Below are 72,089 nucleotides of genomic sequence, written 5' to 3' on the forward strand. Positions count from 1 at the left end.
TCTCTAAAGCCGCTATATTATATATGATAGTTTAGAGAGGTGGTAGAAATACTAAACACCACTGGCCTTTCAGCACTCCACAATACTAAGTAGTGGATATTTGGGACACTGGAGTGAGAGTGAAAAGACAGTGATAATCCTAGAGTGATAAGGGGAGCCCATTATTAACAGGGGAGATATGATAGAGGTCTATAAAATAATGAGTGGAGTTGAACGGGTAGATGTGAAGCGTCTGTTTACGCTTTCCAAAAATACTAGGGGGCATGTGATGAAGCTACAATGTAGTAAATTTAAACCAAATCGGAGAAAATTTTCTTCACTCAACATGTAATTAAACTCTGGAATTTGTTGCCAGAAAATGTGGTAAAGGTGGTTAGCTTAGCGGAGTTTTAAAAATATTTGGATGGCTTCCTAAAGGAAAAGTCCATAGACCGTTATTAAATGGACTTGGGGAAAATCCACTATTTCTGGGATAAGCAGCATAGAATGTTTTGTACTTTTATGGGATGCTTGCCAGGTATTTGTGACCTGGATTGGCCACTGTTGGAACAGGATGCTGGGCTTGATGGACCTTGGTCTTTCCCAGTATTGCAATACTTAGTACTTATGCAAGCAAGCCTCGACCTTGTACCTGGAGTGGACTAAACCCCATAGACAGTCCACCCAGCTTTTTGTTTCTTTTGACCCTACCAGTCATCTGTAAACACACTTTAGCCATTCAGCTAACAGACTGCATCTCCTTCACTTATGCCCAGGTTGTGCTGACTCTTGAGGACCATGTAATGCCTCCCAATGTCAGAGCCATCGCTGCGTCAGTAGCCTACTTAAAGTCAGCCTCCAAAGAGGAGATTTACAAAGCCGCAACGTGGTCTGCAGTCCATACATTCATCTTACTACTGCCTTCAGCAGGATTTGTGACATGACAACTGGTTTGGTCAGAAGTTCTACAGAATTTGTTTGGGGTCTAGAATCCAACTCCAGCCTCCTAGACCCATTTTCTTCTGTTCCAGGTTGCACCTCCCCTGTTTGGTTAATTGGTTGCTGGTTGGCCTTGCCTGTTGCAAGTCCCTATTGACTGATGTTTGTTGTTTTCAATGAATCCGGTAGCTAAGGAATCCTATATGTAGAAAAATACTAGACCTGCTTGTCCTCGGAGAAAGCAAAGTTACTAACCTGTAGCAGGTGTTCTCTGAGTCCCTCCCCCCTCCCCAGGAGTTATATTCTCTAAGCTTTTTAAACTGAACTGCTCAGGGCCGGCCCAACCTGGTAAGTGGGGTAAGCACCGCAGGGGGGCGCCTGCCTTCAAGGGCGCCGAATACGCTGCTGCCTGCCCAGTGGATCTTTGCTCAAAAAAGGCTCCTAAAAGTATCAAAAAGCTACAATTTAAAGGGAGAACTACGGTGGAAAGAAGAAGTTTATGTTGTTTAATGTGCATATATTTAGTTTCAAGAAACAAACAAACAAAAATAAAAGACTACCCACTTTACTTAAGGGACTCTTGGCTAACAGGAAAGGCGGGAAAGGAAGCCTGTAGAACGGTAAAGGGCCGCCGCGGCATCAAACTCTTCGCAGTTTTACGTCACACGTGCTTCAAGATTCTGTTTCTTACCTTTATTCCCACCCCACACGCGACGCGTTAAAAAAAACGGTAAAGTGCCTCAGCCTCTCCAAAGCGAGACTGTACTTCAAGTCGCGCTACATTAAGTGGTTTGCCAATTGATTAATTTCTCCTTGGCAAGTTGGCAGGAATATGGCTGAAGGTGAGACTGCTGTTTGGACTCAGGGAGAACGTCATTGGCTTTATTTGTTTGGAGCAAGAGTGTACATCGAGATGAGAACAGTGGCTTCGGCACTTCTCTTAGGCGTGCAAGCTTCGAATGGTCTCTGAAACGATATGGTCGCTTTATTATACCTAAAGGTGCCACGCGCTTGGGCTCCGAGGGGGATGATCCCGCGTCCTCTTAGAAGGTTAGAATCAAGGCACGGTTACCCCTTAGTGATATTTAGTACAACAACATGTACTAGCACTGAGAGTTTTAGCAAATAAGCGAGATGTTGAATGCAAGTTTAATGATAGAAGCTGTGGTTCTTAGTGGGGTTGAAAAACATGAAATAAACGTGTGGATTTCTGTTTGATTTTTCAGTTTGGTCTCGTTTTAAAAACAAGAATAAATAACCATCTGTCTCTGTAGCTAAATGAACAAGATATATTAGGACAGTCACAAATCATCTTCAAGATCAGCTTTCTGACCAGTGTTATGGAAGCGTTCATTGTACTTTCTCAACTTTTTTTTGGAATATTGTTCACAAAGATAGTTGAACAGAGGCTATAGGTGTAACCGGAAGTAAATCAGGAGACTAAGACGCTGACTTCCAAAGCAAGGCAACTTTTATTAGCTAGCTGACACAGTTCTAAGTTCAGACTCAGGATACTGCGCGCCGAGCATCACCTGACACTCATTCTTATACATTATTAGTGATCATGCGCAGAACACATACCATATATCACACAAGCACATGCGCAGTACAAACACATGCGCAGTACAGTTTAGTAGTTCTGTAGTTCTCACAGAGAAAGGATACGTCAGTTTCACAGAAAATGTTACTTTGCAAGAAAATGTAACTTATTATATTGTTTCAGCACATCCACATAATACAGCCTCTGTGTATTGATCACGAGACTGCGCTGACAGAGCCAGCTGTCTCCCTAACAAGCCCTAATTGCTGACTACTACAAATTGTTATCTAGCTGCTGGTTAACAAATAGGTTTTACTATTAACAAGTTCAAGCTGTAAGGTTTTTAGTTTAGGCTCATTAGAGGAACTCTGATTCTTTGGTTAAAACACAAAAGTATATTCAAAGTCCAAGTATAAAAGGTACGTCAGTTCAAGTAGTTCAACCTCACCCCCTACATAGGGACAGGTGCTGGTTTCATTAAATATCTTTGCGATAGAGGTTTGTTTGTAAAGGGCTCTAACATCCACAAGAATAGAGGTGGTAGAAGGGGTAGATGGTGTGTACATAATAGAAGAGAGACTTACGTGTGGTTATAGTCAAAGATTTCAGTGTAGTGATGTGAAACAGTGTGACAAGGCCCTGTATAAGTTGTAGGTGAGCAAGTGAAGCCTCGTATAAAAGAGGAGGGATAACTGTATAGAAGTGATAAGTAGTAGTAGTAGGTCATGAAGCTGGAAAAGTGTACACTTCTTATCATCCCTGACAGTAGAAGGAGCTCAAGAAGAACAGCTCAGTTGACTTCAATAGAGAGCTTACACCTTTTCAGCCACTTGTTTCCAGTATGCTGGGGGAGGGGAAGGGAAGTGACATGCTGCAGGTAAGCTATGGCAGTTCATTGTGTTGGCTGATTCATTTGGCCTGTCTTGGATCAGGTAGGTATCAGATGGGCAGGTGTGATCTGTGGAAGTTTAGTACCAAGCCAAAAATGAAGCTGGAGAGTACTGAGCCATGGCCTATAGTGTATGTGTGGAAAAAGACCTGGTCAGCAGCCCTGTATTGGGATCAGAAACCTTTTTGTTGCTACTTTGCACCATAAATATATATGTAAAACATGATTGGCTTTTTATCTCAGATAGAGAAATGGGGGATTTGTATGACAGCTACATGGCGGAGCCTGCACAGCTCCAGTTTTCTATGGAGTTAATATTTCAGCAGGCAACTTCAAATGCCTGTCAGAAGTCCTTTCTCTTCCTCCTCCCAGTTAGGGGAGCAGTGGTGGGAACAACCAGAGTGCGTTTAAGCTGGGTGGGTATGGATGGCTGGAGGAGGGGCAGGGCAGCGAGGAGAATTGGGTGGGTATGGATGGCTGGAGGGGGGGCAGGGGAGTGAGGAGAATCGCTGGGTGGGTATGGATGGCTGGAGGAGGGGCAGGCGAGCGGAGAAAATCGCTGGGTGGGTATGGATGGCTGCAGGAGGGGCAGGGCAGCGGAGAGAATCGCTGGCTATAGCCGGGAAGAGAGCCTTGGGGGGGAGGCAATGCATTACTCTCTCAAGAAAAAAAAATTAAATGCTCCCAGGTTCCAATCTAATTCATGTTTAATGTGGGATAAAATGCCATAAATAAGGGATGAGAGGGGAGGCCAATGAACACACATGAATACAGGATTCTCTTACAGATTACTTTCTCTCATGGACCATCTGAAAGCTACCCTGAAAAGCCTTCGAAAATAATGGTCAACAGCAAGTTTACATGCGTCACAAGTCTAAACTGGGCTTAAAAGCACTCTGGAAGCTTCACGGGTAGAGGCAGAAAGCCAGTTCTGCTGGTTGTTCCCACCACTGCTCCCCTAACTGGGAGGAGGAAGAGAAAGGACTTCTGACAGGCATTTGAAGTTGCCTGCTGAAATATTAACTCCATAGAAAACTGGAGCTGTGCAGGCTCCGCCATGTAGCTTTCAAAAAAATCCCCCATTTCTCTATCAGAGATAAAGAGCCAATCATGTTTTACATATATATTTATGGTGCAAAGTAGCAACAAAAAGGTTTCTGATCCCAATACAGGGCTGCTGACCAGGTCTTTTTCCACACATACACTATAGGCCATGGCTCAGTACTCTCCAGCTTCATTTTTGGCTTGGTACTGAACTTCCACAGATCACACCTGCCCATCTGATACCTACCTGCTCCAAGACAGGCCAAATGAATCAGCCAACACAATGAACTGCCATAGCTTACCTGCAGCATGTCACTTTCCCTTCCCCTCCCCCAGCATACTGGAAACAAGTGGCTGAAAAGGTGTAAGCTCTCTATTGAAGTCAACTGAGCTGTTCTTCTTGAGCTCCTTCTACTGTCAGGGATGATAAGAAGTGTACACTTTTCAGCTTCATGACCTACTACTACTACTTATCACTTCTATACAGTTATCCCTCCTCTTTATACGAGGCTTCACTTGCTCACCTACAACGTATACAGGGCCTTGTCACACTGTTTCACATCACTACACTGAAATCTTTGACTATAACCACACGTAAGTCTCTCTTCTATTATGTACACACCACCTACCCCTTCTACCACCTCTATTCTTGTGGATGTTAGAGCCCTTTACAAACAAACCTCTATCGCAAAGATATTTAATGAAACCAGCACCTGTCCCTATGTAGGGGGTGAGGTTGAACTACTTGAACTGACGTACCTTTTATACTTGGACTTTGAATATACTTTTGTGTTTTAACCAAAGAATCAGAGTTCCTCTAATGAGCCTAAACTAAAAACCTTACAGCTTGAACTTGTTAATAGTAAAACCTATTTGTTAACCAGCAGCTAGATAACAATTTGTAGTAGTCAGCAATTAGGGCTTGTTAGGGAGACAGCTGGCTCTGTCAGCGCAGTCTCGTGATCAATACACAGAGGCTGTATTATGTGGATGTGCTGAAACAATATAATAAGTTACATTTTCTTGCAAAGTAACATTTTCTGTGAAACTGACGTATCCTTTCTCTGTGAGAACTACAGAACTACTAAACTGTACTGCGCATGTGTTTGTACTGCGCATGTGCTTGTGTGATATATGGTATGTGTTCTGCGCATGATCACTAATAATGTATAAGAATGAGTGTCAGGTGATGCTCGGCGCGCAGTATCCTGAGTCTGAACTTAGTACTGTGTCAGCTAGCTAATAAAAGTTGCCTTGCTTTGGAAGTCAGCGTCTCAGTCTCCTGATTTACTTCCGGTTACACCTATAGCCTCTGTTCAACTAACTATCTTTGTGAACAATATTCCAAAAAAAAGTTGAGAAAGTACAATGAACGCTTCCATAACACTGGTCAGAAAGCTGATCTTGAAGATGATTTGTGACTGTCCTAATATATCTTGTTCATTTAGCTGCAGAGACAGATGGTTATTTATTCTTGTTTTTAAAACGAGACCAAACTGAAAAATCAAACAGAAATCCACACGTTTATTTCATATTTTTCAACCCCACTAAGAACCACAGCTTCTATCATTAAACTTGCATTCAACATCTCGCTTATTTGCTAAAACTCTCAGTGCTAGTACATGTTGTTGCACTAAATATCACTAAGGGGTAACCGTGCCTTTGATTCTCACCTTCTAAGAGGACGCGGGATCATCCCCCTCGGAGCCCAAGCGCGTGGCACCTTTAGGTATAATAAAGCGACCATATCGTTTCAGAGACCATTCGAAGCTCGCACGCCTAAGAGAAGTGCCGAAGCCACTGTTCTCATCTCGATGTACACTCTTGCTCCAAACAAATAAAGCCAATGACGTTCTCCCTGAGTCCAAACAGCAGTCTTCACCTTCAGCCATATTCCTGCCAACTTGCCAAGGAGAAATTAATCAATTGGCAAACCACTTAATGTAGCGCGACTTGAAGTACAAGTCTCGCTTTGGAGAGGCTGAGGCACTTTACCGTTTTTTTAACGCGTCGCGTGTGGGGTGGGGAATAAAGGTAAAGAAACAGAATATTGAAGCACGTGTGACGTAAAACTGCGAAGAGTTTGATGCCGCGGCGGCCCTTTACCGTTCTACAGGCTTCCTTTCCCGCCTTTCCTGTTAGCCAAGAGTCCCTTAAGTAAAGTGGGTAGTCTTTTTTTTTTGTTTGTTTGTTTCTTGAAACTAAATATATGCACATTAAACAACATAAAGGTCTTCTTTCCACCGTAGTTCTCCCTTTAAATTGTAGCTTTTTGATACTTTTAGGAGCCTTTTTTGAGCAAAGATCCACTGGGCAGGCAGCAGCGCATTCGGCGCCCTTGAAGGCAGGCGCCCCCTGCGGTTCTTACCCCGCTTACCGGGTTGGGCCGGCCCTGGTGGAGTATGACCACTCCACCGTCAGTTGCAGCACCCTGTTGAGAACAAGGAAAGCCCTGTTCCCTAGGGTCGTTTTTGGGCATTCTAAAAAGTGCCAAGCCCTATCTGACATTTATGACACAAGTCTGAGTCCTACATCTTCATTTTTTTCCCTTTCTCAAGGGTAATATAAGCTCTATGTAGCAGTTTATATTGGGTTTCTTGCAGTTCTGCAGACTTAACCATTTCATATAGAGTAGAACTAGGGGCGGGCATAATGTGTTCCCAGCTCTTCATTCCACCGGAGAACGCCCTCTATCCCTCCCTCTAGAATGGTCATTTTTACCACCTTATACCAAGTGGACAGTCTATTCCCAGAGAGTGGCAACCGCCCAGTCCAAGCTACCGTATGTCCAAGTCTCCCCGTGTTTCGCCCTCATCTGCTGCCAATAGTGTCGGGCCTGCAGGTAGTGTAGCATGTGATTATTGGGGATCTGCCAATGCTCTTTTGCTTGGGAGAAAGACATGAAGTTATCCTCACCTGGGAGGAGCATGTGTCCTATTGTACTTCAACCTTTCCCTGCCCACTGCTGAAAGACCGAGGGACCCATACCTGTTGGAAAATCCACATGTCCCACAAAACGCATAAAAGGAGATACATAGGGGCTGTGTGCCTGTCGACTCCGCCACCAATTCCAGGCAGCAGGCAGTGGCCTAAGATAGCTAAACTGCAAGTTAAACTTTGTGCCTAAACCAGGTGGGGTATGTAATAAGTTTATAAAAGTATAAGGTGAACACCCTCTCTCTCACCATTTTGCCGGGGCAAACTTCGACTGGCCTATAACCCCTTCATGAGATCTTAAATGGCCACACATGCAAGCAACCCATGTCAAAGGGCACACACTCGACTTCATCTCACACAATCTGTCCACAGACCAGAACCTAATAATAACAGAAATTAAATGGACAGAAACACCATGGGCCGACCACTACAAACTAAACCTATCCCTAAAATGGTGGAAAAAGAGTTCACACCATATACAAGAACACAAAACCTACAGCACAAGAGGCCAAATAGACTCGGAAACATTCTGGCAACAGATATACAAAAACGAATGGACAGCACAAAAGGACTCCATATACTACCTGTCAGAATGGGATAAAAGATGCAGAAGCATACTGGATGAAATAGCATCCTTACGAACTAGAACCTCACGTAGGCATAACTCAATACTGTGGTTCAACGAAGAACTGAAAAAAATAAAAACACAATCCAGGAAACTCGAACGAGCTTGGAAAAAAATAAAAGACAAACACACACTCAACACATGGAAACAAATACAAATACGCAATAAGACAGACCAAACGGTCATACTATAAAACTAAAATAGGGCCATATTACAAAGACACAAAGAAATTATACCAATTCGTGAACAAACTACTAGACATCACCTTAGTCACCACAACCAATACAGACATCCCATCTGCAGACAACCTTGCTAAATACGTCAATGAAAAAATTGCAAACCTACGTAACATGCTACCTCAGGACAACACTGATATCAAAAATTTCATCACTGGCTTGGATCCAACCCCTGGTGAATACCCAGCTGACCGAACCTTGTCAAACTTTGCTCTCCTCACCATGGAAACAGTCATCCAGGCAATTAATAGGTTTTCCAACTCTCACTGTAAATTGGATACCTGCCCCAGCTACCTAATAAAATCCGCCCCCCACCGCTTCATAGCAGACCTTACATCCCACTTAAACTACATGCTTCAACAAGGTCTCTTCCCTAAGGAAAATGGCAACATCCTACTCACCCCAAAACCAAAAGATCCCAAGAAAAAATCAAACGAAATCACTAACTACCGCCCAGTAGTATCAATCCCCCTGGTGGTCAAACTGATGGAAAGCATGGTAACCAAACAACTCACTGATTATATAAACAAATTCACAATATTACATGAATCACAATCAGGATTTTGCTCCCTCCATAGCCCTGAAACAGTACTGATTACCATCCTAGCCAAATTCAAGCAGGAAATAGCAACAGGCTCTTCTCTCTCCTTCTCTGCTCATATCCAGCAGACCGCCAAGACCTGTCGTTTCTTTCTTTACAACATCCGTAAAATCCGCCCCTTTCTTTCCGAGCACTCTACCAAAACCCTCATCCACACCCTTGTCACCTCTCGTTTAGACTACTGCAATCTGCTTCTTGCTGGCCTCCCACTTAGTCACCTCTCCCCTCTCCAGTCAGTTCAAAACTCTGCTGCCCGTCTCATCTTCCGCCAGGGTCGCTTTACTCATACTACCCCTCTCCTCAAGACCCTTCACTGGCTCCCTATCCGTTTTCGCATCCTGTTCAAACTTCTTCTACTAACCTATAAATGTACTCACTCTGCTGCTCCCCAGTATCTCTCCACACTCGTCCTTCCCTACACCCCTTCCCGTGCACTCCGCTCCATGGATAAATCCTTCTTATCTGTTCCCTTCTCCACTACTGCCAACTCCAGACTTCGCGCCTTCTGTCTCGCTGCAACCCTACGCCTGGAATAAACTTCCTGAGCCCCTACGTCTTGCCCCATCCTTGGCCACCTTTAAATCTAGACTGAAAACCCACCTCTTTGACATTGCTTTTGACTCGTAACCACTTGTAACCACTCGCCTCCACCTACCCCCTCCTCTCTTCCTTCCCGTTCACATTAATTGATTTGATTTGCTTACTTTATTTATTTTTTGTCTATTAGATTGTAAGCTCTTTGAGCAGGGACTGTCTTTCTTCTATGTTTGTACAGCGCTGCGTATGCCTTGTAGCGCTATAGAAATGCTAAATAGTAGTAGTAGTAGTAGTAGTCCTCCAATTCGACATGTCCAGTGCGTTCGACATGGTAAACCATAAAATACTACTAAGACTCCTAGATTACTTTGGGATTGGCAGACACATATTTAGTTGTATCAAGGGTTTCCTAACCACTAGAACGTATCAAGTGAAATCAAGCTCAAACATATCACCACCGTGGAAAGCAGAATGCGGAGTACCGCAAGGATCACCACTATCACCGATCCTTTTCAACCTAATGATGACCCCACTAGCCAAACCCTTATCCAACCAAGGCCTTAAACCTTTCATCTATGCAGACGATATCACAATATACATTCCTTACAAATGTGATCTGACAGAAATCACCAACGAAATCAAGCTCAGCTTGAATATCATGGACTCATGGGCAAACGCATTTCAACTAAAACTTAACACAGAAAAAAAAACACACTGTCTCATCCTCTCATCCCAATACAATATGAACAAACCCACAAACATAAACACCCCAGATTATACCCTCCCTATCTCAGACAGCCTGAAAATTCTCGGTGTTACAATCGACCGTAACCTCACACTAAAGAACCAAGTGAAATCTACAACAAAGAAAATGTTCCACTCAATGTGGAAACTCAAACACGTGAAACCATTCTTCCCGAGGGAAATATTTCGCAATTTGATACAATCAATGGTACTAAGCTGTAGGCAATATAAATAAGTCTTATAGGAAAATGACTCCCAACAGAATTATTTATGCCAAGGTCCAAGATTACAGAACTCTGCCTAAGCAAATATTCTGGGCTCGTGCTAGGGGGAAACAGGACCTTACTTTGGCACCTAACCAATTAGCTGAGCTAGAGAGAACGCAACCAAAGCCACAGATAGTATATATTAGTTTTATTTATAGATAAGGAAAATATACAAATATAGAATAGCTCTGCAGCAAGGCTTAGCAAAGTACAAATCTATAACTTGCTGATAATAATAAAAACAAATAGACTACTACCAAAATAAAGACTATGCAACTGATCCTTACTGGAATACTAAGTAATTACCCAATCCTGATTTGTTTGTTATCATGAAAACTTATCCTACACCTCTTTTGCAAAATACCAGGTTAGCAGCGTATTCTCTGACCACGAGCTATGACCTAACCAGTCTTTATCTCAGATAAACACCAATCACTAATTCCAGACATCTATAGAAGTAAATCCTGTTATCTCATCATGCTGTCTGTTAGGCAATCTCTTGATGAGGTAGATGCTGATTTATTCTTAGACTCTAGCTACAGTGGTGGAAATAAGTATTTGATCCCTTGCTGATTTTGTAAGTTTGCCCACTGACAAAGACATGAGCAGCCCATAATTGAAGGGTAGGTTATTGGTAACAGTGAGAGATAGCACATCACAAATTAAATCCGGAAAATCACATTGTGGAAAGTATATGAATTTATTTGCATTCTGCAGAGGGAAATAAGTATTTAATCCCTCTGGCAAACAAGACCTAATACTTGGTGGCAAAACCCTTGTTGGCAAGCACAGCGGTCAGACGTCTTCTGTAGTTGATGATGAGGTTTGCACACATGTCAGGAGGAATTTTGGTCCACTCCTCTTTGCAGATCATCTCTAAATCATTAAGAGTTCTGGGCTGTCGCTTGGCAACTCGCAGCTTCAGCTCCCTCCATAAGTTTTCAATGGGATTAAGGTCTGGTGACTGGCTAGGCCACTCCATGACCCTAATGTGCTTCTTCCTGAGCCACTCCTTTGTTGCCTTGGCTGTATGTTTTGGGTCATTGTCGTGCTGGAAGACCCAGCCACGACCCATTTTTAAGGCCCTGGCGGAGGGAAGGAGGTTGTCACTCAGAATTGTACGGTACATGGCCCCATCCATTCTCCCATTGATGCGGTGAAGTAGTCCTGTGCCCTTAGCAGAGAAACACCCCCAAAACATAACATTTCCACCTCCATGCTTGACAGTGGGGACGGTGTTCTTTGGGTCATAGGCAGCATTTCTCTTCCTCCAAACACGGCGAGTTGAGTTCATGCCAAAGAGCTCAATTTTTGTCTCATCTGACCACAGCACCTTCTCCCAATCACTCTCGGCATCATCCAGGTGTTCACTGGCAAACTTCAGACGGGCCGTCACATGTGCCTTCCGGAGCAGGGGGACCTTGCGGGCACTGCAGGATTGCAATCCGTTATGTCGTAATGTGTTACCAATGGTTTTCGTGGTGACAGTGGTCCCAGCTGCCTTGAGATCATTGACAAGTTCCCCCCTTGTAGTTGTAGGCTGATTTCTAACCTTCCTCATGATCAAGGATACCCCACGAGGTGAGATTTTGCGTGGAGCCCCAGATCTTTGTCGATTGACAGTCATTTTGTACTTCTTCCATTTTCTTACTATGGCACCAACAGTTGTCTCCTTCTCGCCCAGCGTCTTACTGATGGTTTTGTAGCCCATTCCAGCCTTGTGCAGGTGTATGATCTTGTCCCTGACATCCTTAGACAGCTCCTTGCTCTTGGCCATTTTGTAGAGGTTAGAGTCTGACTGATTCACTGAGTCTGTGGACAGGTGTCTTTCATGCAGGTGACCATTGCCGACAGCTGTCTGTCATGCAGGTAACGAGTTGATTTGGAGCATCTACCTGGTCTGTAGGGGCCAGATCTCTTACTGGTTGGTGGGGGATCAAATACTTATTTCCCTCTGCAGAATGCAAATAAATTCATATACTTTCCACAATGTGATTTTCCGGATTTAATTTGTGATGTGCTATCTCTCACTGTTACCAATAACCTACCCTTCAATTATGGGCTGCTCATGTCTTTGTCAGTGGGCAAACTTACAAAATCAGCAAGGGATCAAATACTTATTTCCACCACTGTATATCCACAGCGAGTCTGTCTCGGATTTAGTGCAAGGTCTCCCTCTGCAGAAAGCAGGTGTCTGTCACTCAGTGCCATATTTCAGAGCTGATGTAGCTGAGCCAATCTGTAATTTCACCAGATATGTAGTTCACAAGGTTAGAACAACATAGTCTCTTGCTCCCTCCGAGCCTTCTAACCTTGCTTGTCTTCTTAGGTCGTTCTTGTCAGTCCCCACTGTCTGACGGTCTCTGAACAACTCCCTTTTCTTTAGTTCCCCTCCATCAGATGATCCTCCGGGACCAATCATAATCCTGTCCAGCTAACTCCATGAGCATGAAGAGTTCTTTGTTCGTGACCCTGAAGTGGATACTTTCGGGTCTGCATATCTGTCTCCAACCAGGCTTACTGGAGCCATGGGTCTCACTCCTCTTTCAGCTTCTTAGGGTGATAACAGGGTGGTTGTAACAGTCCTTGACTGTGGCATGCCTGCCAGTGATTTTCCAGAAGCTGAAAAGCTGGATCTTGCTGACACAGATGTATTCAGGTCAGAGGTTGTAGAATCCATCTTGTAACAGGATGTCAGGCTTGTATGAACCAAGACCAGCTCAGGTGAGATCTCAGATAAATACTCCTACAAAGCCATGTAGACTACTGCAACGGAATTTGTGTGGGATGTAAAGAAGAAATTATAAACTTCAGACAGCTCAAAACACGGCAGCCAGGCTTATATCTGGAAAAACGCAATTTGAAAGCGCCAAACCCCTCCAAGAAAAACTGCACTGGCTCCTAATCAAAGAACGTATTGCTTTCAAAATCTGTACCCTGGTTCATAAAATTATCTACGGCGAAGCCCCAGGATACATGACAGACCTCATAGACCTACCAACCAGAAACACAACAGGATCAACATGAACATGCCTAAATCTCCACTACCCAAGCTGCAAAGGACTCAAATACAAATCAACCTATGCATCCAGCTTTTCCTACATAAGCACACAACTATGGAACGTATTACCAAAAGCCGTGAAAACAACTTATGATCACCTAAACTTCCGGAAATCATTAAAAACTAACCTGTTCAAAAAGGCATACCCTACCGACCCAACTTAAATGCCTGTACCCTGCAACACAACGAAACTAAAGCTCATAATGGACATATAATAACTCTTCCTCTCTACGATTCCCTAATGGGTCTGTACACACAAACCTTATTCTACCACAACATTACTGTATTTGTTCATACCGGAATTGGCGAACGCCTTTACAGTACTATGTAAGCCACATTGAGCCTGCAAATAGGTGGGAAAATGTGGATACAAATATAACAAATAAATAAATAAAAACAATTCTCATCAATGCTGCCATGTTATACATACGGAGATCCGGTAGATTAAGTGCTCCTCGCTCCCTACCATGGATTAATGTTTGATGTCCTATTAGCGACCCCTTTTGCCTCCATATAAAAGAACACAATATGGAACGAAATAGTCGTTCATCTTGTCTTTTGATCCAGATGGGCATAGTTTGCAAGGGATATAACAACTTAGGGAGTAAGATCATCTTGGCCAGTGCTACTCGGCCTAGTAGGGAGATCGGAAGGTCCTGCCTCCTTAAACATAAGTGCTTGATCTTATCTATCTGATTCAATATGTTCTACCTATACACCACAGCCGGATTAGTGCTAAGATATATACCAAGATAACGCATCAGCTGCTGTACCGGCGGGATGGACAGGCTCACAAAGCCTTTAACTCTTAAACCCAATATAGCCCCAAACTCTTTAAACAAAGTTAATGCTTTTTCTAGATGTAGAGGGGCATCTGCAAGATAGAGCAAGATGTCATCGGTGAAGAGATTGATACGGATGTCCTGCCCTCCCACCTAAAGACCCCGAATCCTATCACTTTGGCGTATCTTAATCGCCAAAGGTTCTATAGCTAACAAAAACAGCAGTGGGGACAGTGGACACCCCTGTCTGGTACCCCTCTGTAAGCTGTAAGTTTGTTGTTGACTAATAATCTCGCCTGTGGCCGGGTATACAAGACCCGAATCCAGTCAACAAACCTACCCTGTAACCCATACTTCTCCATAACCCAGAATAGATATTGCCATGAGATACTGTCAAAACGCTTTTTCCATGTCCAGGCCCCTGATGGCCTCTGTTCCCCCCTTCCCTCTGTATACATGCATTGCTGCTAAGGCTCGGGTGAGATTCATGTTGGTGTACCTACCAGGAACAAAACCCACCTGATCTTCATGGATAATGCTAGGGAGAAAGACATTCATCCTCCACACGAGAATAGCAGCTATGAGTTTAACATCCTGATTAAGCAGGGATATAGGGCGACACGAGCCCACTTGCGAAGGGTCCTTCCTGGGTTTAGGTAGCAGTATAATGTGGGCTAGATTCTGATGAAGGTCTGCCCCTTCCTGAACTAAGCTGTTATACATATTGACCAGAGGTTGTGCCACTACATCCGACAATATTCTGTAATATTCTGGACCAAAACCGTCCGGGCCTGGGGCTTTTGTCAACTTTAATGCCTTGATACCCTGTCTGATCTCTGTTGCAGAGATGGGACTGCTCAGAGTCCACACTTGATCCTTGGTAAACCTAGGGATCGGTAATTCATTGAAAAAGACGTCCCTCTGTTCTGGTCTAATTCTCTCGCTCCATATAAAGAGCGGTAATATTGGACAAACTGATATTGTATTTGGGCTTCCTTGTGGAATTTCTGCCCGGCTCCATCCGTAATGTAAGTGATGACCTGTCTTTTTTTGTGAGGATGTACTAGATTGACCATGAGTTTTCCAGCCTTGCTGCCCCACTTAAACAGCTTAAATCTTTGGAAATAAATATCCCTCTCAGCCCGACTAGTGAGCAACCGGTCAATTTGTCGTCTTATCTCCAACATAGCATCCTTAGAAGACTTGTCCAGGCTGCTCACATGCTGCCTTCAGAGAGACTGATATTCTTGTGATAGCTTTAACAGCTCAGCCTCTAACTTCTTCCTGCTTGATGTATATGCCAATATATGTCCCCTTACTACTGCTTTAGAAGCTTCCCAAAAAGTAACTGGGCCCACATCTGGGGTCTCATTGTGGGATTGATAATCTAGCCATTTCTCCCTCAGGTAGGTTTGAAACGAGGCATCATTGTACAGTGAGGGCGAGAACTTCCACACCCTCTCCGTCAAATCTGTTGTGTAAGATATAGCAAGCGATATAGCAGAGTGATCTGACAGGGAGTCAGTGGCGTTCCTAGCGTCGACGACACCCGGGGCGGATCGCTGATGTGCCCCCCCGACGAAATGACACCCCCCCCCCGGGTGCATGCTGCTAGTGAACACCTGGATGATGCCGAGAGTGTCGGCTGCGAGTTCGAGTCGCTACGCTAAATTCTCTCGTTCGCTGCAGCTCCCTCCCTCTGCCCCGGAACAGGAAGTAATCTCTTGATGAGGTAGATGCTGATTTATTCTTAGACTCTAGCTACAGTATATCCACAGCGAGTCTGTCTCGGATTTAGTGCAAGGTCTCCCTCTGCAGAAAGCAGGTGTCTGTCACTCAGTGCCATATTTCAGAGCTGATGTAGCTGAGCCAATCTGTAATTTCACCAGATATGTAGTTCACAAGGTTAGAACAACATAGTCTCTTGCTCCCTCCGAGCCTTCTAACCTTGCTTGTCTTCTTAGGTCGTTCTTGTCAGTCCCCACTGTCTGACGGTCTCTGAACAACTCCCTTTTCTTTAGTTCCCCTCCATCAGATGATCCTCCGGGACCAATCATAATCCTGTCCAGCTAACTCCATGAGCATGAAGAGTTCTTTGTTCGTGACCCTGAAGTGGATACTTTCGGGTCTGCATATCTGTCTCCAACCAGGCTTACTGGAGCCATGGGTCTCACTCCTCTTTCAGCTTCTTAGGGTGATAACAGGGTGGTTGTAACAGTCCTTGACTGTGGCATGCCTGCCAGTGATTTTCCAGAAGCTGAAAAGCTGGATCTTGCTGACACAGATGTATTCAGGTCAGAGGTTGTAGAATCCATCTTGTAACAGGATGTCAGGCTTGTATGAACCAAGACCAGCTCAGGTGAGATCTCAGGTAAATACTCCTACAAAGCCATGTAGACTACTGCAACGGAATTTGTGTGGGATGTAAAGAAGAAATTATAAACTTCAGACAGCTCAAAACACGGCAGCCAGGCTTATATCTGGAAAAACGCAATTTGAAAGCGCCAAACCCCTCCAAGAAAAACTGCACTGGCTCCTAATCAAAGAACGTATTGCTTTCAAAATCTGTACCCTGGTTCATAAAATTATCTACGGCGAAGCCCCAGGATACATGACAGACCTCATAGACCTACCAACCAGAAACACAACAGGATCAACATGAACATGCCTAAATCTCCACTACCCAAGCTGCAAAGGACTCAAATACAAATCAACCTATGCATCCAGCTTTTCCTACATAAGCACACAACTATGGAACGTATTACCAAAAGCCGTGAAAACAACTTATGATCACCTAAACTTCCGGAAATCATTAAAAACTAACCTGTTCAAAAAGGCATACCCTACCGACCCAACTTAAATGCCTGTACCCTGCAACACAACGAAACTAAAGCTCATAATGGACATATAATAACTCTTCCTCTCTACGATTCCCTAATGGGTCTGTACACACAAACCTTATTCTACCACAACATTACTGTATTTGTTCATACCGGAATTGGCGAACGCCTTTACAGTACTATGTAAGCCACATTGAGCCTGCAAATAGGTGGGAAAATGTGGATACAAATATAACAAATAAATAAATAAAAACAATTCTCATCAATGCTGCCATGTTATACATACGGAGATCCGGTAGATTAAGTGCTCCTCGCTCCCTACCATGGATTAATGTTTGATGTCCTATTAGCGACCCCTTTTGCCTCCATATAAAAGAACACAATATGGAACGAAATAGTCGTTCATCTTGTCTTTTGATCCAGATGGGCATAGTTTGCAAGGGATATAACAACTTAGGGAGTAAGATCATCTTGGCCAGTGCTACTCGGCCTAGTAGGGAGATCGGAAGGTCCTGCCTCCTTAAACATAAGTGCTTGATCTTATCTATCTGATTCAATATGTTCCACCTATACACCACAGCCGGATTAGTGCTAAGATATATACCAAGATAACGCATCAGCTGCTGTACCGGCGGGATGGACAGGCTCACAAAGCCTTTAACTCTTAAACCCAATATAGCCCCAAACTCTTTAAACAAAGTTAATGCTTTTTCTAGATGTAGAGGGGCATCTGCAAGATAGAGCAAGATGTCATCGGTGAAGAGATTGATACGGATGTCCTGCCCTCCCACCTAAAGACCCCGAATCCTATCACTTTGGCGTATCTTAATCGCCAAAGGTTCTATAGCTAACAAAAACAGCAGTGGGGACAGTGGACACCCCTGTCTGGTACCCCTCTGTAAGCTGTAAGTTTGTTGTTGACTAATAATCTCGCCTGTGGCCGGGTATACAAGACCCGAATCCAGTCAACAAACCTACCCTGTAACCCATACTTCTCCATAACCCAGAATAGATATTGCCATGAGATACTGTCAAACGCTTTTTCCATGTCCAGGCCCCTGATGGCCTCTGTTCCCCCCTTCCCTCTGTATACATGCATTGCTGCTAAGGCTCGGGTGAGATTCATGTTGGTGTACCTACCAGGAACAAAACCCACCTGATCTTCATGGATAATGCTAGGGAGAAAGACATTCATCCTCCACACGAGAATAGCAGCTATGAGTTTAACATCCTGATTAAGCAGGGATATAGGGCGACACGAGCCCACTTGCGAAGGGTCCTTCCTGGGTTTAGGTAGCAGTATAATGTGGGCTAGATTCTGATGAAGGTCTGCCCCTTCCTGAACTAAGCTGTTATACATATTGACCAGAGGTTGTGCCACTACATCCGACAATATTCTGTAATATTCTGGACCAAAACCGTCCGGGCCTGGGGCTTTTGTCAACTTTAATGCCTTGATACCCTGTCTGATCTCTGTTGCAGAGATGGGACTGCTCAGAGTCCACACTTGATCCTTGGTAAACCTAGGGATCGGTAATTCATTGAAAAAGACGTCCCTCTGTTCTGGTCTAATTCTCTCGCTCCATATAAAGAGCGGTAATATTGGACAAACTGATATTGTATTTGGGCTTCCTTGTGGAATTTCTGCCCGGCTCCGTCCGTAATGTAAGTGATGACCTGTCTTTTTTTGTGAGGATGTACTAGATTGACCATGAGTTTTCCAGCCTTGCTGCCCCACTTAAACAGCTTAAATCTTTGGAAATAAATATCCCTCTCAGCCCGACTAGTGAGCAACCGGTCAATTTGTCGTCTTATCTCCAACATAGCATCCTTAGAAGACTTGTCCAGGCTGCTCACATGCTGGCTTCAGAGAGACTGATATTCTTGTGATAGCTTTAACAGCTCAGCCTCTAACTTCTTCCTGCTTGATGTATATGCCAATATATGTCCCCTTACTACTGCTTTAGAAGCTTCCCAAAAAGTAACTGGGCCCACATCTGGGGTCTCATTGTGGGATTGATAATCTAGCCATTTCTCCCTCAGGTAGGTTTGAAACGAGGCATCATTGTACAGTGAGGGCGAGAACTTCCACACCCTCTCCGTCAAATCTGTTGTGTAAGATATAGCAAGCGATATAGCAGAGTGATCTGACAGGGAGTCAGTGGCGTTCCTAGCGTCGACGACACCCGGGGCGGATCGCTGATGTGCCCCCCCGACGAAATGACACCCCCCCCCGGGTGCATGCTGCTAGTGAACACCTGGATGATGCCGAGAGTGTCGGCTGCGAGTTCGAGTCGCTACGCTAAATTCTCTCGTTCGCTGCAGCTCCCTCCCTCTGCCCCGGAACAGGAAGTAATCTCTTGATGAGGTAGATGCTGATTTATTCTTAGACTCTAGCTACAGTATATCCACAGCGAGTCTGTCTCGGATTTAGTGCAAGGTCTCCCTCTGCAGAAAGCAGGTGTCTGTCACTCAGTGCCATATTTCAGAGCTGATGTAGCTGAGCCAATCTGTAATTTCACCAGATATGTAGTTCACAAGGTTAGAACAACATAGTCTCTTGCTCCCTCCGAGCCTTCTAACCTTGCTTGTCTTCTTAGGTCGTTCTTGTCAGTCCCCACTGTCTGACGGTCTCTGAACAACTCCCTTTTCTTTAGTTCCCCTCCATCAGATGATCCTCCGGGACCAATCATAATCCTGTCCAGCTAACTCCATGAGCATGAAGAGTTCTTTGTTCGTGACCCTGAAGTGGATACTTTCGGGTCTGCATATCTGTCTCCAACCAGGCTTACTGGAGCCATGGGTCTCACTCCTCTTTCAGCTTCTTAGGGTGATAACAGGGTGGTTGTAACAGTCCTTGACTGTGGCATGCCTGCCAGTGATTTTCCAGAAGCTGAAAAGCTGGATCTTGCTGACACAGATGTATTCAGGTCAGAGGTTGTAGAATCCATCTTGTAACAGGATGTCAGGCTTGTATGAACCAAGACCAGCTCAGGTGAGATCTCAGGTAAATACTCCTACAAAGCCATGTAGACTACTGCAACGGAATTTGTGTGGGATGTAAAGAAGAAATTATAAACTTCAGACAGCTCAAAACACGGCAGCCAGGCTTATATCTGGAAAAAACGCAATTTGAAAGCGCCAAACCCCTCCAAGAAAAACTGCACTGGCTCCTAATCAAAGAACGTATTGCTTTCAAAATCTGTACCCTGGTTCATAAAATTATCTACGGCGAAGCCCCAGGATACATGACAGACCTCATAGACCTACCAACCAGAAACACAACAGGATCAACATGAACATGCCTAAATCTCCACTACCCAAGCTGCAAAGGACTCAAATACAAATCAACCTATGCATCCAGCTTTTCCTACATAAGCACACAACTATGGAACGTATTACCAAAAGCCGTGAAAACAACTTATGATCACCTAAACTTCCGGAAATCATTAAAAACTAACCTGTTCAAAAAGGCATACCCTACCGACCCAACTTAAATGCCTGTACCCTGCAACACAACGAAACTAAAGCTCATAATGGACATATAATAACTCTTCCTCTCTACGATTCCCTAATGGGTCTGTACACACAAACCTTATTCTACCACAACATTACTGTATTTGTTCATACCGGAATTGGCGAACGCCTTTACAGTACTATGTAAGCCACATTGAGCCTGCAAATAGGTGGGAAAATGTGGATACAAATATAACAAATAAATAAATAAAAACAATTCTCATCAATGCTGCCATGTTATACATACGGAGATCCGGTAGATTAAGTGCTCCTCGCTCCCTACCATGGATTAATGTTTGATGTCCTATTAGCGACCCCTTTTGCCTCCATATAAAAGAACACAATATGGAACGAAATAGTCGTTCATCTTGTCTTTTGATCCAGATGGGCATAGTTTGCAAGGGATATAACAACTTAGGGAGTAAGATCATCTTGGCCAGTGCTACTCGGCCTAGTAGGGAGATCGGAAGGTCCTGCCTCCTTAAACATAAGTGCTTGATCTTATCTATCTGATTCAATATGTTCCACCTATACACCACAGCCGGATTAGTGCTAAGATATATACCAAGATAACGCATCAGCTGCTGTACCGGCGGGATGGACAGGCTCACAAAGCCTTTAACTCTTAAACCCAATATAGCCCCAAACTCTTTAAACAAAGTTAATGCTTTTTCTAGATGTAGAGGGGCATCTGCAAGATAGAGCAAGATGTCATCGGTGAAGAGATTGATACGGATGTCCTGCCCTCCCACCTAAAGACCCCGAATCCTATCACTTTGGCGTATCTTAATCGCCAAAGGTTCTATAGCTAACAAAAACAGCAGTGGGGACAGTGGACACCCCTGTCTGGTACCCCTCTGTAAGCTGTAAGTTTGTTGTTGACTAATAATCTCGCCTGTGGCCGGGTATACAAGACCCGAATCCAGTCAACAAACCTACCCTGTAACCCATACTTCTCCATAACCCAGAATAGATATTGCCATGAGATACTGTCAAACGCTTTTTCCATGTCCAGGCCCCTGATGGCCTCTGTTCCCCCCTTCCCTCTGTATACATGCATTGCTGCTAAGGCTCGGGTGAGATTCATGTTGGTGTACCTACCAGGAACAAAACCCACCTGATCTTCATGGATAATGCTAGGGAGAAAGACATTCATCCTCCACACGAGAATAGCAGCTATGAGTTTAACATCCTGATTAAGCAGGGATATAGGGCGACACGAGCCCACTTGCGAAGGGTCCTTCCTGGGTTTAGGTAGCAGTATAATGTGGGCTAGATTCTGATGAAGGTCTGCCCCTTCCTGAACTAAGCTGTTATACATATTGACCAGAGGTTGTGCCACTACATCCGACAATATTCTGTAATATTCTGGACCAAAACCGTCCGGGCCTGGGCTTTTGTCAACTTTAATGCCTTGATACCCTGTCTGATCTCTGTTGCAGAGATGGGACTGCTCAGAGTCCACACTTGATCCTTGGTAAACCTAGGGATCGGTAATTCATTGAAAAAGACGTCCCTCTGTTCTGGTCTAATTCTCTCGCTCCATATAAAGAGCGGTAATATTGGACAAACTGATATTGTATTTGGGCTTCCTTGTGGAATTTCTGCCCGGCTCCGTCCGTAATGTAAGTGATGACCTGTCTTTTTTTGTGAGGATGTACTAGATTGACCATGAGTTTTCCAGCCTTGCTGCCCCACTTAAACAGCTTAAATCTTTGGAAATAAATATCCCTCTCAGCCCGACTAGTGAGCAACCGGTCAATTTGTCGTCTTATCTCCAACATAGCATCCTTAGAAGACTTGTCCAGGCTGCTCACATGCTGCCTTCAGAGAGACTGATATTCTTGTGATAGCTTTAACAGCTCAGCCTCTAACTTCTTCCTGCTTGATGTATATGCCAATATATGTCCCCTTACTACTGCTTTAGAAGCTTCCCAAAAAGTAACTGGGCCCACATCTGGGGTCTCATTGTGGGATTGATAATCTAGCCATTTCTCCCTCAGGTAGGTTTGAAACGAGGCATCATTGTACAGTGAGGGCGAGAACTTCCACACCCTCTCCGTCAAATCTGTTGTGTAAGATATAGCAAGCGATATAGCAGAGTGATCTGACAGGGAGTCAGTGGCGTTCCTAGCGTCGACGACACCCGGGGCGGATCGCTGATGTGCCCCCCCGACGAAATGACACCCCCCCCGGGTGCATGCTGCTAGGGGGGGGGTGTGCCGCGGCGCACGCCTGTCGGCTGCGAGTTCGAGTCGCTACGCTAAATTCTCTCGTTCGCTGCAGCTCCCTCCCTCTGCCCCGGAACAGGAAGTAACCCGGGGCAAAGGGAGGGAGCTGCAGCGAACGAGAGAATTTAGCGTAGCGAACTCGCAGCCGACAGGCGCGCGCCGTGGCACCCCCCCCAGCGGCGTGCACCCGGGACGGACCGCCCCCCCCCCTTGGTACGCCACTGCAGGGAGTTATCAATGATGTGGACCTCTTTTGGTATTGAGAATAGTGACTGTGAGATTAGGAAGTAATCTAGTCTAGAGTAGGTATTGTGTGGATGTGAATAAAAAGTAAAGTCTAGGTCATGTGGGTGCAGTAATCGCCATATATCCACTGACCCCAGCTGGTGCATCATGAAGTTAACTCCCTTGTTCTCCAAAGCTCTTCTCCGTGACTTAGCTGGTTTGCAGTCAATAGTGGGATCTGCATAGGTGTTAAAGTCCCCTCCCAAAGCAAGTTAGGAGTTACAGACCTAGAAAGGGATCTGGGAGTCATCGTGGATAAGATGTTGAAAACTTCTGCTCAGTGTGCTGCGGCGGCTAAGAAGGCGCACAGAATGTTGAGTATTATTAGGAAAGGGATGGAAAACAAACACGAGGATGTTATAATGCCGATGTATCGCTCCATGGTGAGACCGCACCTTGAGTATTGTGTTCAGTTCTGGTCGCCGCACCTCAAAAAAGATATAAAGGAATTGGAGAAGGTGCAGAGAAGGGCGACGAAAATGGTAAAAGGCAGGGCCGCCGAGAGCCGGGGCCGGGACAAGGCCGCTCCCGAGCCCCCCCGCCCCGAGGTCACGTCGCGTTGCACCCCCCCCACCCTAGGTCGCCGGGCCCCCCTCCACCCGCTGCCAGTGCCGGGCCCTCTGAACTAACCTGAAGCACCTTCATCTTCAACGCAAGCAGCAGCAGCAGGGCAGACCTCTCCTTCCTTCCCTGCCCCGCCCTCACGGACATTACGTCAGGCGAGGGCGGGACACGGAAGGAAGGAAGGAGTGGCCTGCCCTGCTGCTGCTGCTGCTTGCGTTGAAGATGAAGGCGCTTCAGGTTAGTTGTGGGAGCGACGGAGAGCGGGTGGGCCGGACTGGGGCGGCACCGGGCCCCCCCCCCCGGAGGCCCGGGGACTTTTGTCCCCCCCTCTCGGCGGCCCTGGTAAAAGGGATGGGAGGACTTCCCTATGATGAAAGGCTAAGACGGTTTGGGCTCTTCAGCTTGGAGAAGAGATGGCTGAGGGGTGATATGATAGAAGTCTATGAGATAATGAGTGGAATGGAGCGGACAGATGTGAAGCGTTTGTTTACACTTTCTAACAATAATAGAACCAGGGGACATAAGATGAAGCTAGAATGTGGTAGATTTAAAACAAATAGGAGAACGTTTTTCTTTACTCAGCGCGTAGTTAGACTCTGGAACTCGTTGCCAGAGAATGTAGTGACAGCAGTTGGCCTTGCTGAGTTTAAAAGGGGTTTGGACAGATTCCTGAAGGAAAAGTCCATTGAACATTATTAATTTAAATTTTTGTTTTGTTTTGGGGTTTTTGCTAGGTTCTTGAGGCCTGGATTGGCCACTGTCGGAGACAGGATGCTGGGCTTGATGGACCCTTGGTCTTTTCCCAGTATGGCGGTGCTTATATACTTATAAGTTGGTATTCTGAATGTGGGATCAGCTTGGCCATTATCAGGGGCATTTTCGAAAGAGAAGAGCGCCCACCTTTCGACACAAATCGGGAGATGGGCGTCCTTCTCCCAGGGTCGCCCAAATCGGCATAATCGAAAACCGATTTTGGGTGTCCCCCAACAGTTTCCTGTCGCGGGGATGACCAAAGTTCCCGGGGGCATGTCGGAGGCATAGCGAAGGCGGGACTGGAGTGTGCCTAACAGATGGGCATCCTCAAGCGATAATCTGAAAAAGAAGGGCATCCCTGACGAACACTGGCTGACTTTACTTGGTCCTTTTTTTTTTTTTTAAATGACCAAGCCACAAAATGTGCCCTAAATGACCAGATGACCACCGGAGGGAATCAGGGATGACCTCCCCGACTCCCCCAGTAGTCACTAACCACCTCCCACCCCGAAAAAAACAACTTTAAAAACTTTTGTCTTTTTTTTTTTTTTTTTTAGAGTATGGGTGAAGGATGTCCTTTGCTATGCCTCCGTCCCTGCAATGGCAGTTGAGGACGTCCTTCCTATGCCTCTGTCCCTGCGATGGCAGCCTCTGCGATGGCAGTTGAGGACGTCCAAAATGTGGATGTTTCTGTGAGAAGGATGTCCATGCCTTTGCTATGCTTTTGACACCCCCTTTATTTATTTGGATTTTGGATCACAAGTAGCAGCAGTGTGGTTTGAACTGGCCACCTCTGGATTGCAAGACCAGTGCTACACTTCACTCCACTCCCTTGAAATTTGGCCGTCTCTGTGGGGGGGGGGGGGGGGGGCAGTATGCAGGTCCCTGGGGGGGAGGTATGTGTGTGTCAGTGGAGGCATAAAAGAAGGCGTGGACATCCTTCTTTCAAACATTTTGGATGTCCTGAACTGCCCCCCCCATCACAGGGATGGCCAAATTTCAAGAGTGGAGCGGAGTGGCCTAGTGGTTAGAGCACTGGTCTTGCAATCCAGAGGTGGCCACTTCAAATCCCACTGCTGCTACTTGTGATCCAAAACCCAAATAAATAAAGGGGGTGTCAGAGACACAGCAAAGGCATGGACATCCTTCTCACAGAAACATCCACATTTTGGATATCCTCAACTGCCGTCGCAGGGAAGGACATCCTCAACTGCCCATACTCCTTTAAAAAAAAAAAGACATCCCTGATGAGCACTTGGAAATTTTCACCTGGTTTTTCTAAGGTTGTAGACGGCTATTATACACGCAGCTTGTCTGCATGTATGAAGCCATCTTTGGCATGCACAAAGCAGCCACGCATAACGCTTGGCTGCTCTACACTGGCTTCCCCTCCTTAGGAAGGAAATCATGTGCAAGTGAGCTAACAGTGAGCAGCTCATTTGCATGCGATTTCCTTCATGCATGCCCGTTCCTTTCCGAATCGCTAAGGGATTGGTAAGGGAAGAGCTTTTTCCGTTGAGTTCGTAGAACCAGTGCACTATGAATGCTGGCTCCTCCCACGACCAAATAGCTTGGATTTGGTCGTTTCTGAGATGGGCGTCCTTGCTTTCCATTATCGCTGAAAATCAGAAACGACCAAGTCCTGGGGACGACTATCTCTAAGGGCGACCTAAATTTGCTGATTTGGGCGTCCCCGACCATATTATCGAAATGAAAGATGGCCGCCCATCTTGTTTCAATAATACGGGTTTCCCGCCCCTTGCTGGAGCCGTCCTGCGAGGACGTCCCCAGGAAAACTTGGGCATCCCTTTCGATTATGCCCCTCCATGTCAGAAAAAAATTTATGGTGGTATACATTAGGGCCATACAGGTTACAAAAGCCCAACTTGCGACCCCAAAGTTCACCTATGAGTATAACATATCTGCCATCTCTATGTTGAATTATTTTGTGTGTATTAAACGGAAGCTGCTTGTGAATTAATATGGCTACCCCTGTTGCCTAGAGTTGAATGATGAAGAAACTACGCCTCCCACCCAGCTTCTCTTCAGCTTTGCATGTTCAGCGCTGGACAAGTGAGTTTCCTGCAGAAAAGCAATGTGAACCCCTTCAGATTTCAACCAGGATAAAATTTTTGTATGCTTAACAGGAGAGTGTATTCCATCCACATTAAGGGATATAAATTTTAAATTAACCATAGCAAGTAGACAGAGTGTTATTATGCATACTGTACTCTCTTTCTGTCCTACAGGCCTCCCAGCTGAGCCTGATAGACTCTTTCAATCCCTGAGTAGCGACCCACGTTAAATAGCAACAACAAACTGTCCCAAGTAGACTTTCTATCCCCTTATCCCTTCTTACGATACTGTTCCCTACTACTACCCCATACTCCCTATAATCATACTCCCCCTCCCTCCCAGTCATCACATTCATACCATTCCCATCATCCCACCCCCTCTCCCAGCCCCTCCGGTTAAACCTCTCCTCTCTCATGATCCAGAAAGCCATCCTCCCCCCCTCCCCGAATCACACAGCAAAAAAAAAAAAAAAAAAAAATCCACCCCGCACCCTCTCTTCCCAAGTGTTTTCCCCAGTCCCTCTGAACGTCCTCCCCAACAAACAAACCAAACCGTACAAAGAAGAAAAAAGTACAAAAGCTGAAGACTCCTCGTGGCCCATCGACGGAACAAGGTTCCACAAACTCCAAATAATCTCCCCATTCTCTCTGTCATATCTGCTCTTCTGTAGTAGAGTTCCTTGACACATAGGACCACAATTATAGAATCTCTTTTAACCAATCTGTTGGGGATAGTATCCAGAATCATGATGAAAAAATGACCAGGCCCCTCGTCTGATGGAACATTCACTTAGCGTGTTCCCTTGGCTCCTCTCTGTTAAGGTTATCCAGGAAGGCCTGGGCTGCTGACACTTCCGAAAACAGAACAGATTTCCTTGCATGCCAGATCGACTTTCTGGAACAAAAAGATTTCAGCAGTTGTTCCTTTTCCAGCCAATTCATGTAGTGCGCAATGGCTGTGTATGGTTTACTCTCACTCTCTCCTTGCATCCCAATCCGGTGTGCACGGTCACATTGCAATGTATTTGTACATCCTTTGATGACCAACTGTGCTGGCAACCAAGAACTAAAGAACTGATAGAGCTCTTTGTCTTGAACTGACTCAGACAGCCCAACAACCCGCAGATTGTTGCAGCGATTCCTGTTCTCTTGCTCCTCCAAATGATCACGTAGGGCTGCTGCCTCTTTTTGCAGTTCCACAATCTGTGTCACCATGCCATGTGCTGCTTCTTCCTGCGCCAACACCTGCTGCTCCACCTCAGCAATTCTCCGGGTTTGCGTGTCAAATTTCTCATTTATCTCATCAACCGCCGACTGAATTGTGTTTAAACGGTCTTCCAGCGCAATTGCTACCATAAGTGAGATCTCCCTGGCCCAGTCCTCCAGCTGCAGTGCATTCGCCTATTGAGGTTCCTGGCCCGCCGCCATCTTAGTTACTTTCGGAGAGGGAGCTTTTTTGTTTTTCAGGCTTCTCTGGCTCCTCGTGGGCATACCTTCTCTCGTTCACTCAGCCATACCCAAGCGGTGCCCAAACAAAGTGTGAGTATATAGAGATCTGCGGACTTGGGGAAAATGCAGATATTTCGCAGATTTTTGCTGAGATTTTGTGGAGCTCACTTTCTTGCTGCCGTTCAGGTGGCAGGCATCACGTGACCCCCCCTTTCCTCCAAGGTACACATGTTCAGGACGGCAAGTCTCTCCTCGTATGGTTTGCAACGCAAATCCCATACCATTTTTGTAGCTTTTCTTTGCACCGCTTCCAGTCTTTTTACATCTTTATCAAGATACGGCCTCCAAAACTGAACACAATACTCCAAGTGGGGCCTCACCAACGATTTGTAGAGGGGCATCAACACCTCCTTTCTTCTCCTGGTTATAACCCTCTCTGTGCAGCCTAGCATCCTTCTGGCCATGGCCGTCGCCTTGTCACATTGTTTCTTCACCTTCAGATCCTCGGACACTAACACCCCAAGGTCTCTCTCCTGAGTTGAGCTTACTAAACTCTCCCCTCCTATCCGGTATCTCTCAAAGTATGGGCTAAGGTAAGGTCAGGGCATCCACATTTAGCACATTTCACAGCATCAACGCATCCAGCATAAAATGCTTGTCTAGGAGAAAAATATGCCCTAGTGAGAATTCAAAACTGACATTCTCTATAAGTTGCACTATATATATACCGCGGGATCATCTGTATCAATCGTTGCACCTCCCCTTCTCGAATGTGTAAGCTATTGTCCTTATGCCAATGTTGTATCAATGCCGCATAATCCTTACCAGGGACCACCAAAAGTAAAGCCTTATACAGAGCAGCAACAGATATTCAGTGGTGATTCACCGGCTGAAAGAATTTTTCCAACAAGGGAAACACTCCCTGGGAGAACCTCCCCAAGAGGGATTTAATATAATGAGATACTTGGAGATATGCAAAATTTTTAACGGGTGAGGTTGTATAATTCGCAGGAGTGAATCAAAGGGTTTGTAATGTTCCATCCTCCTGCAAGACATCAGCTATGTAGAACACCCCCTGAAGTGCCCATTTATGGAATATTCCTCTAGTCTGACCCGGTACAAAGTCTAAATTTCCCACAAGTGGCAAAAAATCAGTGCAGGTCGGATCCTGGCGTAAGTATCTCAATAGTGATTTCCAAGTATAGCGCATAGGCTGCAACAACACATGGAATTTCCAATGTGGGGGTAAACTCTGTTGAAGGGCATGTAAAAGATAACGTGGATGTATCGGAAGAAACATGTCCTTCTCCAAGGACCAGTGAGTAAAATGCTTCGTGCGGGGGGGGGGGGGGGGGGGGGGGGAATTGGCTGCTGCATTGGGGGAATGGGGGGGGCCTGTGAGCATGCAAATGCATGCTGGACAGGGCTTACCATTCATCCCCAATGGTCTGCAAACCATAACGCCAGCTCCGTGCTGGCATAGGGTTTTCCGCAGCCAGCATGCCAATGTTCAGCGTGCTGGTCGCTGATCATTGGGGAGGAATAGGTTTAGCATGCATTTGCATGCTACTTGCGCTAAGATCCCTGTTTTGCATGCATTTGCATGCTAGTTACGTTCAGAGCCTGTGAGCACTTTGTTTCACGCGTTCAGGGGCTCTGATCATAGGGCAGTAACAAATGCAGGCACTAGTATGGCACTAACAGCCTCTAGCGCCTGCGTTTGCTTCTGATCTTCGGCCCATAAGGGAGTTATTAAGCGTTTGATATGATACATGATAGGAATGCTGGGCGTATCGTGGGAAGGGGTCTGTATATCAATATTTGGATTGTGTGAATGGGGAGATGTATGGGGTACAGGGAGACTAGTCGGTGCATGGATGGGAGGTACGATTGTGTAGGGAGGGAAAAAGGAGGGGGATGGGGCAGAAGGGTGGGAAGGGATGAATCACTTCACTTGGATTTTACTGGGGGGGGGGGGGGGGGTAGAAATTACATGGGAGGATATGAGATTTTTTTTTCATTGCAAAATGTTTGTCAGGCTGCCTGGACACTGTGTATGAGGAAGGTAGGGCTGTCACATTCTGGGCCTGTTTAAAGGGTAATTTTATGGTTTAGGGAGAAGGGGAAGGAGGGTTATGGGAGTCCTTGGGGCACCACTGGAAGAGTTTCATGGCTTTATATATGACAGGGTTCAAGGTTGCTATACAGAATATGGGAGGAATAAATAGCCTCATAAAAAGAAAAGAAGTTTGAAACATCTCAGGGACTCCCAAATAGATACAGCACTACTTCAAGAAACTAAACTGACAGTGGTTGAAGTGGCCAAATTGGCTACAGAGAGCTGGGACAAATGTTCTGCTTTTCAGGGAGCTCCAAGCTGAGAGGCGTGATGATATTAAGAAAATCCCTTTTGCTTTATATAACATGGGTAAAGAGACTGATGGGCAGTGGGTATGGATTACTGGAGTGGTCCAAGAGAACTGGAGAAGGGCGGATGTGGTCCCTCTGCATAAGAATGGAAGCAAGGAGGAAGTTATGAATTACAGACGGTCAGTCTGACCTCAATGGTGAGTAAACTAATGGAAACGCTTCTAAAGAGGAGGATTGTGAGGTTTCTCAAATCAAATGGACTGCAGGACCCGAGGCAGCATGGCTTCACTAGAGGCAGATCTTCTCAGACAAATCTGATTGACTTATTTGACTGGGTGACCAAACAGTTGGATGTTGGAGGGGGTGCTAGATGTGATGTACTTTGATTTTAGCAAAGCCTTTGACATGGTTCCACACAGGCAACTGATAAATAAACTGAGTGTCCTTGGTATCAGGAGACCCTCAGGGGGAGGAATGCTGGCTTCAGCCTAACCCCTGGTAAGCCTTTCCTCAGCTGAGAGGTGCCCAGCTCTACCACTGGCTGCCTTTCAGGTGCTGTGGAGGACTTGCAGCTCATCTGCATATCCTTACAGCCTTCTCCGGGGTGACGCCCGGGTCTGCTCCGGTCCACTCAGGGCCTTCACTCTAGGCATTTTTCTCTTTACATCTAATCTTCTTCCCAGTTGCTAAAGTACCTCAGTCGTTTATGGCCCCTATTCACATTCTCTTCCTAGCCCCGTCCCTTCCTAATCTTTTCCCTCACCCCCTACCTCTCTCCGCTACAGGAACTCACTGCCCATCCATCAACTTCATCACCTCACCTTCTCTCCTACCCTCTTCCTTCCTCTTGGCTTTTAATCTCCGTCTCTTTCTTCCCTCCATTTTGCCTTCCCCATTCCACCTAAATACCTCTCGCCTTCAACGCCTTCGTGGCCACACCTCTCCAACTCTCCTCCACTCTCTTTTACTCCTTCTCTTACTCTCAGCCGCTGACATCAATCCCAATCCTGGCCCCGCTCATCAACTATTATCCCAACTCTACAGATCTCACCGCGACCTCTCTAACCTCATCTCTATTCCTCTACTCCCCTCCTCTTGCGCCCTATGGAATGCCCGCTCTATCTGTAACAAACTCCCCTATATCCAGGACCTCTTTATCTCACGTCACCTCCATCTGCTCGCCATAACAGAAACCTGGCTCTGCCTGATGACTCTGCTTCAGTCGCAGCCCTCTGCCCTGGCGGTTATCTTTTTTTCACATACTCCTCGCCCTGCTGGTCGCGGGGGCGGTGTTGGACTACTTCTCTTTCCCTCCTCCAGATTTCAACCCCTTCTTCTACCTCAATCTCACTGTTTTTCCTCCTTTGAAGTCCACTCTATCCGCCTTTTCTCTTCTCTGCCTCTTCGAATAGTGTCATTTATCGTCCCCCTGATAAGTCCCTTTCATCCTCTCTCAGTGACTTTGATGCCTGGCTTGCCTTCTTCCATGATCCTTCCTCCCCCTCTCTCATCCTTGGTGACTTTAATATTCCTGCTAATGATCCTTCCAACTCTTATATTTCCAAGTTACTCGCTTTAACATCCTCCTTTAATCTCCAACTATGCTCCACCTCCCCCACTCATCAAAATGGTCACTGTCTTGATCTCATCTTCTCCTCCAACTGTTCACCCTCTAGTTTCCTTGCCTCTGATCTTCCCCTCTCTGATCACCATCTTATAACTTTCACACTTAAATCTCCCCCCTCCCAGTCCCGTCCTATCTTATCTAATTTATCTAGGAAACTTCACGATATTGACCCTTCATCTCTATCCTCCCATGTTTCAAACCTCCTCTCTACTGTGGCACCATCCACGTCTGTCAACGAGGCTGTTTCTTCTTACAACAGTACTCTATCCTCTGCCTTAGACACTCTTGCACCTTTGATGACCCGCCCTATAAGGCGTACAAAACCCCAACCTTGGCTGACTTCTAATATCCGCTACCTACGTTCCTGTACCCGCTCCGTCAAACGCCTCTGGCGGAAATCTTGGGCCCTTGCTGATTTCTTACACTTTAAGTTCATGCTGACCTCCTTCCAATCTGCTCTTTTACACGCCAAACAGGATTATTATATCCAACTGACCAACTCTCTTGGCTCTAACCCTCGACTTCTCTTCACCACATTGAACGCTCTCCTCAAGGTGCCCCTTCCCCCAACTCCCCCTTCATTATCTCCTCAGACCCTTGCTGAATTCTTTCACGACAAGGTTCAAAAGATAAACCTTGAATTCTCTACCTCGCCACCTCTCCCTCCACTAGTCCGTTCCCCTCTCTCTCCTTCCCTTCATTCCTTTTCCTCCTTTCCTGAAGTTACTATAGAGAAAATTACACTTCTCCTTTCTTCCTCAAGATGTACCACCTGTTCCTCTGATCCCATTCCCACCCACCTTCTTAATGCCATCTCACCTGCTCTTATTCCTTTTATCTGTCACATTCTCAACCTCTCACTTTCCACTGCAACTGTCCCTACTGCCTTTAAACATGCTGTGGTCACACCTCTCCTTAAGAAGCCTTCACTCGACCCTACTTGTCCCTCTAATTACCGACCCATCTCTCTCCTCCCTTTTCTCTCCAAATTACTTGAGCGTGCTGTTCACCATCGCTGCCTTGATTTTCTCTCCTCACATGCTATTCTTGACCCACTACAATCTGGTTTTTGCCCTCTCGACTCAACCGAAACTGTGCTTACTAAAGTCTCCAATGACCTATTACTGGCTAAATCCAGAGGTCTCTGTTCCATCCTCATTCTTCTTGATCTTTCCGCTGCTTTTGATACTGTCAATCACAGCATACTCCTCGATACCCTGTCCTCACTTGGATTCCAGGGCTCTGTCCTTTCCTGGTTCTCTTCCTACCTCTCCCTCCGCACCTTCAGTGTTCACTCTGGTGGATCCTCTTCTACTTCTATCCCTTTGCCTGTCAGCATACCTCAGGGTTCTGTTCTGTGTTGTGTGGTGAGTACAAGACATTGTGTTTTCTCTGTGTTGAGTTTCAGCTGGAATGCATCCGCCCAGGAGTGCATGATTTGGAGGCTTTGGTTGATTTCGTTGGTGATTTCGTTTAGATCATGTTTGAATGGGATGTAAATTGTGACGTTGTCTGCATATATGTAGGGATTAAGGTTTTGATTGGCTAGAAGTTTGGCTAAAGGTATCATCATTAAATTGAAGAGAGATGGTGATAGGGGGGGATCATTGGGGAACTCCACATTCAGGTGCCCATGGGGGTGATATGTCTGCATTCGTTGTTACTTGGTATGATCTTGTGGTCAGGAATCCTTTGAACCATTTGAGAACTGTACTTCCTACTCCGAAGTATTCTACTATATGTAATAGTATTCCATGATTAACCATGTCAAAGGCGCTGGACATGTCGAATTGTAGGAGGAGTATGTTGTTGCCAGTCGCAATTGCTTATTTGAATTAGTTCATTGCAGATACTAATACCGTTTCGGTGCTGTGATTTGATCGAAATCCTGATTGAGACTCGTGCAGGATTGAGTGTGTTTTGTCACTATGCCCTCCAGGAGTTTGGTTATGAGCGGAATAGATGCTACTGGGCAATAGTTGGTTAGGTCCATTGTTCTTTTCTTAGCATCTTTTGGCAGCGGAGTAAGTAAGATGTTTCCTTTCACTGTGGGAAAGAGACCATTTTGAAGCCTGTGGTTTATATGATTCATGAGGTCTTTTTTGAATTGTTTGGGGGAGGATCTTATTAGGCTATTGGGGCAAATGTCTAATTTGCATTGTGATTTGGCGTATTTTCCAAGCCATTGTGAGAATTCATCTGAAGATATTGTGTCAAAGTTGGTCCATGATCGATCCGCTGGGCTTTTCTCAGGTTTTGGATCTAGACATTCAAGGATGCTTGTGTACTCAGTGATGTTGGTAGGTATATTGAGTCGGAGCTTTATAATTTTTTCATTGAAGTAATTCGCAAGATTGGTTGCAGATGGGGTGTCTATGTTGTTAGAGGTAACCGGTGTAGTATTTAGGAGTTTGTTTACGAGTGAGAAGAGTTTGTGTGTGTCCTTGTAGTTTGGTCCTATTTTGGTTTTGTAGTACGTTCTTTTAGTTTGTCTGATAGTGTATTTGTATTTTCTTTGCAGCTTTTTCCAGTCTTTGAGTGTGTGTTCGTCTTTTTTCTTGGTCCATGCTCGTTCTAGTCTTCTGCCTGTGTTTTTAGTTCTTTCAATTCTTCATTGAACAATGGTATTGATTTTTTTCTATGTGAGGTTCTGGTTTGAAGTGGTGCTATGTTGTCTGTACTGTTCTGCATCTGTTGTCCCATTCTTGGAGAAATTGGGGCAAGTCTTTGGGTGTTGTCCATTCGTCTGTATAGAATTGCTGCTAGAATGTTGGTGGGTCATTTTGCCTCTCGTAGTATAGTTTTTTTGCTCTTGTTTTTGTTGTGTCTTTTTTTGTTCTCCAGCGGAGGGAGAGAGAGGTTTGCTTTGTAGTGGTCGGACCATGGTGTGGCTGTGTCTATAAATGTGAGATTATGTTCTGGTGGGAATTTGTGGGTGATAATATCTAATGTGTGTCCTTTGTTGTGGGTGGGTTGCATGTTTGGCCAGTGGAACTCCCATAGTTGGAGGAATTCCTTGCATTTGTGAGTGACATTGCCGAAGGGTTACAAGGTAAAGTTTGCCTTTTTGCGGATGACACCAAGATTTGCAACAGAGTGGACACCCTGGAGGGAGTGGAAAACATGAAAAAAGATCTGCGGAAGCTAGAAGAATGGTCTAACGTTTGGCAATTAAAATTCAATGCGAAGAAATGCAAAGTGATGCATTTAGGGAGTAGAAATCCAAGGGAGACGTATGTGTTAGGCAGGGAGAGTCTGATAGGTACGGACGGGGAGAGGGATCTTGGGGTTATAGTATCTGAGAACCTGAAGGCGATGAAACAGTGTGACAAAGCGGTGGCTGTAGCTAGAAGATTGCTAGGCTGTATAGAGAGAGGTGTGACCAGCAGAAGAGAAGAGGTTTTAATACCCCTGTATAAGAGGTTGGTGAGGCCCCACCTGGAGTATTGTGTTCAGTTTTGAGGGCTGTATCTTGCTAAGAATGTAAAAAGAATTGAAGCTGTGCAAAGAAAAGCTAAGAGAATGGTATGGGATTTGCGTTACAAGACGTATGAGGAGAGACTTGCTGACCTGAACATGTATACTCTGGAGGAAAGGAGAAACAGGGGTGATATGATACAGACGTTCAAATATTTGAAAGGTATAAATCCGCAAACGAACCTTTTCCGGAGATGCGAAGGCGGTAGAACGAGAGGACATGAAATGAGATTGAAGAGGGGCAGACTCAAGAAAAATGTCAGGAAGTATTTTTTCACAGAGAGAGTAGTGGATGCTTGGAATGCCCTCCCACGGGAGGTGGTGGAAATGAAAACGGTAACGGAATTCAAACATGCATGAGCAAAGCTTTTGACACGGTTCCCCACAGGAGGCTTTTGAATAAACTTGACAGGCTGAAGATAGGAGCTGAAGTGGTTAACTGGATTAGGAACTGGTTGACGGGCAGACGCCAGAGGGTGGTGGTTAATGGAATTCGCTCGGATGAGGGAAAGGTGAGTAGTGGAGTGCCTCAGGGATTGGTGCTGGGGCCGATTCTGTTCAATATATTTGTGAGTGACATTGCCAAAGGGTTAGAAGGTAAAGTTTGCCTTTTTGTGGATGATACCAAGATTTGTAACAGAGTGGACACCCCGGAGGGAGTGGAAAACATGAAAAAGGATCTGCAGAAGCTAGAAGAATGGTCTAAGGTTTGGCAATTAAAATTCATTGCAAACAAATGCAAATTGATGCACTTAGGGAATAGAAATCCATGGGAGACGTATGTGTTAGGTGGAGAGAGTCTGATATGTACAGACGGGGAGAGGGATCTTGGGGTGATAGTATCTGAGGATCTGAAGGCGATGAAACAGTGTGACAAGGCGGTGGCTGTAGCCAGAAGGTTGCTAGGCTGTATAGAGAGAGGTGTGACCAGCAGAAGAAAGGAGGTGTTGATGCCACTGTACAAGTCGTTGGTGAGGCCCCACCTGGAGTATTGTGTTCAGTTTTGGAGCCCGTATCTTGCTAAAGATGTAAAAAGAATTGAAGCGGTGCAAAGAAAAGCTACAAGAATGGTATGGGATTTGTGTTACAAGACGTATGAGGAGAGACTTGCTGACCTGAACATGTATACCCTGGAGGAAAGGAGAAACAGGGGTGATATGATACAGACGTTCAAATATTTGAAAGGTATTACTCCGCAAAGAAACCTTTTCCGGAGATGGGAAGGCGGTTAAACTACAGGACATGAAATGAGGTTGAAGGGGGGGCAGACTTAAGAAAAACGTCAGGAAGTATTTTTTCACGGAGAGAGTGGTGGATACTTGGAATGCCCTCCCGCGGGAGGTGGTGGAGATGAAAACGGTAACGGAATTAAAAAATGCGTGGGATAAACATAAAGGAATCCTGTTCAGAAGGAAGGGATCCTCAGAAGCTTAGAGGAGATTGGGTGGCAGCACCAGTGGTGGGAGGCGGGGCTAGTGCTCGGCAGACTTCTACGGTCTGTGCCCTGAAAATGACAGATACAAATCAAGGTCAGGTATACACATAAAGTAGCACACATGAGTTTATCTTGTTGGGCAGACTGGATGGACTCTGCGGGTCTTTCTCTGTCGTCATCTACTATGTTACTATCAACAATAGATAATTACAGCAGTAAAAAAATATTCAAATAACAATACAAAGTATGGCATAGTATACTACTTACAATATCAACACAATTTGCAATAGAACATTTTAATTGACAGTGTAAGGTACAAGTAAAGATGAAACATATAGATAGGTAAGAAAGTAAGAGGAGGAGTTAGAAAATAAGGTGACTAATTTAAAGAAAGGTGCACATGAGGCCAGAGAAGGTTAAATATTATCTCAGCTAGGGTAGGAGTGCAGTATGTGCAGCCTGTCATTCCTTGTGTGTGTGAGTGAGACTAACAAGTCTATTGTTATTGATCTATTATGTAAAGGTGGTATATCAAGTTTTAAAAAACCCATAAACATAATTATGGATGGGGGAGAAGACAGAGTGAGTGATGCTGGATGGGGAAAAGAGAGAGACAGGGTGATGCTAGATGTTGAGAAGAGAGTGAGATGGAGTAATGCTGGGGAGGAGCGTGAGAGATGCTGGATGGGGGAAAGAGATACAAAGACAGGGCGATGGCTAATGGGAAGAGAGATAGGATGATGCTAGATAGGGGGGAAGAAGAGAAACAGAGCAACTGAAACAGAAACACAGAGAAAGCATGATTCTGAATGGGGGAGATGAGAGACACATTGTGTAATGCTGGATGGGGAGAATAGAGGGAAAGATGGGGCAATGCTGGATAAGGAGGAAGACAGCGAGAGAGATGGGGTGATGCTGAATAGGGGGAAGAGGGAGATGGGGTGATGCTGAATAGGGGGGAAAGAGAGAGAAATGGGGTGATTTTGGTTGGCAGGGGCAGAGAAAGACAGAAAGAGTGAAAATGTTGCATGGATTTTCCTGCCCCAAAGAGATCAATAGACCATCAGGGTGTATAGAGGTATGTACAGGAGGGCAAAAAACTGTGAATTTTTGATTTGTCATTGGGGGGTGGTAGCCTGCAGAAATGAAGAGGTAGAGATGGCGACAAGCATATGGGTGGTGGATGGATTAGATAGATGGATAGATGAAGTCGTTTGTGGGCGGGTGGCAGGGGGCTGTAAAAAGGAAGGGAGCTGAAAAGAAATTAGAAAAGTGGGTGGGAGGGGACTGTAAAAAAAGGTGGGTGGATGGATGGAGGGAGGGAGGGAGAGAGAGGGTTGGAAATAAAGATTGGGAAGATAGATGGGAGGGGGCTGTAAAATAATGATGGATGCAGTGCGTATGCAGGAAGGGAGGCTGGAAAAAAAGAGCAGTAAGGAGGACGTACATGGAGGGGGAAGGGAAAATGGGGAAATAGACTAGAAGGTAATGGGAGGGAAAGGGGGACATGCTGCTCATGGATGTACATCTTTTAAAATTTTGTATTTAGCAGAGTATAGAAAAAAATACATTTATGTTACTTTTACCAGTATTTTCACTGCTTATAGAATCTGGATTTCTTGGGGGGGGGGTTGAGGTGATTGAGCGGCAGAGTGTGATGTGGTGCAGCGGGCTGGGTGGAACGGGGATGGAGGGGATGACTTGTGGCAGGGATGTGCATTAGATTCCCATGGGGACGGGTTACACTTCTGTCCCCACGTAACTCTCTACCTTGCCAGTACTAGCTAAAATTCAAAACAGCCATAGGTAACTGTGTTCACAATGGCCTGGTCATGTCACAGACACCCCAAAGGGTCTGGTAAGGTCCATACTCTTCCCAGTTGATAAGTGTGCCCCCAACTTTGGAGCTCTCATCCCTACAATAAAGGTGCAACAGTCATACTTTGACCTCGGCCAGAAAGACAAGACACGAGACAGAGAACTTTGAAATGTTAAAAATATATATTTCCTGCACAAAAATGAACATAAAATAGTAAACAAAAATAAAGTCAACTGGCATGGATGAACTAAATAAAAACAAATCAGTTATATAGAAGAAAAGTATTTACAAAAAAATCAAATCATTACTTGAAAATATATTTACAAAACAAAAAACAAACCAAAAGCAGGGCAATCTACATAAAGGAGGGTGAGAAATAAGGGAGGAAAGGATGCTCAATCAAGATTTGGGGGAGGGGATGCTGCCTAGAGGCAAACTCTGCTTCCAGGGTATTCACCAGTTGCTCCACCATCATATACAACCCATTAATACTGGTCCTCAAGGCCTGCACCTCCATGATCAGTTCCATGGCAATGGAGGGCTGGTCTAGAGAACCAGCACGAGGGGCTGGACATAGTGGCTGCTGGGTGCCACTTGCGTCTGCCTTATCCTCCCCTTCACACTGTGAAGAGGGGGATAACAGAGGCAAGTGGCCCCATATCATGGGCAGTATGTTGTGCTGGGGCGGTTGGTGCTGCTGCTGCTGTTGGTGCTCTTATGGCTACCCTTCCCAGAGCTGGTAGAGCCCCAGGCATGACCTCCACCCCTGCTGCAGCACTCTGACCTACACGCTCTGAGGACACAATTGCAGATAAAGATTTAAGCATTGGAATATGACATATTGATATTGTGTGCTACAGGTAAAGGCAACATAAAAGTACATTTTCTGCATGTTTCTTCTCCATTGCAACTATTTGTACAGATTATCTGAGGCAAGGGGTGGGGATTACATTGTCCACTAGGACACAGACTTCTAGAAGGAATGAAACCCATTTCCCCAGCAATCAAAGGCCACTCCTCAAACCATCATGCTACACCTCAACTCACAACACCCAATTTTTAGGGGGGGCAGTAATTGGGGATTCATGGGGTTGATGTCACTACATGGACCACTTTTGATGAGATATAGGCATTTCGTAAACAGGTATAAGCAGAAGTAATATATATGTATTACAGCAATTGTCACTCTCTCAGCTGCCAATGGAGACAGTATTTGCCCAATCACAGCTCTACATGCTGCAGAACAGTCATACAGATGCTCCTAATAGTCCATTACCAGAGATGGCTAATATGCACACATATATTTGGGAGGGGGGGGGCATGATCAGCCTCTCTCCATGGGTCTCTAGTCTGAAAACATATTGGCTAACCAGCCATCCAGATAAACAGTAGGTTGTCTAGCATTCGAGGTAGGCCTCTCCCTCTCCCCACCAAAATAAAAAAACGCACAATTTACATGATGGGACCAGAGTAGGTCTTGAACCAGCAACCTTCCATACTCTGCGTTGCCTACATGCAGACAGCAGAACTGCAGATGCTGGGTGACAATTAAGGCACATTAGCTACATGTGTACTTCATACAGTTGCCCTGTCCAGGTACCACAACATTAAAGGCAACCTTTTCATGAGATAGATTTGCATGCAGTGGCAGCAGTACATGCAATTCTCTCTCATGAATATTCATTGTGGGTATCCTAAAAACCTGTCTGGCTAGAGTGCCACCAGGACCAGGTTTGGGAACCACTGCACTAGAATTGACATTGGATCTTAAAACATTTGACCAAAAAACTTTATATATTTTTGAGGTACGGCAGGATTTGAAATCATTTGTTCCTTGAATTTGTTTGGTATCTCCCTTCACAGAGAAGGCTTCTTTATTTACTGTAATCTGATTTGAATTATTTAGGATGAGAGTAAAATATAAGACTCAGTATAGAATATGATACAATAGAATATGGCTAACTATCCTGTTGCCCTTTGAGAATGACCATCCAAGGAGCAGTAGTCCAACCATTTCTGACCCACCTACTGGCACAGTCTATGATTCAGCTGCACAATTAGAGACAAAGTGACCCTTTGCCATCATAATCAAAGGTATCTGCACCTAGTCCTAGCTTAGAACAAAAACTGCACACATTCTGGGCTTACCAGTGAAAGTTGAGAGGAAAATGCCCTAGACTAGTGGTTCCCAAACCTAGCCCTGGAGGCACCCCAGCCAGTCAGGTTTTCAGGATATACACAATGAATATTCATGAGAGAGATCTGCATGCAGTGGAGGCAATGCATGCAAATCTCTCTCATGAATATTCATTGTGGATATCCTGACAACCTGACTGGCTGGGGTGCCTCCAGGACCAGGTTTGGGAACCATCTAGACTGTGTGGTCCAACATGTATTACCCAAACTGGACAGTGTGTGGCCTACATAAACACCAGAGTCAGAGGGTGAGGGAATTTGTCTACCTCCACAGCTGACTCTGGAACCTTCTCCAGAGGTTGTTAGAGGTATGCAAACTGGCCCTCCGATGTATAGGATATAGCTGGACCTCATGCTGGAGAGCCAGTTTGCATAATTCTACAACCTCTTCTTTGTGGTTACGTTCATTTAAGTGGCCATGTTTTTTTTTTTAGAAATATGCACCAATATTCAGAACGGTAGCAGGTTAACTTTTGCAGCTGAAAATGCGGGGCTATAGATGACCGGTTTATGATAGCCGGTTATCTTGGAGTTAGCTGCACTGCTGAATATTGGGCAGTGTATGCCTTTAAAAGGTACAGCAGCTCTGTAGAGGCCTGGTAAATCCTGAAGAGAGAACAGTTTTGCTATGGAGTGCTGCCAGAGAGCTAAGCATTGAATTTTAAGATTACAATTCGGTTTGATTCAGAGATTCTAATCTGCTCTTACCCGTGTGTCCTTCTCTTAATATCTCCTGATAATAGTAACGTGGAGGGGCATAATCGAAAGTTGCCGGCGATCTAATTTAGCGGTGGAGCTACAGCTGGCCAGAACCATTATCGAACTATTATCGAAACTATTATCGAAAAAGATGGTTGGCCATCTTTTCTTTTTTTTATAATACGGTTTAGCCCAGCCAAATGCCAGAGTTCGCCAGGTTGGAGATGGCCAGTTTTGTTTTTCAGCGATAATGGAAAAAAAAATGCCGGCGATCTCCAACCCGGCGATATCCAAGGCATTTGGTCATGGGAGGAGCCAGCATTTGTAGTGCACTGGTCCCCCTCACATGCCAGGACACCAACTGGGCACCCTAGGGGTCAGTGCGTTGGACTTCAGAAAAAGCTCCCACATGCATAGCTCCCTTACTTTGGGTGCTGAGCCCCCCCCAACCCACCCACCCCCCAAACCCACTACCCACAAATGTACACCACTACCGTAGCTCTTAGGGGTGAAGGGAGCAACTACATGTGGGTACAGTGGGTTGTGGAGGGCTCCCATTTACCAGCACAAGTGTTACAGGTAGGGGGAGATGGGCCTGGGTCCGCCTGCCTTAAGTGCACTGCGGTACCCACTAAAAGTGCTCCAGGGACCTGCATACATGCAGGCCTCTAGGACTTGTTGCTGCTGTATAACCTTGGCACACCAGTTGACACCTGAAGACTAATCTCTTTGTAAAAGTCCTTTATTTGAATAAGCACGTTTACTCACAGTTAACTGCAGATCAGAGATTGTGCCCCACTGGCAAAGAGTCTCCCTGGTACTGAGATTAGCAGTAGGTCAGAGCTGGCAGAATGGTGTACAATGCCCTCTTTCAGCAACATTCAAGGTAATAACTAAGTTCTCTAACGTGGGTAACACATGAAAGGGATCTAAAACTGGCTTACAAAAATGGCCACTACCTCATGGACTACCGGAAACAAAACTGGACACACTCTGACCCAGTTAGCAGGGGGAAAAGCACCATGGGAGTAGAGCTCACTACCTTACACTCACCACAATGCATTGCTGATGTGACTCTGCAGTTCACCTAACAGAAAAGGTGTCACACTCACTCGACAGCCACATCACAACCAGGGAAAGGCTGTCAGAGGATAGAACACATTCTGCTGTCATGGAGGTGGGTACAGCATTTGAGGCTGGCATACAGGCTGGCAAAAAAGGTTTTTAGTTTATTGTTTTATTGTGGGAGGGGGTTGGTGACCACTGGGGGAGTACGGGGAGATCATCTGGTCAGTTTGGGCACCTTTTTGAGGCTTGGTCGTGAAAATAAAAGGACCAAGTAAACCCAGCGAAATACTAATGAACGTCGCTTTTTTTTTCCCATTATCCGCGAAAGCCGGCCATCTGGTAGCCACACTCATGCTCCGCCTTCGCTTCGCCGCCGACATGCCCCCTTGAACTTTCGCTGGTGAGGCAACGGGAAAGTGGCGATGCTGTCAAAAAAGCCGCTTTCAATTATAGCGATTTGGACGCTTTTGCGAGATCGCCGGCCACCTCCCGATTTATGTTGGAAGATGGCCAGCGATCACTTTCGAAAATAAGCCCGATAGTAACATAGTAGATGATGGCAGAAAAAGACCTGCACGGTCCATCCAGTCTGCCCAACAAGACAAACCCACACGTGCCACTTCCCGTGCACACCCCACCCTGATCTGAAACGCCACCCTCAGGGCACAGACTGCAGAAGTCTCGCCCAGCATTAGCCCTGCCTCCCAAACACCAGCCCCGCCTCCCAATCTTGGCTAAGCTTCTGAGGATCCATTCCTTCTGAACAGGATTCCTTTATGTTTATCCCACGCATGCTTGAATTCCGCTACCGTTTTCATCTCCACCACCTCCCGCGGGAGGGCATTCCAAGTATCTACCACTCTCTTCATGAAAAAATACTTCCTGACATTTTTCTTGAGTCTGCCCACCTTCAATCTCATATCATGTCCTCTAGTTCTACCGCCTTCCCATCTCCGGAAAAGGTTCATTTGCGGATTAATACCTTTCAAATATTTGAACGTCTGTATCATATCACCCCTGTTTCTCCTTTCCTCCAGGGTATACATGTTCAGGTTAGCAAGTCTCTCCTCATATGTCTTGTAACGCAAATCCCATACCATTCTCGTAGCTTTTCTTTGCACCGCTTCAATTCTTTTTACATCCTTAGCAAGGTATGGCCTCCAAAACTGAACACAGTACTCCAGGTGGGGCCTCACCAACGACTTATACAGGGGCATTAAAACCTCTTTTCTTCTGCTGGTCACACCTCTCTCTATACAGCCTAGCAACCTTCTCACTACGGCCACCGCCTTGTCACACTGTTTTGTCACCTTCAGATCCTCAGATACTATCACCCCAAGATCCCTCTCCCTGTCCGTACCTATCAGACTCTCCCCGCCTAACACATATGTCTCCCGTGGATTTCTACTCCCTAAGTGCTTCACTTTGCATTTCTTCGCATTGAATTTTAATTGCCAAACCTTAGACCATTCTTCTAGCTTCTGCAGATCCTTTTTCATGTTTTCCACTCCCTCCCTGGTGTCCACTGTGTTGCAAATCTTAGTATCGTTCGCAAAAAGGCAAACTTTACCTTCTAACCCTTCGGCAATGTCACTCACAAATATATTCAACAGAATCGGCCCCAGCACCGATCCCTGAGGCACTCCACTACTCACCTTTCCCTCATCCGAGCAAATTCCATTAACCACCACCCTCTGGCTTCTGTCCGTAAACCAGTTCCTAATCCAGTTAACCACTTCAGGTCCTATCTTCAGTCTGTCCAGTTTATTCAAGAGCCTCCTGTGGGGAACCGTGTCAAAAGCTTTGCTGAAATCTAAGTAGATTACATCTATAGCACGTCTAGCACGTCCTTGATTCAATTCTCCAGTCACCCAGTCAAAGAATTCAATGAGATTCGTTTGGCACAATTTCCCTTTGGTAAAACCATGTTGTTTCGGATCTTGCAACTTATTGGCTTCCAGGAAATTCACTATCCTGTCCTTCAGCGCTTTCATTACTTTTCCAATAACCGAAGTGAGGCTTACTGGCCTGTAGTTTCCAGCTTCTTCCCTATCACCACTTTTGTGAAGAGGGACCACCTCCTCCGTTCTCCAATCCCACGGAACCTCTCCAGTCTCCAAGGATTTATTAAACAAATCTTTAAGAAGACCCGCCAGAACCTCTCTGAGCTCCCTCAATATCCTGGGGTGGATCCCGTCCGGTCCCATGGCTTTGTCCACCTTTAGGTTTCCTAGTTGTTCATACACACTCTCTTCCATATACGGTGCTATATCCACTCCACTCTCATATGTACTTTTGCCAATCGTGGTCCTTCTCCAGGATTTTCTTCTGTGAAAACAGAATAAAAGTATCTATTTAGCAAATTTGCCTTTTCTTCATCATTACCTACATAGCGGTACACAGCATCTTTCAGTTTCACAATTCCCTTTTAGTCATTTTCCTTTCACTAATATACCTGAAGAAATTTTAGTCATCCCTCCTTACCTTTCTAGCCATTTGTTCTTCCACTTGTGCTTTTGCCAGACGTATCTCTCTCTTGGCTTCCTTCAGTTTCATCCGGTATTCCTCTCTGTGTTCCTCTTCTTGAGTTTTTCAGTATTTCTGGAACGCCAACTCTTTAGCCTTTATTTTCTCAGCCACTTGCTTGGAGAACCATATCAGTTTCCTTTTTCTCTTGCTTTTATTTACTCTCCTTACATAAAGGTTTGTGGCCCTATTTATAGTTTCTTTCAGCCTGGACCACTGCTCTTCCACTTCTCGTACGTCCTCCCAGCCCATCAGTTCCTTCCTCAGGTATTCCCCCATTTTACTAAAATCAGCATGCTTGAAATCCAGGACTTTGAGTTTTGAGTGGCCACCCTCCACTTCAGCCGTCATATCAAAGCAAACCATTTGATGGTCACTGCTGCCCAGGTGGGCACCCACTCGGACATCTGACACACTATCCCCATTTGTGAGTACCAGATCCAGTGTCGCTCCCTCCTTCGTGGGTTCCGTCACCATTTGTCCGAGCAGAGCACTTTGAAAAGCATCCACGATCTCTCTACTTCTTTCCGATTCCACAGATGGAACCTTCCAATCTACATCCAGCAGATTGAAATCTCCCAGCAACAGCACCTCTCTCTTCATCCCCAACTTTTGAATATCTGCAATCAGATCTTTATCTAGTTCCTCCAATCGCTGACTATACCCCCTTCTATCCTATTAACAAAACAAAACAGAACAAAAATACCCCTCCCTTTCTTTTCATTTGCAGATCTGGCTCTGAAAATTTTCTAAATGTCTTCATCCTTATTTACTATTTATAATTGCTCTTTTGCATTGTGTCTTTATATTTTATGCTGAAATTGTTTTAAGGGTGCCTTTATTATCAGAACTGTGTTTTGTACCTTCATTCTACTGCAGTGTTGCCTGTTATTTTAATTTAATCAATTTTGTAGGGCCGATTTGCCACGCACCAAGCCGGTGGTAGCCCTACCACCCTTTAGTACATAAGTACATAAGTAGTGCCATACTGGGAAAGACCAAAGGTCCATCTAGCCCAGCATCCTGTCACCGACAGTGGCCAATCCAGGTCAAGGGCACCTGGCACGCTCCCCAAACGTAAAAACATTCCAGACAAGTTATACCTAAAAATGCGGAATTTTTCCAAGTCCATTTAATAGCGGTCTATGGACTTGTCCTTTAGGAATCTATCTAACCCCTTTTTAAACTCCGTCAAGCTAACCGCCCGTACCACGTTCTCCGGCAATGAATTCCAGAGTCTAATTACACGTTGGGTGAAGAAAAATTTTCTCCGATTCGTTTTAAATTTACCACACTGTAGCTTCAACTCATGCCCTCTAGTCCTAGTATTTTTGGATAGCGTGAACAGTCGCTTCACATCCACCCGATCCATTCCACTCATTATTTTATACACTTCTATCATATCTCCCCTCAGCCGTCTCTTCTCCAAGCTGAAAAGCCCTAGCCTTCTCAGCCTCTCTTCATAGGAAAGTCGTCCCATCCCCACTATCATTTTCGTCGCCCTTCGCTGTACCTTTTCCAATTCTACTATATCTTTTTTGAGATACGGAGACCAGTACTGAACACAATACTCCAGGTGCGGTCGCACCATGGAGCGATACAACGGCATTATAACATCCGCACACCTGGACTCCATACCCTTCCTAATAACACCCAACATTCTATTCGCTTTCCTAGCCGCAGCAGCAAACTGAGCAGAAGGTTTCAGCGTATCATCGATGACGACACCCAGATCCCTTTCTTGATCCGTAACTCCTAACGCGGAACCTTGCAAGACGTAGCTATAATTCGGGTTCCTCTTACCCACATGCATCACTTTGCACTTGTCAACAGTAAAAAGGGCCCCTAAGTATTATCACAGCCTACTCTTCCTTTTATTTATTATTTCCTATTGTGTAGAGGATTATGCTCCTCTTGACCTCTATGTTAGTCTTGATCTTCCTATTGTGGTCCCAGGAGGATATTGCTGAAATATTGCCTTTTTCTTTAGCCTTTTGCAATGTTATGTGGCAATTCATCTGAAAAGTATGAAAGAACTTCTCCTAGCCAATAAGGAGATTCAAGAGTTTCACCACAAATGGATGCAGAGTGATTTGAACTACTGGGAAAAGGCAGAGTACCAGGTTCCTAGAGATATCAATAGATTATGCTCCTCTTGACCTCTATGTTAGTCTTGATCTTCCTATTGTGGTCCCAGGAGGATATTGCTGAAATATTGCCTTTTTCTTTAGCCTTTTGCAATGTTATGTGGCAATTCATCTGAAAAGTATCAAAGAACTTCTCCTAACCAAAGAGGAGCTTCAAGAGTTTCACCACAAATGGATGCAGAGCAGAGGCGTAGCCAGGTTTTGATCTCAGGGGGAGCAGACTTTTATAAAATAGGCACCGGTGGAGGTCACGTGACGCCATGGTGCAGGGCTGACGCTGGGTAGCTAGGCTCCGCGCACATTCGCCCAAAAATCAGCAAATTTGACGGGCCCGAGGAGAGAAACGGCGCTGTCTAGTGTGCTAAAGAAGCGGGAATCGCTTGCGATCGGCGAGACGGTGCAGAGGTACGGCATGGCTGCGAAAACAGTTCGCAGAGAGAAAGACAAGACTAAGCCGGCCGATGCCAAGATGGCCGACCAGCGTGAGCCCGGGGAGCTTGCTGTGGGCTCCGCGTGGCTAGCAGAAATTACCGCCGAGGTAACTGCAGCGGTGGAGGCAGCGCTGGACAAGAAGCTCCAGCAACTTTATGATCGTACGGAGGAGGCTCATGAACGCAACGATAGCATGAGCTTAGAGTTGGATGAAGGCCTGCAGCGCATATCAGAGGTGGAGGGGAGCGTGGAGGCGCAGAAGGAGCTAAATAAGAAACTGGAGAAGAGAGTGCAGGATCTGGAGGTAAAACTGGATGATTTAGAGAATCGAAGCAAGCGAAATAACCTGCGCCTGATTGGACTCCCAGAGTCACTGTTGGATAGGGATTTGCAAAATTTTTTGGACGAATGGCTGCCAAAGACTTTACAAATAGAGGATAAATTACAACAATTCTGCGTGGAGCGGGCCCACCGGGTGGGGCCTATGCGGCAGCCAGGGAACAGACCAAGAGTGGTGATCTTAAAGACTCTTAACTTCAGGCATAAACAATATATACTGGATGCGCTTCGAGGTGGACAATCGCTTACCTATCAAGGGAGAAAAATTCTTTGTTTTCAAGACTATTCGCATCAGGTGCAAATGAAGAGGAAATCCTTCACGTCATTATGTACGGAGCTATATAACAAGAAGATAAAATTTGCACTCCTCTACCCTGCCAAGCTCAGACTCACCATAAATGGTACAACTCAGTTTTTTGAATGGGTGGAGGCAGCTAAAGAATACATTCAACAACATGGAGGGACATCAGAGCCTAAGTGAAGTGGAGGAAGCTTGCAGGATGGTACAGGGGCTCAATAGAGGACGCTGGAGGTTAAAATACAGTTTTTACAGTGGAGAGCAGATTTGGAGAGTGATGTCGCGAACTTTAGGACTGAGCACTTAGATGGTGGACTCATGACAGATTGGGCTGATATAATCTGGGAATGTATATAAGACAGTATCCCAGGTGTACCCAGATCTTCTCTGCGCCCTTTGGCTTCAGATGCTGTCGGAGTGGCAAATCTGACTGGATTGCATTGAGACCATTAGATCTGAAGTGGAAGCCAGAAGTCTGCAGGTTATGGCTGTATAAGAACTACATAAAACTGACCTCCGGAGGATCTACACAGGAATGGGAGTGTGAGACAGCTAAAAACTGATACTAGAGATATGACACATAAATTTATGCATGTTTGGGATGTTGGGAAAGAGACATGGGGGAAGGGGGGATGTGAGGTATGTTGTAGGGTGAGTGCAGGTGTTATAGCGTGACTAGTTCTGGGAACAGGGGGGGGGAAGGATAGGGGAATAGGGAATAGGCAGGGCACATATGGGGGGGAGGGGGGAGAGGATAGGGTTTGGGAAGCAGGGAAACGATTACCAAAAAAGGGTAGAAGGAGATATGTGAGTGAGTGGAATGTTGAGTGGCTGCGAGATGGAATGGTGGGGGTGGTGATGCTGGGACACCATGCCTGCTTACCATTAGATGAGATTTGTGAGCTGGTACACATAAGAGATGATGGGGGTTGATGGGCCTTAAAGTGTACTCCTGGAATGTGGGGGGAATATCCTCCACCATAAAAAGAAAGAAAATACTTCATAGTCTTAAAAAGAAAAGGGCAGATATAGCGCTCCTTCAAGAGACACATTTATCAAAGCAGGAGCATGAGAAGTTGAGAACCTGGTGGGTGGGGACCATATTGGAGGCCCCGGCAGTGGGGAAAAAAGCGGGCGTTGCTATTTTATTTCATAAATCGTTACAGGTGGAGGTGGGACAGATGTGTGCTGATCCTGAAGGGAGGTATATACTGGCACAGGTAAAGGTGAATGGTAATACATGTCTCATTAGTAATATCTATGCCCCCAATGTGTACTGTAAGCAATTTTACCATACAATTATCAGTAAGATACAGCAATTTAACATCCAACAGCAGATAATAGGAGGGGATTTTAACGTGGTGGCGGACCCCATTCTGGATAGATCACACGGGACAGTGAGCTCTGTGGTGGGGGCGGGTAAAGGCATAAAACTGGTGTGGAGCATTGGGAGTGGTTGATGTGTGGAGGGTATTACATCCAAACACTAAAGACTATACACACTACTCAAGAGCCCATCACACTCAATCGAGGATTGACTACCTATTGATAGATGAAGAGAGCTTCACACATATATCGGAGGCTGATATTGATCCTACGATTATATCAGATCATGCGGCTATATATATCAAATTTCGAGATCAAACTTCACAAAATAGACAGTATAGGTGGGCTTTTCCTATGGATCTGTATAATGATCCGGAGTTTTGGACTTATATTACAGGAAAGTGGAAAGAATACTCATTACATAACGCATCTCACAGGCATACCCCAATATTGTTTTGGGAAGCTGGAAAGGCTGTCTTAAGAGGAGAGATAATAGCGTATAGTATTAGGAAGAAGAGACGAAGAGATAAGGAGATTATCAGATTAGGGGATAGAGCGATACGGTTGAGGAGGGCTTATGGACAACAGTCTGCGGACCACCTTCGTGAGCAATTATTAGCCACGCAGGCATCTCTGAATGAGCTATTACATCAGCGTGCTAATAAATCGGCTGAATACTATAGATACCAATTGTATAAGTTTGGTAATAAGCCTGGGAGACTGATGGCGGGTCTAGTGAGAAGGGTGAAGGGACAGCGGAGAGTGCTTGCGATTAGGACGCAGGCTGGGGGACTGGTACATACTGATGCAGAGATACAAGATGTATTTCATGACTATTATGCTAAGCTGTATACTAAGAATGAGATGGATGATTTAGATCCAGATATCTATCTTGAGAATGTTAAGTTGACAAAGATAACAGCGCAGCAGCAGGAAGAGTTAAACAAGCCGATAGAAGTAGAAGAGGTCCTGAGAGAAATTAGAGGTAGTGCATTACATAAAGCTGCGGGGCCAGATGGATTTAGGGCAGAACTGTATAAAATCTTAATGCAGGATATAGGAAAACCTCTGGCTGATGCCTTTAATAGGTCAGTTGACTTAGGGGAGCTACCGCAATCTTTGTGTTTAGCGGATATTATGGTTTTCCTGAAACCAGGGAGAGATTCGACTTTGCCAGACTCATATAGGCCTATATCACTCATTAGTTATGAAGCTAAATTATTGGCTCAGATTTTAGCTTCTAGACTGGCAAAAGTGCTGACACATATAGTGGCGTCCCCGCAGGTGGGATTTATACAGGGAAGACAGAGCGGGAAGAATATCAGGTTGATATTGGCCACGATGGAGAGAGTGCGAAGGGAGGGAGGGGATCAGCTTCGACGCCGAAAAGGCGTTTGATCGGGTTGAGTGGGAGTTCCTCTTTGCATCGCTGAAGGCATATGGATTTGAAGGATATTTTACACAAGCGATATCCATATTGTACAAGAACCCGGCAGCGAGAGTGTTGGTAAATGGCACGTACTCTCGATGCTTCCCAATAAATCGGGGAACCAGACAGGGTTGTCCTCTGTCCCCTTTACTCTTTGCCATCACTCTGGATCCCCTGATTAGGGAAATTCTAGGAAATGTGGAGATAGAGGGGATTAAATTGGGACATCGAGAATTTAAAGTATCGGCATTTGCTGATGACATTTTGGTCCATCTGGCGAGACCGGAGAGATCGCTGCCGGTGTTGATGGAAGTATTTGCAGAATACGGGGCCTTCTCGGGCTTTAGTTTAAATTTTCAAAAATCTGAAAGATTACCCACTAGCAACATAGTAAGGGAGACGTGGAAGGGACCATTTCCACTGAAATGGGCGGATCAGGAGTTTAAGTACCTGGGCATTAAGCTGACGGGGGATTTGAGAAGATTATATAGAAGAAATGTTGATGAGTTATTAAACTATACAAGGAATCAATTGGCTCTATGGGAGGGATTGCCTTTAACACTGAGTGGCCGAATTGGTTTGTTCGCCATGGTGCTGTTTCCGAGATGGCTATATGTCTTAAGACAACTGCCGATCTTATTGCAGATCAAGGATTTAAAGAAACTTAGGAGAATGGTGACCAGATTCTGCTGGGGTGGAAAGAAGGCCAAAGTCAAAATGGAATATATGTATGGGAGTAGGACAGAGGGAGGCCTTGGGATGCCCGATATCAAACAATATAATTGGGCATGTTTGGCTAGACACCTAGCGGATTGGATATTAGACAATGAAGAACATACGGTGTGGAGTACGGAGTGTGTAATGTTTGAGCCTTATCACCCCTATTATATGCTGCATGTTCAGGGGAAGTGGTTACCTAAGGGATGGAGACAGCATATTTTATTACATCCAATGCGATGGGTATGGCAGTATATACTAAAGGGATTAAATAAGAATCCACACTGTATGGATCTGCTTCCTCTGGTGGGGAACAGTGCCTTTGATCCTGGGAATATACAACCGAGGTTCAGAAATTGGGCACGGGAAGGGATAGTATTGGTGGCGGATGTTATGCAGGATTCGGGGAAGATTATATTTAGAGAGGCCTTAGAGGATATAGTGGGAGCAGAGAATGTGACCTGGTATGATTACAATCAATTACATAGCTATATTAAGCAGTTAAATTCTGCTGGATGCGAGAGAGGGATGTATGACCTACTGGTGAATCTATTTCTACCTCAGGGTAGAGAACAGACCTCGGTGTCGACACTTTATAAACAGCTGCAAATGATTTCCCCGCACCGTGGCTATGAGGAGGTTGCTCGGAGGTGGTCTGCGGATATGAGAGTGGAGGTTAGAAGTGGAGATATAGCCCAGTCTTTGAAGGAGATAGTACATAAAGTGACTAGTGCACGACATAGGGAGATTCAATTCAGAATCATTATGAGAGCATACCTCTCCCCTGTACAGGCCTACTATGCTGGTAGAATTCAAGCACCACATTGCAGCAAGTGTAACTTCCAGAGAGCATCACTTTATCATATGCTGTGGGAATGTCCAGACATTAAGAAATTCTGGGATAATATTATGGAATTCTGTGAGACATTAATTCATAAGACAATTAGATTGTCACCTAAAAATCTAATCTTGGGCCTAGGGGGGAGCGGGTTAAATCTGAGGCACACAGAGGGCATATTCATGTATAAGGCAATAATTATAGGGAAGCAATGTATTATGCAATTTTGGACTCAGGATATTGGGCCCTCTTTCTGGCAGTGGAGGAATTTGCTTCATACCTTGGTGCTTCTGGAGGCACGTGAGGTGCACCGAAGCCCTAGGAGTAAACAACGATTCTGGGAGATTTGGGAGCCGTACGTGCAGGCCCTATCGGGCAGAGCCCGCAGCTTACTAGTGAACTCACTCACATTGTAGCTTGTGATAGGAAGAAAGACATGTTAGAATAGGCTGACGTGGGAGGGAGGAGGGTGGGTAAGGAGATGGGAGGGAGGGGGAGGAGGGAGGGAGGGAGGGGGGGGATGTGTGTTCTATGCTTAAACATATGAAAACTGATTTAAGTTAAAGAAATGTGGTTTTCGTAGTAGATTAAGAATATGCTATAGTGATATGACATTAATCTGTTGAGTTTACGTGTTTTTGGGGGGGAAAAAGAATTGTATTATATGTTATTTGATATATTGCTATGAATAGAGGATTCTGAGAGTGATGATCTTTCTGTATCATGGCATGTGATGTTTACTAATAAAAATAATTAAAATAAAATAGGCGCCGGTTGGTGTCAGCTAGACAGCAGTATCTGTGTTGTTGCTCAAGGGCTGTGGCGGGCACTGATTAATACAGGCTGTCTCTGTTGCGGCCTGCCTACAAGGAAACAGTAAGTTACATCAGGAGGCAGGACACAGAAGAGGTCTCTGGACTGGCCAGAGCAGGCAACCTGTCTTCTTAACTTCAAATAAAAATATTCAAATCGTGACCATCACCTCAGGAATAGCACACACATTCCTTCCACTGCTAGACACATTTTGTTTGTGAGGTGACTCTACAGGATGTGGAGACCAACTAGTCTTTAGGATTTTTATTTTGGGTGACAAGGGCCACAAAAGACTAGAGTGGATGAGCCTACTTTCAAATAGGGCTAGACACTTTGCCATTCAGGTTTTCAGGCTATCCACAATGAATCTGCATGAAAATGATTTGCATGTAATGGAGGCAGTATATGCAAATCAATTTCATGCATATTTAATGTGGATATCCTGAAAAACCTGACTGGCAAGGGGTTACTCCAGGACCAACTTGGGTAACACTGCCCAAGAACACAAAACGTACCACCCCATAACAGCCCTAACCCACCTATGAAAAGACAGTGCTATATGTATTACACTGGGTTCTGGAGCACCAATATACCTACTACTGGGAAACTAGAACAAGCTGCATTGTTACACATTTCTACACAGACACTACATGCTAGCAGAATTCTTCACCTCAGTCGCACATGCAGAACATGGATAGAACCTCATCTATATAACATGAGTAGCCATTCTGGATCAGACCAAAGGTCCATCTAGCCCAGTATCCTGTTTCCAACAGTGGCCAACCCAGGTCACAAGCACCTGGCAGAAACCCAAATTGTGACAACATTCCATCCTACCAATCTAATACAGAATAGGGAGCCATAAAAAAACCCAACAACAACAAAAGTTGAAATAGAGACCCCCTCCTCTCTGCCCAAGAAAACCAGACTCTATAAACAGCGCAATACTGGTAAAAAGAAACAGAAAAGCATTTTCTCCTGTACTTTGCAAAATAAAAATTAGAAAAAAATATACATTTTACAAAGCAGGTACACACTACTACTACTACTTAACATTTCTAAAGCGCTACTAGGGTTACGCAGCGCTGTACAATTTAACATGGAAGGACAGTCCCTGCTCAAGGAGCTTACAATCTAAAAGACAGGTGTACAATCTAAAAGACAAGTGTAGAGTCAATCTGATAGGGCATACTATATTTACCGAAAGGTTAGGTGCCGAAGGCAGCATTGAAGAGGTGAGTTTTAAGCAGAGATTTGAAGATGGGTAGGGAGGGGGCTTGGCGTAGGGGTTGAGGAAGATTGTTCCAGGCATAGGGTGAGGCAAGGCAGAATGAGCGGAGCCTGGAGTTGGCAGTGGTGGAGAAGGGTACTGAAAGGAGGGATTTGTCCTGTGAGCGGAGGTTATGGGCGGGAACATAGGGGGAGATGAGGGTAGAAAGGTAGTGAGGAGCTGCAGACCGGGTGCATTTGTAGGTAAGGAGTAGAAGCTTGAATTGTATGCGGTATCTGATCGGAAGCCAGTGAAGTGACTTGAGGAGAGGGGTGATACGAGTATATCGGTTCTGGCGGAATATAAGACGTGTGGCAGCGTTCTGAACAGATTGAAGGGGGGATAGATGGCTAAGTGGGAGGCCGGTGAGGAGTAAGTTGCAGTAGTCAAGGCAAGAGGTAATGAGAGCGTGGACGAGAGTTCGTGTGGTGTGCTCAGAGAGGAAAGGGCGAATTTTGCTGATGTTGAAGAGGAAGAAGCGACAGGTCTTGGCAGTCTGTTGGATATGCGCAGAGAAGGAGAGGGAGGAGTCGAAGATGACTCCGAGGTTGCGGGCAGATGGGACGGGGAGGATGAGGGTGTTATCAACTGAGACAGAGAGTGGAGGAAGTGTCCTTACAAAGTATTAAATAAAAACAATGTTTTTTTCTACCTTTGTTGTTTGGGAATTTGGCTGGTCCTAGTCTTTTTTTCCATGTTCCAAGTCAGCCTTACAAATTCTTTTCCAGGCTGGACTTTCCATTTCTTCTCTCTCCTCATCTTCTTCCTTTCCTTCTCCACATCTATTTGGCACTGATCTTTCATTTTATGTCCCCACTATCAAATAGCTATGTATAGAGCTGCCAAGTGATCCAGTTCCAGAAGGGAAATTTTTCAACCAGTCCTAGTGTGAACTCATATCCCACATTCATGTGGGATTTGCAGTCCCTGATTTTACCCATCAAAATCTGTGCTGCAGTACATCCAAAATGACTTAAGAAAATGCACCCGGACCCCTGCAGGGTTGCTAATTTGAAGATATCAGAGATATGCATTTTCAAATACTGTCATATTCCCAATATCAAATTCAAAATAAAATACCTTTTTCTACTGTTAGAACAATTTATTTTTTTCAATTGCTTTAGTCCCACTGTCTCTTTTCTGTTTCTTCTGCCTTTACAGGGTTTCCTGGCCATCTGACATTTCTTCTGGCTCCAAGTGCACCATCCTTCTTTCCTCTGCACCACTATTTGTCCTGTCCAGCATCTCCCTTCTGTGTCCCTTGTCCGTACCATACCCCCAAGTTCAGCATCTGCCCTCTTTCCCCATCTCCCCCCTTTTTCAGCACAAGCCTTCCTGGTCTCCTCATCTCCCCCTTTTCTAGCATCTGCCCTCCTGGTGTCCCCATGTCTCCCTTTTTCTAACATTGCCATGTCCCCATCTTCCCCCTTTTTCCAGCATTACCCCTGTGTTACCATCGTCCCGATTTTCCAGAATTACCTCTTTGTCCCCATCTCATCCCTTTTTCACCATTGTCCCCATATCCCCATTCCCCCTTCCAGTAGTGCCCTTCTTTGTCCCTATCTCCTCCTCCCTTTTTCAGTAGTGCCCTCTCTGTGTCCCTATCTCCTCCCCCCTTTCCAAATAGTGCCCTCTTTGTGTCCCTATCTCCTCCTCCCCTTTCCAAATAGTGCCCTGTGTCCCTATCTCCTCCTCCCCTTTCAAATAGTGCCCTCTGTGTCCCTATCTCCTCTTCCCTTTTCCAGAATTACCTCTTTGTCCCCATCTCATCCCTTTTTCATCATTGTCCCCATATCCCCATCCTTTCCAGTAGTGCCCTTATGTGTCCCTATCTCCTCCTCCCCTTTCCAATAGTGCCCTCTCTCAGTCTCTATCTCCTCCTCCCCTTTCCAATAGTGCCATCTCTGTGTCCCTATGTCCTCCCCCCTTTCCAGTAGTGCCCCTCTGTGTCCCTTTCTCCTCTTCATAAGTATATTGTACTTTCCAATAGTACCCCTCTGTGTCCCTATCCAATCTCAGTTTTCGTGGACGTAGCAGCTCAAAAGTTTGCTTGTTTTGTTTGGGGTGAAGGCAATGACGATGACGCCTACGCAGGGGAGTGGAAACATTAACCAAATTGGCTTCCTTGCTTACAGGACATACTGGACTAGAAAGGCTCACTTCCACTCGTCTATTAAACAAACCTCCTTAGGCAGCTCTCCCCCCCCCCCGGACGCTTGCATCTTTCTCCCTATGTTTCTTCTGCTGCCCGCTGTCTCCCGTCTGCATCGTCATTTTTACTGCCCTGAAGCGTTCTCCCTTGGCACCGGCTATTCACAGTCAGCCTTCTGCCAGTGTCGGGGCTTTCTCTCCAGACGCGTCTCACTCCCACCTCTGCGGAAAAGAGGAAGTTGCGTTAGAGTAGGCAGGAGTCTGGGATGCGCCTGAGGCGAAGCCCCAACGCTGGCAGAATGCTGACTGTGAATCGCCAGTGCCAAGGGAGAACGCTTCAGGGCAGTAAAAATGACAACGCAGACGGAAGACAGCGGGCAGCAGAAGAAACGGAGAAAGATGCAGCAGGAGGCAGGGAAAGTTACTGGCAATTTTTTCAAAAAATCTGTTTGGGGGAGCGACCGCTCCCCCTGCGCCCCACCTAGCTACGCCACTGATGCAAAGTGATTTGAACTACTGGGAAAAGGCAGAGTACCAGGTTCCTAGAGATATCAATATTTCTAGAAAAGTAGGCAAATGTGCCTCACCCCAGGAATGATATACCCTGAGGGAGTGGTCCCAAAATTTCAAGGTATTCTCTACCAAACAGCATTAGTAATTCCAAGGAAATGGTGTAAATGCCACTATTTGGAGAACTAAGGTCCACACTGGTATTACACTACAAGTAAAATTGCAAAGATGGACTGACTATTCCTTAAAGTAACTGATAATCTGAACTGTATATAATCAATTGCATTTTAGCAGTAAATATATTCAGGGCTCCCAGTTTGCCTCCCTTCCATGGTTAAACTAATTGCTGCAGAATATTCCCCTTGATATGAACCATAGCAAACTTTTCCACTACTTCTGCTCAAAACAGCCTCTTCCTCTCTTCACCACTGCTTGTGCTCTAAACCCACTTCCTATTCCTGCCAATGGTCTGAGCCATATTCTTTTTCCTGTTGCATCTGCAGCCCTGGACTCACAGCTCTTTCCTTCTGCTACAGTGTTTCTGAACCATTGGCATTTCAGGTGATTGCTGCACTGTTCCCCCCACCTTCCCCTACCAATGGTGCCGAGCAGCCCAACATAAACCATAATATAACTCCACTAGCAAAATGAAGATAGGTGGGCTGAGCAGGGGAGTTGAAGAACAAGCAAAATTGGGAAAGTGGAAGGGAAAAGTAGAGAGAAATGAGAAACTTACGGGGAAAGGAAACAAAAATGGAACAAATGCAAGAATAAAGAGTGGGGCAAACAGGAGATGAGAAAGAGGAAAGGTAGAAGAGATGGAAAGGAGGATGAAAAAAGGTAGAGAACAGGGAGAAAGTAAAAAGTAAAGAAACCTAAAAGTGCCTTTAAAATGAGAACAAAAACTATCTAGATATACCATGAGGTGAAAGGTATTCAATAAAAATTGGTTTTATGTGCATATTAAATATTGTAAACCAATTTATATAAATATGTAAATTTAAGTCTTGCTATAGAATTTACCTTTAAGTATTGCAGAAAATTAGGGTCCTTGGATAACAGGCCAAAGATTCTGATTTAATGAACACTTTCATGGTGAAGTTAACCACAGTGGCATATTCAATAAAATGCCCTGTCTTTTTCAAATATTCATAACTCATGGGGCATCTACTATATTGACTAGGGAAGGGCATGCTTAAGTGAGGGAAATTTTGATTTCTGTGGCTTAAGGGCAGGGTTGTACTCTCAAACAGTGTAAACCCCATTTATACAAACATCCTATATAATGTGCACTATTCTTAGGCATTTTTGAAAAAGCTCAAATGCAAAGATTTGCATTAATTTTATCCTCTTTCCTTTTTTCTAAGTTTTCCTACATCATTTACCTCATCTCCCTTTTACAAAGCCATGCGGTAATCCATTCACTTTGAATGGACAGTGTCGACATTACCACAACGGCAGCTGCTAGCATGGCTTTGTAAAAAAAGAGGGGAGGGAGGTAATTTTTCAGAATTGAGATAGGATAAAATGCCATATCACTGCTATTATGGAAAAATATATACATTTGAGAACTTGCAATAGATTGTATCAAGACAATTTTTTATTTAAAAAAATCACTGTTGGCATCTTTGTCTATTCCTTTTTTTACAGAAGGGGGCAGTAGGTGTGTTAATATTTTATGATATTTCTACAGTTTGTGCCTTTATTAAGTTTGATCATTTCAGACATTACTTAGCTTGGACTAAGTCTTGCAGAAGTGATGCTGAAAACCTTATTCTGTATACCTTTAACTTTAAAAAAGGAGACTATGATAAAATGAGAAGAATGGTAAAAAAACAAAACTTAGGGGGGCAACTGAGAGAGTAAAAACTGTACAACAGGCGTGGACGCTGTTCAAAAATACCATCCTGGAGGCCCAGGCCATACATATTCCGCAAATTAGAAAAGAAAGACGGAACTCCAAAAGACAGCCGGCCTGGTTGAAAAGTGAGTGAAGGAAGCTATTAGGGCTAAAAGAAACGCCTTCAGAAAATGGAAGAAGGAACCGTCTGAAAATAACAAGCAGCAGCATAAGGAGTGTCAAAGCAAATGCAAGGCGCAGATAAAGAAAGCCAAGAGGGATTACGAAAAAAAGATAGCATTAGAGGCAAAAAAATATAGTAAAATTTTTTTTCGGTATATTAAAAGCAGGAAGCCGGCAAAAGAATCGGTTGGGCCGCTGGATGACCGAGGGGTAAAAGGGGCGATCAAGGAAGACAAAGACGTAGCGGAGAGACTGAATGAATTTGTTGCTTCGGTCTTCACCGAGGAAGATTTGGGTGGGATACCGGTGTCAGAAATGGTATTTCAAGCGCACGAGTCGGAGAAACTTACTGACTTCACGGTAAACCTGGAGGACGTAATGGGGCAGTGCGGCAAACTGAAGAGTAGCAAATCTCCTGGACCGGATGGTATTCATCCTAGAGTACTGATAGAACTGAAAAATGAGCTTGCGGAGCTACTGCTAGTGATATGCAACTTATCCTTAAAATCGAGCGTGGTACCGGAAGATTGGAGGGTGGCCAATGTAACGCCCATTTTAAAAAAAGGCTCCAGGAGGGATCCAGGAAATTATAGACCGGTGAGTCTGACGTCAGTGCCGGGGAAAATGGTAGAGGCTATTATTAAAAACAAAATTACAGAGCACATCCGAGGACATGGATTACTGAGACCGAGTCAGCACGGCTTTTGTGTGGGGAAATCTTGCCTGACCAATTTACTTCAATTCTTTGAAGGAGTAAACAAACATGTGGACAAAGGGGAGCCGGTTGATATTGTGTATCTGGATTTTCAAAAGGCGTTTGACAAGGTACCTCATGAAAGGCTATAGAGGAAATTGGAGGGTCATGGGATAGGAGGAAATGTCCCATTGTGGATTAAAAACTGGTTGAAGGATAGGAAACAGAGAGTGGGGTTAAATGGGCAGTATTCACAATGGAGAAGGGTAGTTAGTGGGGTTCCTCAGGGGTCTGTGCTAGGACCGCTGCTTTTTAATATATTTATAAATGATTTAGAGATGGGAGTAACTAGCAAGGTAATTAAATTTGCTGATGACACAAAGTTATTCAAAGTCGTTAACTTGCGACAGGATTATGAAAAATTACAAGAGGACCTTACGAGACTGGGAGACTGTGCGGCTAAATGGCAGATGACGTTTAATGTGAGCAACTGCAAGGTGATGCATGTGGGAAAAAAGAACCCGAATTATAGCTACGTCATGCAAGGTTCCACGTTAGGAGTTACGGACCAAGAAAGGGATCTGGGTGTCGTCGTCGATAACACACTGAAACCTTCTGCTCAGTGTGCTGCTGCGGCTAGGAAAGCGAATAGAATGTTGGGTATTATTAGGAAAGGTATGGAAAACAGGTGTGAGGATGTTATAATGCCGTTGTATCGCTCCATGGTGCGACCGCACCTTGAGTATTGTGTTCAATTCTGGTCGCCGCATCTCAAGAAAGATATAGTAGAATTGGAAAAGGTGCAGCGAAGGGCGACTAAAATGATAGCGGGGATGGGACGACTTCCCTATGAAGAAAGATTAAGGAGGCTAGGGCTATTCAGCTTGGAGAAGAGACGGCTGAGGGGAGACATGATAGAGGTATATAAAATAATGAGTGGAGTGGAACAGGTGGATATGAAGCGTCTGTTCACGCTTTCCAAAAATACTAGGACTAGGGGGCATGCAATTAAACTACAGTGTACTAAATTTAAAACAAATCGGAGAAAAGTTTTCTTCACCCAACGTGTAATTAAACTCTGGAATTCATTGCCGGAAAATGTGGTGAAGGCGGTTAGCTTAGCAGAGTTTAAAAAGGGGTTGGACGGTTTCCTAAAGGACAAGTCCATAAACCGCTACTAAACGGACTTGGAAAAATCCAAAATTCCAGGAATAACATGTATAGAATATTTGTACGTTTGGGAAGCTTGCCAGGTGCCCTTGGCCTGGATTGGCCGCTGTCGTGGACAAGATGCTGGGCTCGATGGACCCTTGGTCTTTTCCCAGTATGGCATTACTTATGTACCTGAATGACACAGCTACAGGGGAGGCATCATATGTACTTTAATATTTTTGGACTGATTTTGTACTGGCATGGGTAGTGCAGTGGGCTGAGAATCTGGGGAACTGGGTTCAATTTCCCCTGCAGCTCCTTGTGATCCAGGGCAAATCACTTAACCCCTCGATTGCCTCAGGTACAAAACTTAGATTGTGAGTCCACTAGGGACAGAAAAATTACCTGCAAATAGTATATATAAACCGCTTTGGTTGTACCTACACAAAGGCAGTATATCAAATCCATGGCCCCTTACCCTTCAGCCATTGCCTAGCAGAATTACGATTCATATATAAAAATCTGTAACAAATAAATAGAACACATCCAAAAAGGAATAAATATTCTGAATGCAGTAACACATTTATTTCACACAAATTACGTCAAATTGCTTTAACATGAACAAAGAGAATACATATACTAAATAAAGGAAATGTCTCTGTGAAAATACTCCAAAAAAGAAACATTCACTTTTTGAAATTCTTTTGGCCATTTTCCAGCAGCTTTCTTGTATTTCACATCATTTTAAATACAAAAATCTTACTGAAATAAAAATTAACAGGTTCTAGTTAACTGGTTTATCATTCACCACTATAGTTTCCTTTCTGTTAGGTAAAATATAGTAAACTTTACTGCATGCTACTGGCATTTCCTTTTAAATAGCTCAGAAATAAAACTATCCTCAAACAACTTTGTTTCTGTAGGTCTTTATCTCCAGGAACCATGTATAGATATAAGCATTATCTTGCTGGTTCTTCTTTCAGCTTCTATTTTCCATCTCCAGTGTACCTGGATATAATACATAACCAAACAGAATATCTTAGTGGATAGACAAAAAATATTTAAAATAGTCTACTATATTACAATCAAATAACAAGCATAAATGGAAAAATGAGGTATGGTCAGTTAATCCAAATGAATATACTGAATATACAAGTAGTTACAAAAGAAAAAAAAAGCTAGTTTATTCCATGTGTGAAAGGAAGGAGTATACTGGTAGAGCTGTATTACAATCCGCAAAGACAGATGAAGAAATGTTTCCAGAAATTAGGAAAGCTGGCCAACTGGGCAACAGTATAATAATTGGTGATTTCAATTACCCAGCTACTGACTGGATAAATGTAGTTCCAAAAAGCTTCTCTCTCTAATACAGAAATCTTCATTGTACACTTTGTAGCTTTTAGGAATTAAGTTTGAACTGCTGGTGTATAGTATTGATATCTGTGGATTCTCTTAGCAAGCTGATTTCAAAGAAACATTACTGATTTTTTAGTCATGGTCCAATTAGTAAAATAATTATATGGGATGTTTTTCCTTCCTGTTACAGATGGGTTCATATGGTCTGTTTCCTATTTTAGAGAAGGCTGGCAGACCTTGGATGTGCCCAAACAAATGAAGACAACTAAAAAGATCAATAAGCAAGCTGTAGTAAAATAAACTTGAAATACTAATAATTCTGACTAGAGGGTGGAAAAGGACATTTATGTTTCTATAACATGCTAAGATCAGTAATATCTTTCCATATTTATAATTAAGGTCTGGAAATGTTTTTCCTATTTAGGATTTTTTAAATGTCCAGTTAAAATTTTTCCTCTACTGCTAATTCCAGACTCTGTTCCTTTTATCTCGCTGCACCTCACGCCTGGAATCGACTTCCTGTCTTTGGCCGTTTACAAGTCCAGGCTAAAAGCCCACCTCTTTGACACTGCTTTTGACTCCTAACCACTACTTACTTGCCCTGTACCCCACCTCTTTATTTCCCTTACCTCTTAATTGTTCTGTTTACCTGTCTTACTTAGATTGTAAGCTCTTTGAGCAGGGACTGTCTTTTGTGTATGGTGCAGGGGTGTATCTGCGTTGGGCCACAGGGGCCTGGGCCCCCGCAGATTTTGCCCCGGACCCCCCTACCGCCGTTAACCCTCCCTCCCTCGCCTACCGCCGTCACCCACCCCGAGGTCCGCTTCCTCCGGCTTTTTAAAATATTGCTTCAGCTGGCGGGGGACCCCAACCCCCCGCCAGCCCAGCCGCGATCTTTAACTTTTTCATCCTCGTCGTGCAGCGCGCTGTGAAAGCTGCATGCATCTTTAGATCCAGTTGGATGGAGTCTGTCTGACGTCGCAGCACGTTGACGTTACAACGTCCCCCGCCAGCTGAAGCAATATTTTAAAAAGCCGGAGGAAGCGGACCTCGGGGTAGGTGACGGTGGTAGGCGGGGGAGGGAGGGAGTGTTAACGGCGGTGGGGGGGGGGGGGTTGACGGCGGTGGGGGGGGGGTTGACGGCGGTAGGGGGGGCTATAATGTGCCCCCTCACTCTAGCCCCTGCCCCCCCCTACCGCCAAACCTCAGATACGCCCCTGGTATGGTGTACAGCGCTGCGTATGCCTTGTAGCTCTATACAAGTGATAAGTAGTAGTAGTAGTAGTAGGAGTGTAGGAAGGTAAAATTCCTAGATGTAAGAAATGATTGCTTCTTGGAGCAACTGGTCCAAGAACCGACAAGAGAGTGAGCTATTTTAGATCAGCCTTAGTGGAATGCAGGGCATAGTACAAGAGGTAATGGTGTTGGGTCCGCTGGGAAACAGTGATGATAACATGAACAAATCTGAGCTGATATCTGGAGTGAAGTCACTAAGGAAATCTACTGTAGCAGCATTTAATTTTTGAAAGGGCAACTAAGATAAAATGAGGGAAATGGCTAAAAACAAGCTAAAAAGATCATCCGCGAAGGTTAGGACTTTAAATCAGGAATGAAAATCATTTAAAAATACCATTGATGAAGGCAAATCAGATGTATTCCACACATTAACAAAGGTGGAAAGAAGAGCAAACAGCAGCCAATATGGTTAAAAGGTGAAGTGAAAGAGGCTATTACAGCCAAAAGAACATCCTTCAATGAATGAAAAAGGATCCGAATGAAGAAAATAAGTAGTAACATAAGCACTGTCAAGCTAGATGCAAAGCACTGATAAAAAAGGTTAAAAGACAATATGAAGAAAAAATGCCACAGAGACAAAAACTCATAGTAACACCTTTTTCAAGTACATCAGAAGCAGAAAGCCTGTGAGGGAATCTGTGGGACCATTTGATCATAACAGTGTACAGGCTTATAACACGCTTGAAAATCTCCCAGTACATGCCACAAATATCACCAACACCAACCAACACCTTCACAAATATTACTGACACCACCAACACCACCCACACTACCCAACATGAACACTAATAATTTACTGATAGTAATCTATCTCATTCCTATAGTCCACTACGCATGGACCACCCCTAACTTCTACAACAACCCAACCACAACACACCAACTATACATACAACCTACCAATAACTCACCAAACCAAAAAAACAATAACCAACCAAAAGGCAACGTTTCCACCTATGAACACCACCAACAGAAAGAGAAGAAAACCAACAACAACAAATCCAACAATCGAGAAAACAGACAATTAATAAAAATAAACACATCTAACCTCCCCACAGAACCATACAGCTCAATCCGAATAGGATACATCAACGCAAGATCAGCGGTAAGCAATTCCATAGACATACTAGACTGGACTACCACAGAGAAACTAGACCTTCTATTCATCACGGAAACATGGTTTCACAGCCCCACAGACCCCGCCATCAAAAACATATGCCCACCAGATTACAAAATCACCCATTGGACAAGAAATGGAAAAAGAGGTGGCGGAATAGCCATAATTTACAAATCCGAGTTCACCATCACAACTACAGGCGAATCCACCTCACCACAACTCGAAATAGCCTCGACAAGAATCAATCATCCGAACCTACAAGGACACCTCAACACAATTTTATTCTACAGACCACCAGGAAAATGGAAAGACTCCCAAGCGCAACTCATGGACTTCATCTCGAACACATGTGTCTCGGCCTCCAATATCTTCATTATAGGAGACATCAACCTACATCTTGAAGACGACACTTCAAAAAACACACTAGAATGTAAAGAATTCCTGAAACTCTGGGACCTACACGCTCCAAACACCCAACCAACACACGAAAAAGGACACACACTGGACATCATCACACACAAATTCGACCAAGATTCAACTATCCGACTCACAGACACAAGATGGATACCCACACCATGGACAGACCACTATAAAGCACATATCTCCCTCCTCTGGCGAAAAACACACAGAAACGCAGTCAACAAAAACGAACGAACAACATACACTACGAGAGGAAAGATAGACCCTACATCATTCTGGCAACAGGTCTACCAAAATGAACGGCCACTAAACACCGACACCGTACAATTCCTCCTAGAATGGGATAACATATGTAAAACAACATTAGACACAATTGCCCCAATCCAAACCAGAACATCGCACAGGAAAAAATCAAATCCATGGTTCACCGAAGAGCTGAAAGAACTGAAAACATAAGTTAGAAAACTAGAACGCGCATGGAACAAAAAGAAAGATGAACACACACTGAATGCATGGAAATCACTTCGGAGGAAATACAAATACACCATAAAACAGACTAAAAGACTACACTACAAAACTATGATTGGACCAAACTACAAAGACACCCACAAACTCTTCCACCTTGTAAATAAGCTGCTAGACACCTCACCTGTCATAAACAACAACAAAGAAATACCAGGGGTCGACGACCTCGCGAAATACTTCAAAGAGAAAATCACACAACTACGACTTAGAATACCCACTAGCCCCACCGAATACTCAACATTCCTGAACTGTCTAGACCCTGAAGACGGAATACACCCAGCAGACAGGATCTGGACCGAATTCGAAGTACTGTCAGAAGACCTTATCGTTAGAACGCTTAAAAGATTCGCCAAATCCCAATGCAAATTAGACATCTGCCCAAGTAACCTCATGAAAGCAGCTCCTCATCAATTCATATCAGACTTAACGAACCACCTGAATTTCACGCTACAAAACGGTCTTTTCCCAAAGGAAAAAGGAAAAATCCTGCTCACCCCAATACCCAAAGACACAAAGAAAAACGCTAGTGAATTAACTAACTACAGACCAGTTGCATCCATACCACTAATAACTAAAATAACAGAAGGAGTGGTAACCAAGCAACTCACAAGTTATCTCGACAAGTTCTCCATACTGCATGATGCCCAATCAGGATTCCGCTCGAATCACAGCACAGAGACAGTACTAACTACCCTACTGACCAAATTTAAGCAACGGATAGCAACTGGCTCCAATATACTCCTCCTACAATTTGACATGTCAAGTGCCTTCGACTGGTTGACCACGGAATCCTATTACACATTCTTGAATATTTCGGCATCGGAGGCAATGTCCTAAATTGGTTCAAGGGATTCTTAACCTCACGCTCATACCAAGTCACATCAAATTCAACCACATCTGCTGCATGGACACCTGAGTGCGGAGTACCGCAGGGATCTCCCCTTTCACCAACAATTTTCAACCTACTGATGACCCCACTAGCAAAACTTCTATCAAACCATAACCTTAACCCTTACATATATGCCGATGATGTAACGATATCTATTCCTTTTAAACAAAACATCAAGAAATCTCTAACGAAATCAACCAAAGTCTACACATCATGAACACCTGGGCAGATGCATTCCGACTGAAATTGAATGCAGAAAAAACTCAATGCCTCATACTAACCTCCCAATACAATACAACAAAATTTACTACTATCAACACACCTAAACTAAACTTGCCAATTTCAGAAAATTTAAAAATCCTCGGAGTAACAATCGACCGCCACCTTACACTTGAAACACACGCGAACAACACAACAAAAAAGATGTTCTTCTCCATGTGGAAGCTGAAAAGAATAAAACCATTCTTTCCAAGATTTGTCTTCCGCAACCTGGTACAATCACTCGTATTAAGCCATCTGGACTACTGCAACTCATTATACGCAGGCTGCAAAGAACAAATAATGAGAAAACTTCAGACAGCTCAGAATACAGCGGCCAGACTCATCTTCGGAAAACCAAAATACGAAAGTGCAGCACCACTACGCAAGAAACTACACTGGCACCCACTTAAGGAACGTGTCACCTTTAAAATATGCACATTAGTGCATAAAATCATTCACGGTGAAGCCCCTGCATACATGTCCGACTTGGTAGACCTGCCACCCAGAAACGCCAAAAAATCATCCAGAACTTTCCTCAACCTCCACTTCCCTAAGTGCAAAGGCATAAAGTATAAAGGACTACATGCTTCAACCTTCTCCTACAAGAGCACGCAACTCTGGAACGCACTACCACGCGGCCTGAGAGCGGTCTACGAGTTGACAGACTTCTGCAAACAATTGAAGACCTATCTCTTTGACAAAACATACCGCAAGGAGCAAAACATATAAATCCCATATACATCACAACAATGCCTCAAGATATTACCCCACGTAATCCACGTCCCCATACTCTCCCATTCAATATCTACCCACAGATAAAAACTGTCTACCCCATCGCTCACTTGCTATTATTCGATCAGCGTATTAAATCCCTTACACCATATCCTTTAGTTTCCACGCCCCAAAGGCGACTGATCTGACCTTGTCTTCCTTTATCTGTTCACAATGTAACCCATAATCGTAATGTAATGTAATATAAGAAACTGTATTTCCATCATTTACAATGTATTGTAAGCCACACTGAGCCCACAAATAGGTGGGAAAATGTGGGATACAAATGCAACTAAATAAATAAATAAATAAATAAATAAAAAGGGCACTCAGGGAGGACAAGGCCATAGTGGAGAGATTAAATGAATTTTTTGCTTGAGTCTTTATGAAAGATGATGTAAGAAATCTACTTGTAGCAGAAATGGCTTTCAAGGGCAATGATGTGGAGGAACTGAAAGAAATCTTGGTGAACCTGGAAGATGTATATTATATTTATTGCATTTGTATCCCACATTTTCCCACCTTTTTGCGGGTTCAGTGTGGCTTACAATATGAGTTAAATGTTGGAAATACAATTTGTTACAGATTGGTTATGGATTACATTTTGCAGAATTATGTGAAACAATTGAAGTGTCGTTAAGGAATGTGACACTGGAGCATAAACATTGAAACATTGGAAGGAAACAATGGGAGCTTAGAGGGCGATAAAAAGGCATAAAGACATTTGATATATATCTTTCTGTGATTGAAGGTATGAATGATGTGATGTTACAGGAATGAGAGTTCCGAGGTGAATGTGTGATGCATTCGTGAACAGTAGGTGTGGACTTTATGTGTTTTGGTTCTTTCCGTAAATCTTTTCGAAAAGATGGGTCTTCCATGATCTGCGGAAGGAAGCTTGCTCGTTGATTGTTCTTAAGTTGCGTGGTAGTGTATTCCAATACTGCGTGCTCATGTGAGAAAAGGTAGATGCATGTAGCGCTTTGTATTTCACGCCTTTGCAGTTGGGGAAGTGGAGGTTTAGGAAGGTTCGGGATGATCTTTTGGCGTTTCTGGGTGGTAAGTCTATTAACTCAGACATGTAGGCTGGGGCTTCGCCGTGAATGATTTTGTGGACTAATGTGCATACTTTAAAAGTGATGCGTTCCTTTAGTGGAAGCCAGTGCAGTTTCTCTCGTAATGGTTTTGCACTCTCATATTTTGGCTTTCCAAAGATGAGTCTGGCTGCCGTATTCTGGGCTGTTTGAAGTTTTCTCAGTGTTTGTTCTTTGCAACCTGCGTATAGTGAGTTGCAGTAATCCAGATGGCTGAGCACGAGGGATTGCACTAGGCTGCGAAAGACGGATCTTGGGAAGTATGGTCTTATCCTTTTCAGTTTCCACATGCTGTAAAACATCTTTTTAGTTGTGTTGTTAGCGTGAGTTTCGAGCGTTAGGTGGCGGTCAATAGTGATTCCAAGGATTTTTAGCGTTTCTGAGATTTGAAGGTTCAGGTTTGGTGTGTTTATAGCTGTGAATTCTTTTGTGTTGTATTGGGAGGTGAGTATTAGGCATTGAGTTTTTTCTGCGTTTAATTTCAGACGGAATGCATTTGCCCATGTGTTCATGATGTGTAGACTTTGATTGATTTCGTTGAAGATTTCGTTAATGTCTTGTTTGAAGGGGATGTATATTGTCACATCATCAGCGCATATATATATGGGTTGAGGTTATGGTTTGATAGGAGTTTTGCCAGAGGGATCATCATTAGGTTGAAGATGGTTGGTGAGAGAGGTGATCCTTGTGGTACTCCACATTCAGGTGTCCATGCCTTAGACGTGGTCGAATTTGATGTGACTTGATACGAACGTTGGGTTAGGAACCCTTTGAACCAATTCAGGACATTTCCTCCAATACCAAAGTATTCGAGTATGTGTAATAGGATTCCGTGATCAACCATATCGAAGGCACTTGACATGTCAAATTGTAGGAGGAGTATATTGTTGCCGGTTGCAATTATTTGTTTAAATCTATTCATAAGGGTGACTAATACTGTTTCTGTGCTATGATTCGACCGGAATCCTGATTGGGCGTCATGCAGTATTGAGTGTTTGTTTAGATAGTTTGTAAGTTGTTTGGTTACCATTCCTTCAGTTATTTTGGTTATTAGTGGTATGGAGGCTACTGGCCTGTAGTTGGTTATTTCACTCGTGCATTTCTTTGTATCTTTAGGAATTGGGGTGAGTAAGATTTTTCCTTTTTCTTTTGGGAAGAGTCCGTTCTGTAGCATGGAGTTCACATGGCTCGTTAGGTCTATTATGAATTGTTGAGGAGCAGATTTCATGAGGTTATTTGGGCACGTGTCTAGTTTGCAGTGAGATTTGGCATATCTTTTGAGAGTTTCAGAGATGAGGTCTTCTGATAGTATTTCGAATTCGGTCCATGTTCTGTCTGCAGGGTATGTTCCTTCTTCTGGGTCAAGACAATCTAAGAGTGTGGCGTACTCAATAGGGCTTGCAGGTATTTTGAATCGTAGTTGTTTAATTTTCTCCTCGAAGTATTTCGCAAGGTTGTCCACATCTGGTACATCTTTGCCGTTGTTTGTAGCTGGTGTGGTGTCTAACAGTTTGTTCACAAGGTTGAAGAGTTTATGTGTGTCTTTGTAGTTTGGTCCTATTATTGTTTTGTAATGTAGTCTTTTGGTCTGTTTTATGGTGTATTTGTATTTTCTCCAAAGTAATTTCCATGCGTTTAGTGTTTGTTCGTCTTTTTTTTTGTTCCATTCTCGTTCTAGTTTCCTGACTTGTGTTTTGAGTTTTTTCAGCTCTTCGGTGAACCATGGATTTGTTTTTTTCCTGTGTGATGTTCTGGTTTGGGTTGGGGCGATTTTGTCTAGTGTTGTTGTACATAGATCGTCCCATTCTTCGAGGAATTGGATGGTGTCAGCATTTGTTGGCCATTCGTTCTGGTAGATCTGTTGCCAGAATGTAGTGGGGTCTATTTTTCCTCTCGTTGTGTATGTTGTTCGCTCCTGTTTATTGCTTGTGTTTATGTGTGTTTTTCGCCAGCAGAGAGAGACATTTGCTTTGTGATGGTCTGACCATAACGTAGGTGTCCATCTTGCGTCAGTAATCGTGATGGTTGAATCCGGTTCAAATTTATTTGTTATAATATCAAGTGTGTGTCCTTTTTTGTGTGTTGGTTGCGTGTTGGGTACTTGTAAGTCCCAGAGTTTTAGGAATTCTTTGCATTCTCGTGTGCTTGGTGAGGTGTCATCTTCTAGGTGTAGGTTGATGTCTCCTAGTATGAGGATGTTTGAGGCAGACACGCAGGAATTCGAGATGAAATCCATGAGTTGTGCTTGGGAGTCTTGCCATTTTCCTGGTGGCCTGTAGAATAGGATTGTGTTAAGGTGCCCTATTAGGTTTGGATGATTAATTCTAGTCTATGCAATTTCAAGTTGTGGCGAGGTAGATTCGCCCGTGATTGTGATGGTGAATTCGGGTTTGTAGATAATAGCTATTCCGCCTCCTCTTTTTTTCCCATTTCTTGTCCAGTGGGTGATTTTGTATTCTGGTGGGCATGTTTCTAAGATGGCGGGGTCTGTAGTGCTATGGAACCAGGTTTCTGTGATGAATAAAAGGTCTAATTTATCTGTGGTGATCCAGTCTCGTATATCTATTGAGTTGCTTACTGCTGATCTTGCATTGATATATCCTAGTTGGATTGAGTGGTATGGTTCCGTGGGGGGGTTCGATGTGTTTATTTTTATTAGTTATCTGTTTCTTCGGTGGTTGAATTTGTTATTGTTGTTGTTTTCATCTGTTAGTCAGCGGTATTCATATCCAGAGATTGTTCCGTTTGGTTGGTTGTTATGTTCTTGGTTTGGTAGGTTGTTGATCGGTTGTACATAGGATTGTTGTATTGTGGGTGAGTTGTTATGGATGTTCTTTAGGGTGGGCATTGTGTTTATGTGAGTGCTGTGTGGTTTGTGGGCAGTGGTGTTGGTGTTGTTTTGGTTGTAGGTTGTGTGTGCATATAAGAGTAGGGAGAGACAATGGATGGTTAGGAGTGTTTTACTGGTGTACATGTCTATGTCTGAGGCGCTGTGGCAAACGTTCAGCTGGTTTACATCCAAGCGAATCAGGCTTACATTTGCATTGAGGCTAGGCAGTTCGAAGTCTACATTTGCATTTGAGCTTGGCTACAATTTAAATCGAGGGAAAGCTT

The sequence above is a fragment of the Microcaecilia unicolor genome, chromosome 7, assembly GCF_901765095.1.
Source record: "Microcaecilia unicolor chromosome 7, aMicUni1.1, whole genome shotgun sequence".
Lineage (NCBI taxonomy): Eukaryota > Metazoa > Chordata > Amphibia > Gymnophiona > Siphonopidae > Microcaecilia > Microcaecilia unicolor.